The sequence below is a fragment of the Neophocaena asiaeorientalis genome, unplaced genomic scaffold (assembly GCF_003031525.2).
Source record: "Neophocaena asiaeorientalis asiaeorientalis breed wild unplaced genomic scaffold, Neophocaena_asiaeorientalis_V1.1 scaffold124, whole genome shotgun sequence".
NCBI lineage: Eukaryota > Metazoa > Chordata > Mammalia > Artiodactyla > Phocoenidae > Neophocaena > Neophocaena asiaeorientalis.
In genome coordinates, this window is record NW_020174135.1 from 6,465,472 (window position 1) to 6,537,560 (window position 72,089).

Genomic DNA, 72,089 nt, shown 5'->3' on the forward strand with positions numbered 1-72,089 from the left:
GCAATGGAGGTTGGCGATTGGACCAGACTGGCAACAGGGCAGCGCGCAAAGATCACTGGTACTTCGGCTAAAGATAGTTGCAAGAACCTCTCAAGGATTTTATGTAACAATTTTCGTAAAGACTCTGGTTGGGAGAGAACAAGCATAAATTTGAATATAACGAGTCTGCTTAGGAAGTCATTACATAAATTTGGAAATTTTCTGTTTTCCTCCTTAAACAAACTTCTAAAGAAGGAAAAGAATTCATATTCATGATAGAGGCTAAGCAGATGCACATGTTGGGAAAGGATGGAGCAGAAAGCTTCCCAGGCAACCTAGAGGACTGATCAAGGGCGATAATGGTTTTGAATATATGGGATTTGACACCATAAAAAAATTGACTATGCCATATTGCAAAACCCACAAATAAACATGAAGAATATTTTAAAAGTCAAACCACCTTAATACAAAAGTTGTGCTGATGGATAAAAATGCCATGATTCAGCTTTATAATTTCTTTTTGACGTAAGAATTTCAAGGGTTGTTGAAGTTACTTGTGGAAATACAAAGTCATGCTTTTTTAACCCGTCACAACCATGAAGCTCTATTCATTGTAATTATTTATAATTGCTGCCTTAGTTATTTTAAAGACTGGACTTTGCTAATTAGCTCTTTGTGAATGCTCTGATCCTGGGATTCTTACTTCCTCTTCATCCAGGCTTTGTTTGGTCTGGCTTTTATTTGTATTGACCTTTGACATCCCAATTTTCGGTTTGCTTTTACAATCCTAGCTAATTAGAGGATTTCAAATTCTTCTTGATAAAGAAGTTCTTGTACAGAGCATGTGATTAGACTATCTGATGACAAGCCGGGATTTTAGCACCCCACAGTTAAAAGATCACACCTCCAAGCCGCATTTTCCCACAGGATGCTTTGCGCTCCAGCAATTAACCTCCTGTTCAGGACATGGTCTGCTATTCATCTCCTAAAATTCCTTCTTGGGGATTATTTCAAAGTCTGCCCTTTTATTGCCTTTTATCAGATGCAGTGAACCCTGAGGTCAAAGTAAAAAGGCCTAGGGAAAAAGTCTCATCATCTTGTAGAAATGATCACAGTGCCATTTTTATTAGAAATGTATCATCCAAAGCTTGCAAATTGCCTTTTGCCCTACATAAAACTGCTACACTTACAATTGCTTGTAACATTACAGCTACTGATATTTCCTTGGTGAATTACAGACCCTGCTGCACCACCTATGCGTTTGGATGTGCACACACACGTGCTCACTTCCTATGGAGTCACAGAAATCGTTGGAATGACAATTAGTATCTGAGTAGGCAATGAGCTAGGACGGAAAGGATCTAGGAGCTCCTATTGCCACGAAATTGAATTTTCATTCCTCCTTCATTCTGTGTACGCTTAACAAGTGCCTACTCTGTGTTGGGTGCTGTAATTTATGCTCAAGACACAGATGTGCTAAAACCATGTCCCTGTCTCCCAGAAGTAGAGAGAATAAATAAGCCAACTTAAAAGTGTTAATACCACCAGATGTGGTCTTAAGTGACAGTACATAAATACTTAGTGGTTAACAGAGGAAACATCCACATCTGCTTGAGGACCTAGGGAGAAAACTTCAGGAAAGAGGACACATTCGCCCTGAGATTTGACAGAGAATTAGAAGCTCTGTGGAGAGACGGTGGGAGTGGAAGGTGTGTGTGGTGGGGCGGTAGTGGTAGAGAGAGGGGATTCTGAGTATGTGGAAACGCACAGAGCCCCGACAGAACATGTTGAAAACTCAGCTTAATCCCACACTGTCAGAGCAGGGAGAGACGACGATCTGGACAGCTAGGTAGTTAAACAAGTCAAAAATATACGGCTCCTCTTCTAAAGCAGTAACAAACCAGCAAAAGCCTTGGCACAGACGCCGACGCCAAAAAAAGACACTTCAAATTTTATCCAACAGACGATGAAGAGCCACAGGAAATGTGTGTGACTGGACGTGTGTTGGTATAAGATCACTTTGCTCGTAGTAGGAAGGCTATACCAGTAGGGTTGTGACCAGAGACAGGGAAGCCAGTAAGATGACCAGAAAGAGAGTCCAGAAAACAGGAGATGAGGACCTGAAATTGGACAATGGCAGTGGAAAAGTAGAGGTGGCAAAAAATACAAGGGAGACTCTAGAAGTACTTGTTGACTGATTAAGTGTACCTGGTTTAGTCCCCCCGGCCGACCCCGTTTCCTGACTTGGGAGAGCACACAAATGATGATGCAGAGGCTCAAAAGAATGCTCCATCAACCCATGGATCACGCAATGTGATGCAACACTCGAGAACGTTCCGTGACTCCTTGAAGCCCATTTCTAAACGGAGATAATACTGGCACCTGCCTCAAAGGGTTGCTATGAGAATTAATGAATTAAGATTCTCTAATTCAACTGTATGGACTCAGAGCAAGCACTAAGTATTAACTAGTATTTTATAGGTATCTTGAATTTATCATGACTTTGAGGCAATCAAGTTAAAAGGTCTATATTTGGATAAGTTATAGACTACAGAGAATTTTGATTTTCAGCATAAATGTAATAGATTAAGCTCACAGACAAATCTAGAAATTTCCAGAATGAAAACAGAACAGGTGAGTACACAGTTTTGAAGAATGTCGACATGTAGGGGGAGAACACACAAAATGAAGCCCACAAAAATAGCTGAGGGTACATGGGGGTCCAGGAACAGACTGAAAGCAGAAATCGTGCAACGTAAGATAGACTCAGGGGACTGGAGTTAAGGGCAGGTATCCAGGCTCTGAGAGGCTCCTGAGAAGAGCAGGATGCCAGTCAAACTTGTTTCAAAGGGCATATGGACATTCACGTATGCATTCCCATTATAATGCACATAATACTATAATTCACGTGTTTGTTTTTCAAGTCTGCCTTCCATTTTGAAAAAGTAATCTTCTGTATCAGTTATATATTGATCATAAGAAACTGTCCCCAAACTTAGTAACTGGCGGAAAAAAAGCATTTTATTTGCTTACAAATAACGTGCCACGTTTTAGGCTGGGCTCGGCTGAGCAGTTCTGCTGCTGGTCTCCCCTGAGACGGCTCTTTGCATTCATGCAAAGGGGTGCACGTGTGGTCAGAACACTGAAGATCTACCCCCTTGGCCAATGTCAAGCATACAACAGTACTGTTAACTACAGTCACCACGTGGTATAGATCTTCCGAACTTATTCATCTTGCATAACTGAATCTTTGTGCCTTGACCAATATCTCCCCATTTCCTCCACCCTCCAGCCCCTGGCAACCACCATCCTACTCTCTGCTTCTATGAATTTGACTATTTCAGGTTCCACATACAAGTGAGATCATACAGTATCTGTCACTCTGTGTTTGGCTTATTTCACTTAGGATAATGTCTTCCAGATTCATCCATGTGGGTTGCCAATGTCAGCACTGCCTTCTTTAAGGCTGAATAAAAGTCCACTGTGTCTACGCTTTGCTTGTCTAGCAGCTCCACTGGGGCTGTAATAACTAAGGTGGCTACATGTATGCTGCTGGCAGTAGAGGCTGGTAGTGGTCTTGGCCACGTGTAGCCAAAGGACAACTGTCACCTGAGAGAGACACACACACAACACGGAAACTCAAGACCTCAAGGCTCAGAACTCCCATATGATTTTCACTACCTTCTGTTGGTCAAAGCGAGTCATCACGCAGGCCCAAAATCAAGGGGTTGCAAAATAGACTCCACTTCCCTATGAGACAAGTTGCAAATAATTCTTGGCCATTTTCAACCTACCATGTCACCTCAGGGCAAGAGCCACAGGGTTTGGATTTTGTATTCCCAATTCCTGATACACTATTATTCTTAAAGCTATGCTGAATGGCAGCATGGTTCTTTGGGGGCATACTTCCTTTCCAAACATCGGAGGTTAAGAGTTTAAAAGAAAACACAAAACTTCTGCAATAAAACAGAATGAGATTTACAAAGATTGGTGTCAAAAAAATAAACCTATGTGAGGAATGAAGCCCTACCTCAAAACCGTGACTTTTCTTTTTAATTGTACCATCCCCCTGAGAGATTACTTTTCATGGCTGCCAACACCATGTACTCAAAATGACGACCCAGAAACCTTTCCTTGATATGCCCTATCTTAGATGAAACAAATCTGAAACATTACACGAGACTTAACTATGACAATAAAGGTCGAGGTAACATAAAACCAAACATGGCCAAAGGATTTAGACCCCATCCCATTTTCATCCTTCAATCATCCACCTTGACTCTGGCAGAGCCATCACTGCGTATCTCCATGGCTACCCTCCTCACTGTCTCAACTCAGGGAAGACTGCCTTGGAGATCAGCAGGAACTCCTTCTCCCATCTCCTTCAGAATCTTTTTTCCCTGCCTGAGGATCAAGGTCTTTTTCAGGTATTGACTCAAGGACTGTGATCAGGGAGACTCCACACCCTGCTTACAGGGATGTGACCTTAACCTATGGTCACTGCTAGAACCGTAACTGAAAAGAACTCATCACAGCATCCATAAACGACATAACATCAGGAGTACCCATTTTCGGTGAGGGTGCTTTATCACACAAACTTAAGAAATGTTAAAGGTAAAGAGTGATCCAACACTTTTTTTCATTCACGCAAATAATTTTCCTGATGTGTCAGAGCAAGAAAGGGTAAGAAAGGTAGAGAGAAATGTCCGACCTAATTTAAAATCTGTGACAACGTAACAGAGTCGTTCCCTATGTTAATACATTCCATGAAGCTACTTACTTCTTCACATCCGTGTAGTAAAATTTCTGAATGTTCTAACATCACTTAATTTTCCAATAACAATTTTCACTTTTTCATAGCACTAAGGTTTCTCCTAGATTCACTCAATCAATGTTAGGCAGGATTCAAAGCCTCAGACAAATGATCATTTAGTCTCAAAATATACCCAAGACCATTTAATTGTCAAAGAACAGTCTCAAAATATTCCCAAGACCATTTAATTGTCAAAACTACAGATGCTAAAGAAATCTGGCTATACCATACAGCAAATAAATCTGAAATATATTCCCACCATTTTCCCCCTTAGTTTTTCAGTACTAACCATTGTGTCACTTTTGCCTGGAGTTGTAAAACTTTTCATTGCATTCTCCAAACTAAAGATAACTTACATAATACAAAAGAAAATGGTGAATAGACGACATATAGCTGCATATAGGAAAAGAATCTCCTTTCATCTACCACAAGGCTACCTTGGAGCCAAGGTTACAAGAATGCAGGAGAACCAAGAATCTTCAAATAGAAGAACTTGAATTGAAAGGAATTCTATATTTCAAACACAAAATGTCCCAAGGGGGAAAAATAGACGTACGTTTGAATTTTTCTAAATGAGCAAATAACAAGAAAATGTCAGAAATATTACTTTCATACGAGGAACGAAAATAAATGAAAATTTTCAGAGGCAAAGCAACAAAGCCTACTTGTGGTAATCGTGGTACATAGCATTTGCATAGAGCATTACAAGTTGATTCTCTATTAAAAAAATAACTGAACCAATGTTTCGATGGGATTATCAACTTTTTCTGATTGAAGATGTGCCTCACTCAGTGTGAGAATTATTTAGCTTGAACTCAGTAATGTGGCTCATCATAGCCAACAGCAAACTCTTTCACATAGCAATACAATCGGGTGTTGTTAGATTCAATGTCCAGATAAAGATAGAGGTGACTGCCCGGAGGTCTCACGTTCACACTAGTATTCGGTACCATAAACCTTTGAGAGTTGCTACTGCACGGTGAATGGTTCTTACATAAATTGAATATAAAAGAGTAAGTCGTCCTTTTTTTCTAAATTGAATATCCCAACATACGTGTTGGTACACCAGCAGGAAAAGCTAATACCAGAAGCAACCCCAAACCCGTGATGCATAGATGCAGGTGCTTGAAACTTCAGAGAATGGGAGGATGACGTGATCATTTTGGTCCCCAAAGACCCATTGTTAGTGCATCTGTTCTTGCCAGCCTGATTCCAAGTGGGTGGGCTGAAGACACTCCCAGCATTAGTTATAAATAAACTCCGGACAAAAACAGTGAAACAGGACTGCTTCCTTCCCACATACTTGCTCCCTTTCCTGCCAATGCCTCTACACCCCCGCCCAAGTCTCTGACGCTCTAGGAAGGCATTCTGCTTTCAGGGCTGCACAAAGCGACACCAGACGCAAGCTGGATCTTCCCCCCCTCATCATAATCCAACTGCTTCATCATCTCACTCGTCATCCAATGTACCCTTCACCTCAGGACTCTACTAGTTAATCTAATTGATTTCAACAAAACATTCATGGTTTATTTGGGTTTAATTTGTTATCATTGCCAGTTACCATGTTAGCATTCAGTGAGGGACTTACTGGCTGGACCCAGTGAATGAACAGTGTGACAATTTCACAGGCTGCAGGATAACCAGAGGAAAAACAACTTGGGAAGCAGGGGGGACTCTGGTCTCCACTGAAGTCACAGTGAATTTGTGGCTGCCGGTCTGCATGGGTTTACAAAGAACCCAGAACTGGTATGTCTTGCTGTAAGAGCTACACCTATTGAGATGGAATCCTCCAGCTGACAGTACTGTATTGGTCAGCTCTGGTCTCCGATTTGAAATTCAGCAGAGAACAACACATAAGCCCATAGGGTTTTTTTAACCTCTTGATGGGAATTATTGAGTTGTAGACTTTTTTTTTTTATTACTGGGAAAAGGCCAGGTGAAAGTGACTGAAATGTAAATTATAAGTAAAAATGGTACTACAGAAAAGGGTTTATTTTAGATTTCGTAACAATCCAATGTGCAGTTATGAATTTTCAAGTGAAAGCAGAAGATCCCTATTACCTGCTGCTCCTGGAGGGTGGACCAAGCATAGATGATTGCTTTATTATCACCCTCCTGGGAATTCGCCAGGTGTTCCAGACAATGCAACACAAAAGCGCCCGTCTGGATTGCTGCCACGGACTTAATAGGAAACAGCAAGTGGATAGACTAACAAGAAATGACTTCAACATTTTGCAGGACAGTAAAGCTTTAGCTTTCCATTACTTGCTGGGGTTTTTTTAATTATTATTATTACCTTTGTAAGCCTATCGGGTATTTTAAAACTTTTTTTTTAAATATCCAAAACATAAAAAGTACTTTTCCCTGGTCTGATCATCTCACACGGATGAGATCTCTGTTAGGCATTTACATTTCTGCTACACTGAAATACATTCTCTATTAGAAGTCAGTGCACTTTTTCTGTAAAGGGCAGATAAGTGTTTTAGTTTTTCTGGGCGATATGGTCTTTGTCACAATTACTCAGCTCTGTCACGGCACTGTTAAAATGGCATAGAGGGCACATAAATGAATGAGGATGCATGTGTTGCAATAACATTTACAAAACAGGCAATGAGCTGGATTCGGCCCATAAGCAAGAAATCTAGCGACCACTCTTCTATATGATGTTTGTATTTTTTCCACTATCGCCCAATCGCTCTATACATAGGTGGTACTCTGTGTTTCCTGTAGACTGGATGACTAAATGGCTTAAAGCAAATTATTTAATGTTGATGATAAATGTAAAGACAGTTCTGCAAAGTCTCATTAGAAAAAAAAAAAAAAAGCTTCCTAACCACTTTGTCTCGTCTCATAAAGCTCATGTCAAAATGTGCTTCCCAAGATAATCCCTTAAAAATAACTTTGCATTTTTAGGAGGAACACAAAGAACAGTGCAAGCTTTCACTCAAGAACTACTTAAAATTTATACCACAAGATCCTTAGGAATTAAGGCCTTATTTAAGTCTTTTGCTGCGCTGTTTTTCACAGAATATTAAATGACAGCCGTACAAAAAAAGGATACTTCAAATATTGGGGGGAAATCATGGTTTTAAACATAATTAATTACAAATAATGAAACCTGGCTTAGCAATTAACGTAAAATCCTTTCAAATGAAATTATAATTTAGGGTCTTTTTTACCTGTAGACTAAAATTTTTTTGATTCACGTTAGATGACAATTTCACTTAATTACATGGCCAACGAACTACACTCGTAAAATTTATCCCATACCTACCATGTTATGACATTGCAATCCTAATGATAGAAAGACTATGTAAGTCTTTGGTACCCCACAGAATATATAAGACAGTTAAGAAAATAAGATGTTCTTGAGGTTCAAGGAAGACATGACACCTCATTAAACTGGTCGGATCAGGAAAAGATTCCCGGAGTCCCATCTTTTTTGTAAGGCGCATCGACCCATAACATCATAATCTGGACTTGAACGATTTTTCACATTTAATTTCTTGTTTCTACCATGTTTCATAAATGTCTTGTGCATTTATAACTAACTCCTCGTGTGGTTTCCAGTTAGGAATACCAGTCTTAAACTTGGCCATCCTGGCGACCTTTCAAAGCCTACTTCAGATACCTTAACATGAATTCTTATTAATTTTTACTTCTTCCATGCCTATCAAAATTTCTTTCTCTCTCACTCAGAGCTGTAAAGCACTTTTGATTCCTAAAAAAATACTTCCCACATGGTGAGGCTTTTCCTCGTATTGGTATATCAAGTCTGAAGGGTCTGAGATTGTACTTACTTATAAGCTAACAAGGTAACCTGCCACAGTTTCAGAGCTGGCAGAAGACACAAGATGCCTGTGTCAGAAACAACTTTACTATTCACAGCAATAGGAGTCAGAGTGATAATACTGCAAGCCCCAGTTTCCTCAGGCAAAGTCAAGAGGACCAGGTGATGCTTGCACACACAAGAGGCTCATCACAGGAAAGGAACCCTAAGTTCAGGGGCCTGAATCTTTTCTAATGGGTCATAAGCATGCCTGACCTTCGCCTCAAGGAAGGTATCATAATTGTACTAGACATGAAACACATCTTCCCTCTGCTCCAGGGCAGTCACTAGGCCTATCTTCCCCAAGGTCCCCTCCACAAATAGAGTTGAAATCACAGTCCAGAACAAAGCAGTCAGTGTTTCTACTCACAGACTCGCTACGATGTGAGAACCGTGGAGAATCTGGAGAATTGTCTCCCAATAAGTGACCTTCCCTCCTTTTCACTTCAGAGCAGTCTTATTTTGTGCTCCCCCTGAGAAAGATCCTGAGATGAGGATTCAAGCAGACACGGTTTGGAGACAGATGTCAGAAAACATCAGTAGGGGAGTGAGAGTGAGAAAAGGAATAAAAGGAAGCCAATGAAGGGCAAGTCATCACTCTGGGTACGGTTGCAGGTAACTAGAGGCTCATCCTTCTGGGAACTCAGGGAGACCATATAGAAGAAGTAAGAACTCTGAATTAGCCCCCTTAAGGAGAGGGTGCTGACGTATTTATACACCAACTGTCCTTGGTTACTGTTTGAGAATTGTTCCTGGGAGGTGACAATATATCTAGTGGCTCTGCCTACTGTTTTCAGAAACAGAGTAAGTTCAGGTACAAAAGAAGAAAGAAAAAGAAAATCCTCCAAAGAAAATAGGTGCATTGCATGTTAACACAAAAATGGTAAGGCCCGTAGGGATGTGGACAAGACATGGCCAGTAACTGTTACAAGGACAGAATTTTATTTTTTTCTTTAACAATTAGCAAAACTTAGTTTATTGTTGGCACTTAATCTTTTGTTATTGAATGGAAAAGAAAACTTGACATAGGTCTTGAAAAAAGAGTATCGATAGGCCTAAGTGGAGGAAAAAATACAGGTTTGATCTGTGAAAAAATTTACTTTAACAAGTAAATGTCTCATCTAATGTTGTACCAAATCAGACATAACTAAAATATTTAATTCTGCTAATTTATTTCTGGGCCATAGTAAAAAAAAAAATGGCTCTGTAACTCATGAGATCGTAAGTTAAATGCGATAAACTCTAGTGCAAACTGACTCTTCTTTCAAAATTTATTCATCTTCATTGTATAAGTGAAGACAAGAGCTCAATGAAGCATGTTTTAGATAAGACTTAATTCATTTCCAAACATCTAAATTCTGTCAATTAGACAGTTTGAAATAAAATTTTCTTAAAGAAACTCAACTTCTGAATACAATTATGTATTCTAAGTGAAAGAATTGTATTCTAAATGTGTGCTTGTATCATCTCACACCCGTCAGAAGGGCCATCATCAATGTATCTGCAAACAATAAATGCTGGAGAGGGTGTGGAGAGAAGGGAGCCCTCCTGCACTGTTGGTGGGAATGTAAATTGGTACAGCCACTATGGAGAACAGCATGGAGGTTCCTTTAAAAAAAACTAAAAATAGAGCTACCGTATGATCCAGCAATCCCACTCTTGGGCATGTATCTGGAGAAAACCACAGTTCGAAAAGCTACATGCACCCCAATGTTCACTGCAGTGCTGTTTACGATAGCCAAGACATGGAAGCAACCTAAATATCCATCGAGAGATGAATGGCTAAAGAAGATGTGGTACATATATATATATGATGGAATATTACACAGCCATTAAAAAGAATGGAATCATGCCATTTGCAGCAACATTCAGGACCTGGAGACTATACCATACTAAGTCAAGTCAGACAGAGAAAGACAAATATGGTATCTCTAATATGCAGAATCTAAACAAAATGGATACAAATGAACTTCGTTACAAAACAGAAGCAGACTCACAGACTTACAGAATGAATTTATAGTTACCAGAGGGGAAGGGTGGAGAGGAGGGAAAGATTGGGAGTTTGGGATTGACATGTACACACTGCTATATTTAAAATAAAATGCCTAAAAAAGTTTTTTAAAAAAGTTATTCTTACTACTCATCTTCAAAAGAAATAAATAAAAATAAATAAATGTGTGCCTTCGCATAGACTAGACTGAGGCTCCCAGGGAGATTGAAACTCTCTCTGTTCATGACGATACAAAACTAAGGATGCCCTTAGTCTTCCTGGCAGACAAGAGTCTGTTTCTGGGCAGGTTTTGTCAAATGCATGCAGAGCTTTACGTACTAAAGAGTTCCTTACAGTTTAGACACTGATCAACTGTTGGCTCCATAAGGGTTCCCTTTGATTTTTTCTTCGAGATGCTGCAGAAACTTTCTCGAATCCTGGCTGTTGCCAGTGAGTCTTTCTTCTGCCTGCCTTTGTCAAAAACAACAGTAAGATGAAACCTTCAGCTGGGGTGGCACATCTTCACCCAAATTCACTTCCTATTATTCACAAACTATTTCAACTTGCTTCTTGGCCAAGTAGCCTCACCCAAGACAACAGAAAAACTCTCTGAAGCAGTCCAGTTATGCTTAAATATCCCAGTATCTGATGGTTAGAAAGAATACCAGGGCCATCTGATGTTATTATCCCAAGCCTTTATCCTCTCTAGAGAGCGCCTGGCCTCAGCTTCTTCAGTTTCTGCTCTCCTGTCCCATAACGTAGTGATATGGGAGGTGATAAACCTTCTTATTGTGAGCCAAAGGGTATCTATCTTTCTTCAGCTTTTTCCATTAGCCAAGTTTAACCTCATGCAACAAAAAATAAATACCATTAAGAACCATTATATACTGGAAGACCAAGTCTTTCCTCTCTTCCCACGTTAGTTCCTTAAATCATGTGTCACATGGCATTTATCCTAAAGTTCCTCCAGACCCATCGCCAACCTTTTCAGACTCCGCTCAGCATTCTCTACTTTTTCAGTTATCTCTTAAAAATACTCAGTTTTTTTATTCTTATACGGTAAGACGATTTACCTCAAATATTTTTTAAGACACAAGAAATTCAACTTACATACTTTACACATATAATTACTAGTTACAAATTTAGATTTCATTAACAGGAAAAATCCGTGTCTAATTATTTTAACTATTTCAGACACCAGGGTTAAGGGCATGTTTATAGATATATCGACTAAACTTAAATAGTTATTGTTATTCCCCTTTGTACATAAACAATACAATTACCAATAAACGAAATCAGTATTTCTGCCCAGTATTAAGCACTAATGAGAGTGAATCTATTATCTCTATAAATGTTTTAACTTTAAAATTCATAATCAAACACCAAAACTAGTTTAAAGATGAAAGGGACACAAGAGAATAGGCTATAAAATTATCCTAAGTATTCATTTTCAGGGAAGGATAAACAGCAGCGTATGGTGAGAGGTATTTTTATGGGCTTCCTTCCATAGGTAAAAAAACAAAAACATTTAGAACTTCAGACCACAACACACTAGCTGTGGAGTCTAGTATCTTTAGCTGATGAACACCGAAGCAGACACCAAATTCTAAAATGCTTAATATATTCAAGGAATTATCCAAAAAAGGCAACATCTTCCTAAAAACTCACATAATCTCTACGCTTTTTTATACACAATGACTGCATCAATAAAAAAAAAATCTAAGTACTCGCCAGCAGAACATGACTGGACACGGTGTGCACCTTCTACGCCACCAGCTTAATAGGAAATGTCTCACCCTGCTTTCCAATTCCTTTAGATCCGAACCCGCAAACGGCGGAAGACCAACCTCAACCTTGCACACTAGGGATGGCAGAGCAAGGTGTGGCAACTCTGGGTCCTTGAATAACTTCAAGTGGCAGAAACACCTCCGCCTGCCGTCTCTTCAGGCCACCACTTCTAGACGGTTACCTTACTTAAGCCGTCAAGTATTTTTCTACGCTATAGCAGCCTATACTTGACCCTTCCTAATTGACCAAGTATCTGGAGCCCTGAACTTCCATCACTTCGTTTTCCTTTGGTGGGGGTTGTTCAGTTTGCTTTTTTATTAATGTCGTGGTAAGAGGTGGAGCTTTTAACATCCAATCTCATTGTCTTTGTTTCAACACATTTTCTAGGTTCTGCTGTCTCTGTATTCCTGGAAATGCAGAAATGCAAGAGCATTTTTAGAAGACCGACTCTTACTCTTTACGTTTCACAAAGGAACATACCACACCTGATGTATGTTCTTTGAGTATAAATTTATGGCACATTTTTCAAGGCATTCACTGTGAATTCAGCTACATTGCTATTTTGAACTGTTTTATGATGTCCATTTTTCTCAGGCTGACGTTTCAGTAGGTCCTAATACACACATTCACTGGGCAAGTCTAAACACTAAAGAAATACAGGGTTATCAATCAAGCAGCAAACAGTTACTGACTGAGAGCCTACTAGGGTTCTCTGCTGGGTGAGTGATGGAGAGGCAAAACATGGTCCCGATATAAAGGAGCCTGTGATCTTGTTGGGAAGACAGAATACACACAATGTGAACCAAATCACTAGCAAGCACATGATAAATGCCACTAAGTTCCAACGAAGGGTCGAAGGGGAATATTTTAAGGTAAAATTGATGCAAAAAACTTAAAGCTACCTAAATACGCTGTCAGCACTCTTGGCACATTTCAGCATTTTTCTTCACTCAGTTTGGGACAACTCAGCATTGCTACCAGACTTGTCTAAGGTCTTCTTTTTTTTTTTTTTTTTTTTTTTACTTGGGGCATAGTTGTTTTACAGTGTTGTGTTAGTTTCTACTGTACAGCGAAGTGGAGTTCCCTGGGCTATACAGCAGGTTCTCATTAGTTATCTATTTTATACATATTAGTATACATATGTCAATCCCAATCCCCAATCCATCCCACCCCCGCCTTGGTATCCACACGTTTGTTCTCTACATCTGTGTCTCTATTTCTGCCTTGCAAACCGGTTCATCTGTACCATTTTTCTAGATTCCACATGTATGTGCTAATATACGATACTTGTTTTTCTCTTTCTGACTTACTTCACTCTGTATGAGTCTCTAGGTCCATCCACGTCTCTACAAATGATCCAATTTCATTCCTTTTATGGCTATGTAATATTCCATTTGTATATATGTACCACATAAGGTCTTTTTTCATCCCAGGAATTACAAACACATCTTCCAGAATTAATTTCTCTATATGGGACTTGAGTTTGCCCATGAGAAGCATGTGTACGAGGTTTGGAAAGCATGGCTCTGGGGCCATTTTCTCTAGAGGGAGTTGCAGCCAGATGTGCAGACAGAAATGAGGCAGCCCAGTGGGCTCCTGGAGGGCTCTTGAGAATCACATGCCATCCTGTTGCAGACTGACACAGTTGGTGGTAGCTTCCCAGAGATGCTTCAGAAATGCCACCATTTCTCAGGAAGCACTTGAGAACCACCTGCTGGGGAGTTTCTGGCTGAGGTCTCTACAAGGACCTTCCTGAACTTCAACGTCATCTTCCCTGACCTTTACTCTTCCAGTTCTTGCTACCTTTGTGTAAGCCTCTATTCCTTCATGAAACCCTTTATCCTCGGAGTATATACGGTGGCTTGTATTTTCCTGTCTGAACCCTGACGGCCATAGGTGGGAATCCTTATAAAGTGAGAAGATGACAGGAGGGAGGTGCTTGTACTCCCAGACACTCTTTCTTCACCAAAACAAAACCAGACCAAACCATACACAGTGGAAAATGCATGGGGGCAGTGGCAACGATAAATTCTAAATCTGGTAACTCATTCACTTAAACTGAGTGAAATCGGAAAGTGGACCGAAAGTCAGACAGGAGGCTGGACATAAACCCTGGCTCAGCAGAGTCAAGAGGAAATGCCGAGAGGAAGGCAAACCAGGGTGGAGTTCACCTGGGATGGAGACACAAGACCTAGGAAGAAGAAAACAAGGCAGGAGGAGACAGGGAAGTCAGCACAGCTAAGGAAATCAGATGATTTTTCAGAAATCAGAGTGAAAATAATTTCAATTTCAAATACAAATGACATTGATAGGATTTGACAAATGTTCTATTTGAGGAATTGGAGTTTCTTTTCTCCACACTCCCCATCTCCACACTCATGGCTCCTACACAGCTCATGAATGCCATGGATGTCAATATAAGGCCCCTTCTTCCTTTCTTATATCTATATGTATTTTTTTAATAGCAAAACCTAAGTTGTACAGGCATCCACTTTAAGTATTGCAGTGAGCTGAACTTTAGAGAGCTTCAGGGAAGGTGAGAGTAGCCGACTATAGTCACAGCACCTGATGCAGGACAACAAAGCAGCTACAGCACGTCTGAACAGTCATGGCTCCCAGCCAAGTACCAGTCTGCTAAAATACCCACGGTGCATACATCTTCAGGAAACTTAAGATCTGTTTTTAATAGTATCAAAATTATTTTTAATTGAAAAGGCAACCTTTGGAACAGGAGAAGATTGTGTACATCACATATCTGATATGGAGTTAATATCCAGAATATGTAAGGAATTCCTACAGCTCAACAGAAAAATCAAACAATCTGTTTTTAAAATGGTCAAATGACCTAAATAGACATTTCTCCATAGATAACATACCAATAACCAACAAGGATATGAAAAGATGTTCAATGTTGATAGAGAAATTAAATGCAAATTAAAACCACAGTGAAATATCACCTCACACCCATTAAAATCGCTACAATCAAAAAAAAAAAGAAAAGAAAAAGAAAAACCCCAGAAAATAAATGATAGCAAGGATGTGAAGCAACTGGAAATTTTATGTACTGTTGATGGAATTATAAAATAGTGCAACCACCAGAGAAAAGAGTGTGGAGCTTCCTTAAAAATTTGTAAAGCTACCGTATGATCCGGTAATGCCACTTCTAGGTAATTTAAAAGAACTGAAAGCAGGGTCTCAAAGAAGTATTTGCACACCCATGTTCACAGCAGCACTATTCACAACAGGCAAGAGGTAGGATCAACTCAAATGTCCAAATGAATAAATAGACAAAGTGTGATATTATGCATATAACAGAAGAAAATTCAGCCTAAAACAAGAAAAAAAGGGGCTTCCCTGGTGGTGCAGTGGTTGAGAGTCCGCCTGACGATGCAGGGGACACAGATTCGTGCCCCGGTCCGGGAAGATCCCACATGCCGCGGAGCGGCTGGTCCCGTGAGCCATGGCCGCTGAGTCTGCGCGTCCGGAGCCTGTGCTCCGCAACGGGAGAGGCCAGGGGACCACAAAAAAAAAAAAAAAAAAAAGAAAGAAAGAAATCCAGTCAAATGCTACCAATTGGATGAACCTTGAGGACGTTATGCTATATGGAATAAGCCACTCACAAAAGGACAAATACTATATGATCCCATTTATGTGGTGTATCTAGAATAGTGAAATTTATAGAAACACAAACTAGAATAGTGGTTGCCAGGGACTGGGTGGGAGTGGAAAAGGTGAGTGGTTCTTTAACGGGTAAATAGTAAGTTTTTACAAAATGAAAACGTCCTGAAGATCTGTTTCACAATAATGTGAATATACGTAGCACTACTGAACTGTATAATGAAAAATGAGTAAGATGGTAAATTTTGTGCGTTTTTCACTAAAATTTTTTAAGTAGCTTAAAAATTAGCTTTAAAAACATTCCAAGAAATATTTTTCACAGAAAATGTGCATCGTTCCCACCAGAGTAGGAACATGTGTCTCTTCAGTTAGTCACATTTGCTGATGCCTTTTATTTCCCCGTGAAGGCTTCCTCACTGGAATGTATTTACTAAACACAAGAATTTCCAGGCACACATGTAGGGCACATAGTACTTCCACTGTGCCCCTCTGTTAGTAGTTTAGTACATTTGTGAAACTTCGGTTTCACAGAGTCTCTAACTAGCTTAAAACCCCATTTGTTTACCTTTTACATATCGCACCAAAACACCAGAGACCATTAGCTCAAATGCTTACCAAATTTGTTGAGATTCTAGATTATGCTTGGTGCTCAGTACATTATTACATTCAGGACCTCACAATCCACTAAGTGAACAGATAATTATAACACCATAAATGCAAAGCAAATGAACACATGCGAGGTGAGAAGTTCAAAGATAAAAGTACATAGGCAACATGAATAGGAGATGATTAATTGTCAGAGCACACAGTGAAAGCTTTGGAGAGGACTTAGTGAAAGCTGAGAGAATTTACCAAGCAGATGGGCAAGAGAGAAGAGAGAAAGGGATTCTAACAGAAAGAGCAGCATCAATAAATAAACGATAGGTATGGTGTTCAAGGAACTACAGGTCTTCCAGTATTTCTGGAACTTGCAGTGCAAGAGGTAGAAAGAATAAAAGATAAATTTACAGCAAAAGGCAGGAACCAGGTAACGGAGGGCCTTGCAACTCATACTAAGAAACTGGGACTCGCCATTTGCAGCAACATAGATGCTACTACCGATTATCATACTAGGTGAAGTAAGTCAGAAAGAGAAAGACAAATACCATGTGATATCACTTATATGCGGACTCTAAAATATGACACAAATGAACCTATCTGTGAAACAAAAACAGAATCAGGAACATAGAGACCAGACTGGTGGTTGCCAAGGGGGAGGGGGTTGGGGGAGGGATGCAGTGGGAGGTTGGGATTAGCAGATGAAAACTAGTATATATAGAATGTATAAACAGCAAGGTCCTACTGTATAGCCCAGGGAATTATATTCAATATCCTGTGATAACCCATAATGGAAAAGAATATAAAAAATAATGTATATATATATGTAACTGAGTCACTTTGCTATACAGCAGTAATTAATGCATTGTAATTCAACTACACTTCAATAAATAAATTTTAAAAAATATAATAAATGACATATCTTGAAAAAAGGAGAAATTTGGACTCGTTTTAAGGGAAATCCTTTGAGGGTTCAGTGGCATACAGAATATAAGATCAGATTTTTACTTTAGAAAAATCACACAAGCAATGCTGTCAATTATAGTTTTGGGACAGTAGGACTATGAAACACAAGGGCATCAATTAGAAAACTCTTGAAACATCTGGACTGATACTAAAACACCAATTTAAGGCAAATGGGCATGTAGCACAGGCAGGAAATTCTGAGAAATATTTACAAAGTTTGCAGACTGTGATGTGTAGTTCGGTATGCTGGATAAGGAGAAATCTAGGATGCATCACTGGTTCTCAACTTTTTAACCTTCTACACACAAGAGTAAGCTAAGAGAGAAGTAACTTTGGAGAATAAGGAAGAAGAAAAAATTGGGGGTTGAGGAATAATCAAATAATATACTGAGTTGGAGCATCCTGGATCTAGATTCTTGTGGGGCATGGAGACAAAGACCGGCACATAGCAGTTGAATATACAGCTCTAGACCTCAAGGGCGAGAAAGGGACTGCGGTAGAGGTTAAAGAGTCATCACCTAAGTCATAATAATGGATGACATTCATAGGGAATAGAGGTAGCACAAGATCAAGTACAGAGAAATATGCATCCCTGGATTTAAAATAATAATAATAAATGAGTCAAGGAAGAGAAGCCCCTGGCAAAACAGACTATAGTAATGTATGAATAACATAATGCAAAGTTCCCAATATTATAAAAATTTCTTAATAAATGAAAGTACAATTAATTTTGCAGCACTAATCTGAATCTCTTCTCATAATTTACCTCCTCACTCAGTATATGCATAGATATAGTAGAGATATAAAGTGCTACGTAACCTTGACACCATGGTATCTTCACATCATCATTTCACGTCACTCTGGTGATCTTCAGCATAATCCAACCTGACCCCCATGTATATATCTACTTCCATCTGAACAGAACTTTCTGAAACTTAGTTATCATCCACTCGTTCAACGCATTTTTTCCAGTCTTCCAATATCACCACAATTATGCTCTCTCCACAGTCCTCATCATCTATTGACTAGCTACCTTGAAAACTATTTAAAGCTGATGCATCCTTGGATGGCAGTGGTTTAAAACCATGTGTGTTGCATTTTTTTTTTACAGGAATTTTCCATCTCTTGACTGAAAGCAACGATTGATGTTGTATTGGAAATTACCAACATGCTACGTTAGCCTCCAAGTATGCTAACTGGCAAGCTATTCCACAAGTCACAAAACAGAAGGGCTCACCCATCACACTAAGATGCTTAAATCATACACAGTGAAAACAGGAGGAAAAGTATGGGCCAAGTTACCACACTCAGTAGAGAATGCAAGCCGGGTAGCAGAACCACACCACTGAACTCCTGGGTCATGTAATGTTCCTGCAGGCAAATGATCTGCTCTTTCTATCACATCTGCCTTCTCTGCTGATGATGTGGTTATGAAGACCAGAGTTGGGATTTGAGTAAGAGGGCTTATTAGCAGATGGAAAGTCCTGGAACCAACACACCCTTGCTCTTTTGGAAAGTATAGTGACCATTATGCCAGGTCACAGCTGTAGCTTGAAGAGGAGCTTTTGATAAGTTTCTTGTGCAGAAGACAGGTGGAGCCAGGAGAGAGTCTTAATGCTTCTCTTAATGCTTAGTGGGTGGTCAATTTAAGATTTCATGAAGGCTGAGGGCTTCGCATGCATCATGTACATCTGTTTATCTTGAATATTAGCTACCTCTGGGTCCTTCCACCTCCGGTCTGCATTCAGCATATAGATTTATTTTGTCCTATCTAACATGCCTTATACGTAATTAACTTCCTTATAAACAGAATTCATAATGAGTTAAGTTTTCATTTCACATACTACTTACATATTCAGTATATAGACCTGCCATAGCTTATGAGGTTCAACTATGTTTACAATTGATTCATCATCCATGTTTAACATAAATAATGAAGGTTTTGTTTTTTAGTAGTTTTCACACCACATATTTTCTCTTTCCTATAAATGCACGACTGTAGATTCTTAATTAAGGAAGCAAAAATACATTACAACTTAATACTGGCAAAATATTCAGGCATGTGACATGTCATGGGAACAGATTCATTTTAAAAAGGAAAACTTTAGATTTCCATGAAATCACATGTCATAGACAACCACTTACTGTAAATTTTTAATACCCCACATACTCTGATAGAGTGCCTCTCAAAGATATAGCTTGAATCCATGATGCTGAGAACCCCCAAGGTTGCTAGTCGTTTACTCAACGGTAACTTCTGAATAATACTGTCAGAGAGTTACTCCAAATTTCTGAAGAACATGAAGAATGAACAGAAATGGAGAATGATGTTTTTCTTTACTAAAATGATTTTTCAACTAACCTTTTCCATTGCTATGAGAATAAGTATCTTAACTCAGAAAAGTTGAAGTAATTAAGATGTTTCTAGAAGTTCTTATTCAAAATAATCACCCACTGCAGTTGTGTGTAAAAGTCTACTTTGTGCCGTTATTTTGCTTTGTGAATAACCATTATTTCTTTATAAGATAGAAACACATCCCTCGAAAGTCTTAAAATTCTAATAGTTTATTAATTTGTTTACTATAAGAGCCCCAAAGTGAAAGAGTCAAGTACTTTGAGTCAAAGGATGTCACTTCATTAGAGAAAGAAATGTAGTAAAGTATAAACAGTCCATGTGCTCACATTGATACCATTTACTGTAAAAGGTTTTGGCCTAATTAATAAAAATTTCAAGATAACAAATTTAAAAACAGTATCATAGCATATCCAAAATATATTTATCTAGTAGGATTAGCTAATAGTTATTTTTTACTATGACTTTGTTGATTCCAAATAAAGTAGGACTTTTCTGCCTGTGTTTTTCAACAACTATTTCATCAAATTGAAAATAAACTGAAGATCCTGCAGTTAAAACTACTAGAAGGAAGCATAGAAAAAAAAGCTTTTTGACACTGGTCTTGGCAATGACATTTTTGTTTTGGGATATGACACCAAAAGCACAGGCAACAAAAGCAAAAAATAGACAAGTGGGAATACATCAAACTAAAAAGTTTCTTCACAGCAAAGGAAACTATCAACAAAAAGGAATGGGAGAAAATATTTACAAACCATGTATGTGATGCAGAATTAATATCCAAGATATATAAGGCACTCATACAATACCAAAAATAACACAATTTTTAAAAATGGGTAAAGGACTTGAAAAGATATTTCTCAAAATACAAAATGATCAACAGGTATATGAAAAAACACTCAATATTATTAATCAGGGAAATGCAAATCAAAACCAAAATGACATATCCCCTCACACTTAAGATGGCTATTATCAAAGAGACCAAAGGTAGCAAGTATTAGAAAGGATGTGGAAAAAAGGGAGGACTTGTGCACTGTTGGTGGGAATGAAAATTGGTACAGCTACTACAGAAAGCATGGTGGAGGTTTCTCAAAAAATTAAAAATAGAATTACTTTATGATCCAACTTCCCATTTCTGGGTTTATATCCAAAGGGAATGCAATCAGTATTTCAAAGAGATTTGCACTCCCATGTTCACTGCAGTATCATTCACAATAGCCAAGATATGGAAGTGACTTAAGTTTCCATAAACAGATAAATGAGTAAAAAATATGTGGTGTACCTGAACACACACACACAGTGGAATATTGTTTAGTCATGAAAACGAAAGAAATCCTGATATTTGCAACAATGTACATAAGCTTAGAGGACATTACGCTCAATGAAATAAGCCAGAGACAGAAAGACAAATACTGCGTCATCTCACATGTGGCATTTACAATAGTCAAAGTCATCGAAGCAGAGTGGAATGGTGTTTTCCAGGCTGGGGGTTGAGCGCAGCCCTGTTGGTTAAACAGCAGAAAGTTTCAGTCATGCTCGATGGATACTGGACGTACAGCATTGTGCCTATAGTTAATACTTCACTGTATGCTTGAAATTTACAGAGGGCAGATCTGAAGTGTCCTCACCACAAAATAAAAAGAAAATGGTAACTGTGTAGTGATGGATATGTTAATCAGCTTGGCTGTGGTGATCGTTTCACTATGTATACATTTATCAAAACATCAAATTGTATACCTTACATATATACAATTTTTGTCAATTATAGCTGAATTAAGCTATTTTTTAGAAAAGAAAAATATATCTGAGATGCATGAAGTGGAAGAAGCAATTTCTGGCCAATATCTAAAATGTCATCCTTTTTCCATTAAAATAAAAAACCAAGTGTCCTATTGTATGTGTTTATCAATACCCATAGAACTGTACCTTAGAAAAAGCAAGATTTACTGTACAGAGACAAAAAAGTGAATTGAAAACATTATGTGACCTCCTAAAGGTAAATTCTACAAACTTAAAAAAATAATAATCTATCAAAGCTGTGTCAAATATGGTAATACAAAAAAAAAAAAAGAGCATTTGGTTTAAGTAATTTTGTCCCTGCCATAAATAAACATATTGATAATGGTTCGCTGGAGGGTCAGAGATGATTTACAGTATTAAGAAATCTGGAAGAGTGCTCAAGGAGAAAGCCCAGGGGCAGCCCAGTGAGGCCAATGAGGCATGACAACTGTAGATTGTGGACAGGTCATCATAAAATCAAAATGACAAGGGGAGACGAGCAATAAATGCAAACTGATAGTCATACTGCCCCAAAGCCGTGTGGACATCAAGTACTGATAGGGCAAAGGTGAAAGTTCACGGGTCATCCCCATCATTAACCTTACCGGTCAATCTTTAACCCCAGTCCCAAGAAAGTCTAGAAACCAAGATTTAGGCAGGAAAAGGAAAGTACAGTGAGCAATCCTCCCAAGGTCACATACAACATATCAGACGGCAGTAAAGCCATATAAACCCTTCTTCTACGACCTAGAATCAACTGTCAGTACTGTATACTCTTAATAAACACTGTCGGAGGTGGGTGTGTGGTGAGGTGAACTTCATCTTAAAGTCACCACGTTACCTAGAAAGTGTGAAACAAAGCATGAAAGTATAATACAGTTTTCCAGTTCACATTTCAAAATTTCTGTTTCAAAGTGGTAAGGTGTCATTTCATCCTATAACGTGAAAGTGTTGAAGACGGAAAAAATACCACACACACAGCTATTTAAAGAACTTATTAATATTGCATCTAGTGTTAGCAAAGAAGCAGGCCACGCACAGGTGAATGCAAAGATGAGTACAGCCCTCAGAGTTTCTTATAATCCCACAGATAAGTAGAAACATCCATGGGACATCCACAAGGACGTAAGAACACGCTGTCTGGATGTAGCTCTAACATCAGTGTTCTTGGCCTCCCATTTCCAAGACTGAGCATTGATGTCGTAGACATTTTCTAAGTGAAAGGCTCACCCCAAAAGTCAGGTCTGCCAAGAGTCCTAGGAGGTAAGTAAAGTAGTAGCTGAAAGTTGTGGACTCAGAATAAAGTTAATTTCAACTAAATGTTTGGTTATAGGGACTTATTCCACCAGGGATATGGGCAAAACAGCAGGCCAGATAGTGCATATCCAGGCACCTAAAGATTTCCTTAAGTTATGAATGTCTTGAAAATAATTTCTACCAAAAACCCTAAAAAACCACTTTCTGATATGCTAGAGACTCAACAGCAAATACTCTAAACCATGGACGTGGTAGGTGCTATTTTGATGGTGAGACAAAGGAACATCTGAACATAATCCTAAATTTGTTCTAAAGAAATACTGGGATGGCCAAAAAGTTCGCTCGCATTTTCCCATACCATCTTACGGAAAACCCAAACGAACTTTTTGGCCAATCCAATAGAAATCAGCGGGAGTAGAGTTAGAGAGGAATACCAGAAGTAATGAGGCGACTTCCTTACAACACAGTGCACTCTCCTATCATCTGAATCAGTTAAGAGCTAACGTGGAAATTGGAGGCTTTGTGGCCAGCGGGGAAACGTGGGAAAATGTCTTACTGATCCAACCAATGCATCTCAAGGTGACAGATGACACTGATGCATTGATACAGAGGGGAGGATATTGCGTTTCATTTTGGTTTGGTTTTTCTCCATATCTCCTACGATGAGACTGAAATGTAAAAGCTTGTTGGCAGTAGTAGTCATCAACTGTCCTTGGTTTTCTTTCAGAGTTGAGTAAAAAAAAAAAAAAAAGAAAGGTTTATGAATAGTAACATGTATACAACTAGTCTAACCACCACATACACAAAAGGTAAACTCTACATTGACATACAGCTGTCTAAGGCTTTAATTTCTTCAAGAACAAGGTTAAGAATACAGATGTTTACCACCAATTTAAATGGCTGGTAAGTGGGTAAATGGCTTCAGTTTCCTTAGGAAAAAATGAAGCAAGACATAGACTACGTACACAGTTACACAGTCTTGGAAGCCACTTCTAATTCATGCAAGAAGAAAATACCTCCTTTTCCACTATTTCACTTGAGAATTTGTTCTGAAGTAACGATGCAGTCATTAGACTTAACTCTTTCATGCTGCAGAATACCAAATCTTCCATCTACCAGCCATCAGGACTCATATCCTGTTTAATACAACTTGCATTATCCAGTCGCGAAAGTTCCTAGTCAAATGGTATCAAAACCTAACATAAGAAAATTTTCTAGAGTGAAAGTCTAGTAGCAACCACATGAGAACTGATTTCTGCCTACAACAAAGCAAAGCCAATACAACAGAGGAGATACTTGAATCCAACTAGCAGGGCAGAGAAACCTTCCAAAGTGATTTAGTGAGTCAGGATGAAAAGTTATATATCAAATGTTACTTTTTATCTAATTACATCTTTTACATAATTTGTTTTGCCATTTGGTGCAGAAAAATAATTTTACATACATTTGGAATTTTTTCTTCTACTATTTATTTTAAAAGAATTTTATTATTATATGCAAATAGATATTAAGCTCAAAGACTCCAGGGAAAAAAAATGGTCCTCTAACAACAGAAAAAAATCAGGGGTATGTTCCCACAGAATCTTTTAGCTCAGGAAAAAGGCAAATCAATATAAATCTGATATGCATACCTAGGGATATGGTACATAACCCATAATAAGTTTGATTTGGGAAAATACATAGATCATACCACATTCTGTCTTAAAATAACTAGCTTCTTGTGATGAAAATTTCTTCATATTCTTTGAACTACCAGGATGATTAACTCAGTCTTTGATGGGAAGACAGCTGTGTGAATCCATCACTGATTATCCCTGCTTTACCAGGGGTCATATTTAGACTATTAAGTACATCAGGGGTTCCTAACTGTGAGCTCAGGACATCATTGGAATTCATAGTTAGGATGGACCTTTGAAATCAGTCCTGGTTTTATCCCCTTATCTGGGAGAAGACTAAGAAAGAAATTGATTTTGCCTCTTTCCCAGGGAACTTGGCCCAGAAAGAAGCTCTGAGGAAACTAGAGGGCCCTAAAGCAGCCCTGTTTTCAAATTAAACATTGGGAAAGATAAAGTGGGGTGACAATATGGGGACAGATCAGGCGCTGCCCCAAGCAAGCACAGGGGACAGACATTCAGTTAACACTCCTCTCTGGGAAGCAGAAAGGCCCTAGATTATAACTGTTTCCCATGACACAACTATTTCACTTTAGGTGTCAAAATATTAGCGATAGTCATTGAATTATATTCGAAATTTACCATTTCTTAGCTTGACACTTGGAATCATTACTTGAATCCAGATTTTAGTCGCATGTCTTTCTTTGCATATTATTTAAAGTCAAAGCCTTCTATACGAACTCCATCCACAATGGAGGGGGCAAGATTTCATCAGTGAAATATGTGTAAGTTTTATTGAGGTTCTCCCAGGTGACGTGTTGGATAATATTAAGCGTAATGCTGAAGTTATTAGGTCTTAGCAAATAGCATAATTAACTATCTATGTTTAAATAGGAGACAAGTGAGAATTTATAAAGATAAAATATGCATTATGCAATTAAGGTATGTGACATTCTTCTCCGTAAACAAAAGCAAACAGCTTTTTTTCACAGTGCTAACGTCATTTTGAAGGTACCATGTTTCTCAAGGGCCATCAGTAAAGGCACTGCATCCATCTTTGTCAATTTCTTGGAGGAGTCATTAGCAAAATGTCACCTTCTGAGTTCCTCACACCTCGAGGACAGAAAGTTTTCACTTTAAAACAGCAACAGTAAAAGCAACACCTGATGATGCCATCATGCCTTAGAATTTTGCAACTAGAAACACTACACAGTTAGAAGAAAATCTCAAATGATAACAGGATCCTTGTAATTATCAATTATTATTATCACAAAGTTTACCTGTTTTCTTCCCCCACTTAAAACTATCTCCGAAATATTAAACCACAAGACATGTAACTTAGAGGAAAATTGTCATTAGAGTGAGATCGTGCCACATTACTTTTTAAACTTTCCCTACTGAGGAATCGTTTTGTCACTGACTAAAATCTGGAATCTGGGAAATGAAAAAAGACATTACAGTCATATCATTCCCCATAATTCTAAACAGCTGCAGCGTAAGGACCAGGAACGCGTATTTAACTACTTCGTCCGAAGCAACCTTAGAAAAGCCCAGATGTCTGGATTTTCAACCATGTTGGCGGCTGAATCACATTACCTGCCAGAGTGAATGTTAAAGAGACTATTACACGTAACAGATAGCAGAGCTGATGCCTGACATCACTTCCAAATACAGGATGCCAAGAGTATAACAATTATAGATAATACCCAAATTCAATTCTCACATTTCAAAAATCTGTACTTTCAAAATATTTAACCATGTTGCCAAATTCCAAATACTTGTTTTTAAGAAAAGTATAAAACATAGAAGAGCAAAACTGAATCTGCTCATATTCCTGATGAACATTTATTTATATTAAATGTTTTCCTAGTCCCTTGTAAACACCAAGTTATGATATAACGAATTAGGAGCCCTATCACCTGTCTATTGCTTGCATGTCTCTGAGAAATTCAGAACACATAGCAGAAACCACTTAGCCCAGTTAGCAAGGTCCAGCCATGAGTTCTTCAAGGGTGTCTTGAGTCCTACTAGGTGACAAGAACCTTGGACACAGATAATAGTCCTCAAGACTATTATAATCTCATTGGAGGAGACAGGCATGAAAACAAAGTGATAAATGCTATGATGGATGTAAGCCTGTACTTTCTAATTGTGTAATCTAGTCTCCCTTTGAATTCTATTTCTTTCCTATTTCTACTTTAACAAATCACTGCAAATTTAGCAGCCTAAAACAACATGAGTTCATTCTCTTAAAGTCTTGAGGTCATAAATCTGAAATCAGTTTCACCAGGTTAAAATCAAAGTGTCTTCTAAGCTGGTTCTTAACGGAGGCTCTCGGGAAAATCCTGCTTCCATGCCTTTCCCAGCTTCTAGAGGCTGCCTATTATATACCCTGTTGGCTCACGGCCGCTTCCTGCATACTGAAAGCCAGCTGAGTAATCATTTCCCTCCTCTCTGGGTTCTGCTTTCCTCCTTACATCTTCTGCATCTCATCCTCCCTCCCTCCTCTAAGGATCCTGTGATTATGTTGGTCTGATCCGATAACCCAAGATAATCTTCTCATCTCAACCTTAATCACCTTTGCAAAATCTCTTTTTCCATGTGAAGCAACACATTCATAGATTTCAAGGATTAGGACACAGACATCTTGGGGGGAGGAGTGCATTGTTCAGCCTACCACGTATACTATGGACAATTTCTAGCGTATCAAAATTCATGCAGTTTCAATAATCTTGGAATTTTACAAAGCCATATTTTTTATATGCCAGTCCTGTGCCTTTTATGTAACAGAATCAATTATGCTAGTTAGATATGGATGCAAAATTTCGGTAAAAACTTGATATATCTCAACACATATAACGGACTGTACAAATTGATAACAGCATAGCTGGGGCTTAAATGACCCATATTAGCTTCTTTTAATTATACCAATAAGTTAGCTGATTCTGTTTCTATATTCCTTCGGGCTTTGAAGAGCAATTGCAGATTATTTGATTTCCAATTGCAATTTTTTTAAAGTGTGTGTGCATAGATATATTTATATATCTTTTCCATGAAGAATATCTTTTGATGGAAGTATATGTAAGATTCAAAAATTACTGTACCGATGAGATTCAGGGTTATGAGTTTACAGTTTCTATAATTCCTTTATTATTAAGGGTGAGTAATGCAATTCTCTTGATAGTGTAAATTAATGAAATACTGTAGAGCTCTCATTGATGGCTTTCTCAAATTTCTTCATAAACCATTATTACTATCTGTCTGTGGAGGCCTGTAAACTTTGGGAGTTCCGTACCATCTTCACATCTTGAGACAGATGTTCTGAAATCATTTCCAATTACATGTCCAAATTTCTGAGTCTAAGGTTGACTGGAAAGAAAAAGGAAATCAAATTCCAACCTACTGTCTTACTTTTAGCAGATGTCTCAGTTTGGAAGAAGGATTCTTGAGGACTTTATCCATCCCCCTACCCCACTGGATGCCAGCTTGTATCACATGAGCATCTTCTTTTATCAGAAAGAGAAAAGAGTTAATATATGTGGTGCACCTCCTACCACAAGGCACTGAATTAGGCATTTTGCACATTCATTTAACAAACACTGTATTCATTTGTGAAAAACTGTGTGCAAGTTGCTATGGATACAGAGTGAAGTGAAATTCTCTACCTTTCCTTAGAAAGGTTAAGGTCCAGTGAGAACGGACAATTCACCTGTGGCTGCATTACAGTATGGTTCCTGGCTCACCAAAACTTAGTACCTAAATCCAACTTTAAGTACGCGAATTTTTTCTTGGGAACTGAATTTTGAACAAGGAGGAATTAGCTAAATGACACAACAGAGAAAAAGGCATTCTAGGAAGAGGATACAGCACAGATAAAGCAAGGCTGGTGGAAAAGCACGACAGGACATGGCAGCTGAAGGAGTCAAGGATCGTTCCACAGCTGGAGATAGGGAACTTTAGGGAGGCAAGAGTTGGGCAATAACTGATCTTGTTCTAAATTAAGAATTATGAGTTTTATCCTGTGAGCTAAAGATGTGTAGCACAGCGCTTGCATGATCCCATTTATACGTTACAAGGATACACGTGGAACCAGTGTGGGGGACACGTTATTTGATCATCAGCTCTGTTCCGACTTCTCCAGACTCCGAGCTGTTCCTGCAAGCCAAAGAGCTTTCTGGGATCCACTGTCAGTTGGGTTCCACCAGTGAGTGCTCCCCAAAAAGGAAGAGAGGAAGGAGATTAAGGTCAGTATCTTCATTCTTCTGACTTCTTGTCTGATTGTCTCAGATTAGATGCTTCTTTCATTCAAAGTCAGGGCTCCTACAGGAGGCTGTCCCCAGGTGGTACGGCCTGGCTGGTCTGGACTAGCGCCGGGATACAGCAGTATCTGTTGCTTTCCATACACTCTGCCTGCAGCTGTTTAAATGGTCCCCTAATTAAACTCGACTGCAATTCTCCAACATGAATGGACCACCTTTTATTCTACCCAAATCCTCACTGATACCATTTGTATCCTCATAACAGCGAGTCAAAATCATTTTCCAACTTTTCACAGGTGAAGAAACTTCAATTCTGAGAACCTAGGAATCAGTGTTCTTCTCTGCCTAGAAAACCGGCTTTTATCCACCCCCAACCCAGCCTGTGCACTGGCACAAGCTCCTTAGTGGCTAGGGGAAGGCTGGCAGGTCCTGAGGCTTGAATCTCAAAGACCCTGCCCCAGTAGCTTGTGCATTCTCACCCTTTGCCATGGTAGCATGGTGGATTTGAAGAAAATAGGATGCGATGTTCCATGCATTTTGTCTTACTTCAAAAGAACCATTGAAAAACCCAAAAACAACCATTGAATCAGCCATTACCTCCTTACCTCCAGAATGAATGCATCTTCACAGCTGTGCCCTTGCCAAAGCAAGACTGTCTGTGACAATCATTCCAATTTTCCAAGACCTATGTTTTATATACTATATTTTTATATTAAAACATACTACTATATTTTTGGTATATAATACATAAATTTCTTCTGTAACTATTATTCCTCCAAAGGAATGGTCAACTGCACTGAAGGAAAGAGAATATAACTTTCTCTCAGTTTTAATATATGAATTTCTACACAGTATCTAATGTGCACATCTTCTAATAGGAAGTATTTAACAAACGCTAAAAATATAAACAAGCCCAGTGACACTGTTTAACCAAAATTCATACGGTGAGGTTTTATTTTTTTAACCAAAAAGTTTAAGACAATTAGCATGTCTACATAATGATTTATTCTTATAATACCATCATATGGAATAGGGCATTGACATCTTACTAAAGGAACAGATGTAAAATGCCAAAACTCTTGTTTTACCATCTTCTGTATTAATATACTAATACTGCTGTCCTTATTTTTTTTTTTTTTCAGGGCCTAATATGCTCCCTCCTATCAGAGCTCCTTTCTGCCCTATATTTGTCTTCTAGTCTGAACTATCGATAAATCACTGATAACGTCTTCAAACACATAATGTGTCGAAGTCACTGTCATATACTAAAAACCGACACAATGACACCTAGTGGTAACATGAAAATGTATTTGCTTGAAACGAAGTAAATTCAACAAATGTGCATAGAAAACAGACTATCGAAGGATTTCCAGCTTGAACACTAAACCACATGCATTTGGTGTATGAGTATGTATGTCCTTCTCTTCTTTGACTTACAGTCCAGAAAGTACAAGTCGCATTAATTCCAAGGTGATCTGTCTTCTTACAAATCCTTTGTTTGCTGACTGAATACACTTGAAAGTTAAATATAAACAAGTAGACAAGGCATGCTACAAAAAGATTAATCTAATTTGAGTTAATGAAATATTTAATAGGTCATTCGGTGTTGATTTATAACTCCAGGAAAATTTCAGAGGTTCTACACTTTTTTTTTTTTTTAATTCACAGCTAACACAGAAATGAAGTGCTGCACAACATTTCCCTGTAATATTTACAAATAAACAAATTCCCATCTTTCCCCATTCCCCCGAGAATTTAAAATGAGAACAGGAGACTTCCCTGGTGGCACACTGGTTAAGAATCTGCCTGCCAACACAGAGGACACGGGTTCAAGCCCTGGTCCGGGAAGATCCCACATGCCACGGAGCAACTAAGCCTGTGTGCCACGACTACTGAGCCTGCGCTCTAGCGCCCGCGAACCGCAACTACTGAGCCCATGAGCCTAGAGCCCGTGCTCTGCAACAAGAGAAGTCACCGCAGTGAGAAGCCCACGCACTGCAATGACGAGCAGCCCCCGCTCGCCGCATCTAGAGAAAGCCCACATGGAGCAACGAAGACCCAAGGCAGCCAAAAATAAAAAAGTAAATAAATAAATTGAGAAAATGATAACAGATTTGAAATGCCAAAGTCTTCAGGATAATAATTTAGATGGTGTCTGTTATTTAAATTATCAGAGTGCCATCAAAAAAAGGACTTTATGTTTTAATTTCCTACCTGCCATATGAAAATGTAAAAGTATATTATAATAGCTGTTAAGGATGACCCTAAAATGTGATTCTGCCTCTGTCCCAGAAGGAGTTTGGTTCAAGGCACATGTAAAATCTACCTTACTGAACTCTAAAGAAAGAATACGAGTACAATGGCAACTCTCAATTTTATCACATAGTCGTCATACCAAATAGAGAAGACGTCCCTGCCTTTTGCTATAATATATTATTGAAATAGTAAAGCATGGATTTAACCTGAAAACTGCCTGACCGTCTGAGCTTCAGATTCCTCACCGGTAATACTAGAGTGTGTGCCTAGATGATGTTTAGAGTTTCTGTTACTACGATAACACACTGTTACGGCTGTCAAGCCCACAGCTAACAAGATGTACCTGATTTGCTCCACAATTATAAAGTTTCCAGATTTTCTTTTCACTTTGTAAGCCTACTGTGTCCATTAATCATATTTTCTCCTCCAGATATGTAAACTCACCAGAAATAAAAAAATCCTACTGACGATTCCAGAAAACACTAAAATAAATTCATTAAATTTAAATATGCAACCCTAAAGCAATGAAACTGATTTCTGTAAGACTCTCTATATAGAAAAAATTATTTCATTCACTTCTAAATTGTTTTTGTGAATGACATCACACTACAGTTAATTATGCCACAAAAGGCTTCACTGCCGACACTGATTTATTTAGGGGGAGGGAGAGAAAAACACAAGAAAACCTTCAGTGCATTTGATTTCTTGTAAGAGTGAGCTGTGAACCCCACTGCATAACAGAGTCTGATTAATAATATACCTCTATTACGTTTCTGGCTTCCCGTGGGAATTATAATATATATTAAACACGACCTAACTTCCTGTTTCTACATTATTATTAAGATCATCTTGGGGGCGGGGGGTAAGCTATTTCTGCATTCTAACACATGCGCCGTTGGAAGAAGGTATAAACACATTCTCTGGGAAGGGCAATCAATTCTCTAATTATCTAATAAAAGCAGGGGTTCCTCCTTGAGTTCGTATCATTCTCGCCCTCGATCAACAGCAATATCACAGAACCTGGACCAAAATATGTGCCAGTTTCATTTCGGAGGAGAAAGACCTAGGAAGCAATTATGAAAACCTCCACATACTGCCATAACACGGTACCCTTAGATCAAGAGTTTGCACTGTGTTTTTTATAAGCTCACATCTCAGTATAAACAATATGAGCAACCTTCCATATTTCATTATAATTCAAATATAAATATTTACAAGAATGAAATTTGATTATGTTCTCAAATTTATATTAAACCCCAAAGAATAAATCCAGACAGTCTACACATATTCAGGGGTTTCAAACAAGGTATCTGTTTCAATTTAATGAACATTAATATCTGCTTAAATGTATGAACATACAAATATGTATGAATTTCAAAGCATGATGTTAAAAGGCTGTATTTCATTGAGCTGTTAATGACAATGTAAATAAGATGAACAAGGCCAGAGTACATTACACGTGGACTAAAATGCCAAAATGTGAATATCTTTCTAGTAAGTTAAAATGGGAACTAGTTTATTACTTGTAATAACGTTGCTGACAAACCTATTTACCCTACAGTAATGTTAATGAATGATACTCGGGACTATATACTATTCAATCCATGACTTTTTCCTATATACTTTCAAAATTTTTCTTTGAAATATATACCACTATGTCCATTTTCCAGCTAGCTCAAGCAAGACTACAGTATATCAATCAGAAATCAGAGTCACATTTTCATTTTGTTTAACTGGAAGTACAGTAACATTTATTCAATATATTTGATCCATCTGTATTCCTCATGAACCTTTGTCTGAATCTACACAGATTTCTTATAAACTACTGCTAGGAATCTGAGTTTATTGAATAAGCTATACAAAGTGTGTGACCTTAGAACTATTGTAGGAAAAGGGTAGAAAAAATAAACTAAATTAAGAAGTGTAGAATGAATAAGTAATTACTGTATTATTCTACATTTGAACCCAAAACAATTTGAGAATGCTTAAGTTACATAAAGGAACTACTTATTTTACAAAAGCCTAATAAATTATTTGATGTTAACACAACTGTGACACAGTCACTGGCTTTGCTATCAAAACAGGAGATACAGATGCTCTAGCTTTAGTTTCTTGAAATGACTTAAAACCACTCAACTGTAAATTAATCCCAACCAGAGAGTATTATGATTACAAGTATCCTCCCATTCATTCCTGGTCTGAAAGTTTCTGTTCCATGTAACCACTCCAACCCTACTGTGCTTCTCCCACTGATGAGCTATTGGGCCAAGACAGCACTCTCTCTCCAGGACTAGGTATTATGTGTAGCGTGAGAATAATCTCACACAGAGTTATTTAGAAGAGTCACTGGCGATTAAGTCATGACTATAAAGCGATTTTCAGCTATTCTACATTCTTCCTAGGGAATGCAGCCAGAGGCAACGTTACCTTTTCAAATAGTCTTACATGAAGCCTGAAGGATTCTGAACATAGTATTTTTCTAACAGTTTTATTCCTTCCAAACATCTGTAACGACTGGTTGTTTTACATTTCTAAAATGCAAAATATCATGCCATCAAAACTTTCTCCTGGTTTCATAAGGGCAGAAGGTTTCCAGAAACTGAGGTTGTTAAAAATCATGTGAGATAATTTTTTAGTTAAATATTAAGAGCTAACTTTATTGAAACTAAAAGAACACTGCCCTGTGCGAGTTCGGCTTTTGCACTTTTTTTTGATGTCTGGCTCTCTGTTGATGCTTCCTTATTATAACTTATTCTCTGTTGAAAAAGCCTGAAGAGAAGAATGCTATAGCAAAAGCCAGGTTGAGCTGCATGGTCTATAACTTGTGGGACTGGGATATCAGACACCTTGAAGCTAGTAATTTTTAAGCAACGACCTCTGCGTATTTTTTTTCATTAGCCGTATGCCTCAAGGTTGCCTGCTTTAAAACTTCTTATACATCCACCTTAAGTAGAAATACACTAAAAAAGATAAATAACCTTGCATAGATCATTAAAGCTTTCTCCATTAAAAAAAAAAAAAAAAAAAAAAAAGGGCTTCCCAAAAACACTCATCACTTGACAATAATAGAGGTGAAATTGGGGCAAAAAATTTAAAAATAGCTGAATTTATCTGCAGGATATGTATCCTATGCAAATATTTGGCTTAATGATAAATTTATATTTATATGTGGATACGGGGATATCTGAGATGTTCAGAATTCAGAAAAGACATTAAGAATGTAAAGAGACTGAGAATTTACAGTCTAGTTTCTGCAGAGCAGAGATTCTGCATAACTTCTGTTTCTATTGAAGGTATTTCTATTAATAGTAGACTTGAAATGTACAGAGGTTTGAATAAGGACCGAGAAGCAAGTTTACAATTTGTAAAATTAAACATTTCTTAGATATTACTTTTGCATTAAAGGGATGATGGTATTGTCCACATGTCAAACTGGGAAAAGGGAGAGAAACGACACTAATACTCATTGAAGATCTATTCCACAGCAGACTGTTTCAGGTAGTTCAATACACATGATCACACATTGTTCTCGCTCATTTCTTTGCGCCCCCACCCCCCTCCCGGAGACAGAGGACTTTCTTTCTCAGGTGGATTCTCGGAACGCTTCTCAAAATTTGCCAGAATATTCTAGCCCTCTCCTAAGTATGGCCCTTTTTGCTTAAGCAAACCATCCCGTTTATTTCTAGGCTCTAACACTGCAGGCTACCTTGTAGGAAAAGGAGTAAGCAGAGGGGGAGATGATGCCAACAACAACAAAAATATTCTGTAACTTGAGTAAGCATCAATACCTTCGAATTGTGGAAATAGTTAAGGCACAGAAATGTATATATCTTCCCACCAACGCATCAGCAAGACTGATGGCTTTCACAGCCAACTTGTGGTAATACTGCCACGTGAACGAGATGTCGTGGGCATGGGTTGAGGGAGCCCTAGGCATGATCCCGGACTCACTTTTTCATAAACACACACTTCTCAATATACAGCTTGCTGCTGGTTGGTTTTGAGTGTGGAGATAGTTGTTTTCACAATTTTACCTCGTTTAACACACTTATTTGGGGGGGAGTGAAGACTCACTCACTTCTTCAAAGAATCATAAACAGACGTTCAACTTTTCTCTTTATCTTTGCTGTATACTTTTCCTTGCCATTAAATAATCAAAATCCATAAATAAAAGTTTTTTCCCCCAAAGTTCAGGTACTCAGTAAGTTAGCAAATAATGTTTATAATTTGTAAAGCATTTACCTTGTCAAAACAGTACTTTATAAACAGAATAAGCATAATAAACCAATGATTTAATGGCTGTGCAAAAAAGTAATCAGTGGCTTATTTACACAAGATTATTCATGCAGTTTATTTCTACTGAGTATTTATGCAATTTGATGAATATGAATCCGTAAGGCCAAAGCCAGAAATTGCCCTGAATTATCTGTATTGGTTGTCTACAAACTTCTTTGTTTACACGTTCCCAAAAAAATTCCATTATAATATTCTCCATTATACAATTTGGTTGTTTCTAAAAATCCTTCACTAAATTTAAATAGCTGAAATGAACAGAATTTCAATTTTATTTCAACTGTTAGATTTTTTAAATAAAAATTATAAATCCTTTCTATATGTATCCAATGGAGATTTAAATACTCACATATAAAAAATTTTATGGACAAAATCTTTAATCATCTGAAATTGTCTATCATTTCTTTTTCTCCTTGAACTCTTAATTCCCCACTACTTACTCCTGAGAATTTTATCCTGATATACATACGTATGTATCTCCTATGCTTATTTTTAGCAGATAATATCTCTAACAGAATTTTGGATTTAGCATCTCTTATTGCACTCTTTCCCTAACCACCTACAAATACAATGTCTTGAGTGAAAAAAATTGTAATTTTATGTAATTATTACAATATTATTACAGTAATTATACAATATTGTATATAATTACAATTTTATATAATTTATCAAAACTAAATATGAAAACTATTAAATAAATGTTAAAATCTTATTAAAATTGTATGTCTCAATAGATGGCTGAGGCTTTTTAAAATTTGTGATATGTTTTTGCAAAGCATTTAAGACTCCCTTAGTGAACACAATTTATAACTAAAGACAGGCACAGTTAAGCATCAATTCTACCAATTCCTATGTAAATAGATGTAAACATTAAGGTATCTTTTTTATAGAAATTAAGACAAAGGGCTTTATTATAAGAAAAATATACAATATTTTTAATCCCTGAGTTAAATGTCAAAAATTACATTACAAGTCATTATAATTTTTTTTCTATTTTGATCTTGTACTAGATACCTGTTAGGTGCTTGTAAAATTATTGAAAATAAAGAATTTCTTAAGCTTCACTCATAAAAGTACTTAGTGCCCAGTCATTAATCTCATTCTCAATATTGAGAACAGTGGTTTCCATTACAATTGCTTTGGCATTGTTAGAATAAGGCACCAGAGGGAGATTCAGGATATGCTAGAAGGATGGTTTTCTTTTGCAGGCTGGGCGGAAAGCAACGGCAAAATGAGAGGTGGAAAACTAAAACTAACGTGATGACTTGACTAAGGGACTCAGCTAAGAAATAATCAGTTTAGAGAATAAGTATGTATGAAGTTTTAGGCTCTTGAAATTAATTCTCCCAACCACTAATTCCCAGGTCACTGTGTCGTGTACACTCGGTGATAAGGGTAACTCAGTTTTAAGATCACTGATCTACACCAAGCTCTAATTGTAAATCAAATAAACATGCCTAACCTGAAGCTCCACGTGAAGGATGGATTAGCATATACCATCCAATATATGGTGGATCTAAAAATTGTAGGCTTAATTCTTTAGCATAAAGTAAACATGATTCTACGTCAGGTGACTTGCAAACTCCAATACCCAATTTCAGTGCATGTGAAATCACTGTGACTAAGAGGATCCACTGAGATGCTGTTAGACTCCTCTTCCTCTCAAATCCTGAAGAATGTATTTTACTATACAGCAGTTCTTCTTGAAAACTAAAATAAAATTTAGAGCAGGGATCCTTTCTTTACACATGTTAAACAATACAGGGCAAGCAGAAACATCTAGGTTATTTTGTTCCAGGACACACTTGCTCCCAGAAAAAATAATGTGAGCCAAGTAAAATGGCTAAACTTACTAAGATTAACAACTCGTTTACCAACACTTGCCTTCCAAAACTTCAGCTGAGTGAGACTAGTCAGACACAGAAAGGCAAACATTGCATGATCGCTTATTAGTGGAATCTAAGAAACCCAAACTCAGAAACAGTAAAAATTGTGGTTTCCAAGGGCCGGGGTGTGGGTACGGAGGGGGTAACAGGAGAGATGATGTTTAAAGGTACACAACTTTACAGCTAATAGGTGGAGATGATGTATAATATAGTGAATACAGACAAAAACGTACAATATTATAATCAAACCTGCTAAGAAACTAGATCTTAATTACCCCTACCACAAAAAAGAAATGGTAATGATGTGACATGATAGAGGTGGCACTATCACTACAATGGTAATAGTATTTCAATACATAAATGTATCAGATCAGCATGTTGTATACTTTAATTCATAAAATGTTACATGGCAAATATATTTCAACTGAAAAATAAAAATTAAAAACCTTACTTCACTCTGTATACCCATCAGGAGCCTTGATGAAAAGGACCAAATCAGAAGAAGCTGTTAATCCTAGTATAACATTAATCTCTCAGACCTTTAGATACACATCTTTCAATTAAAGCAATAGAAGCCATCCTTGAATTACTGAAAAAACGTCCAGATGAGGGGGGGGCCTGAATTCAGCTGAGAACTTTTAGAAATCCACCAGAAACAGAACATCTTGGAGGAGGAGATAGATTTCGAGCTAGACCTTAGGATCAGGACAAAGCGTGTATGAATTAAATACACACCTTCCATCTAAGACCCGAGAGTAAGATCCAGAAAACTGGACCCTCTGCCTGTCACATTTTAACCTCAAAGTTCTCATCTTTATCTACCCAGTTACGCTCACTCAACTTTGCTGGTCTAATACAGTAAGTCCCCTACATACAAACAAGCTCCATTCTGAGAGCGCATTCGTTAGTCCAATTTGTTTGTAAGTTAAACAAAGTTAGCCTAGGTACCCAACTAACACAATCGGCTGTATAGTACTGTACTGTAATAGGTTTGTAATACTTTTCACACAAATAATACATAAAACACACACACACACAAAATAAAACATTTTTCATCTTACAGTACAGTACCTTGAAAAGTACAGTAGTACCAGCTACATCACCGCTGCTTTTACACTTGCTTCTGGACGCCCTGGGCTTGAAATAAAGACACTCTACTACTGTACTCTATACAGTACTGGACAGTACAGTACACAAAAGCACAGCCACTTGTAGAGGACGCAGGCACGTAACAATGTATGCCAACGTGTGAACTAACTTACGTGACTGGACACGTGAACTCACGTTCGCATCTTTGAAAGTTCGCAACTTAAAGGTCTGTACGCAGAGGACTGACTTACGCTGCATTGTCTCAGGCACTTGGAACTATAAAATTTACTGACCTTTTGTATTGTACTATCTTCTTTTTTACTGGCTCTAGTTCTGAGAGCTCCTGATTCTGTTATGGGAGCTGTCCCCTCGGTTTAATTTGGGCAATTACAGCTACATCGCTACAGACTTAAAATAGTCATCAAGTCATTCCTTTAATATTCATGTAGCCGTGCTCAACTGTATGCTCTCTGGAGTCTTAAATGCTGCCCAGCAGCCACTGTACCGTCAAATGATCTGGCAAATAATGTTCCATTTATAGAAAAACAAAATCTGACCCTTGTAAAGACTGGAACAACTACAATCAAAAACTCTGCATGCAACCATGACACGGTAGACAGTGATGAATATCTGGATTGATCACGTTCCCTAACAATAATATTCTGTCCTCCAGCTGAGGCTGAAGAATGCAAAATTGGAGGGCTAAAAACAGAAACCAACAAATTTCCCTGCTCCTTTGTTAAATAATACTGGAATCATACGAGCTTTTCGTCTCTAAGTAAAACCGTATTGAGAATGAGTAGAAATAATTTAGCTATTTACTCCAAGAAATACTTGCTCCTGGAAAATAATACTATGAGTGAAACAAAATAGCTGACCAGTGGACATGAACTCTTTCCTCATCCACATTTGCGCCAAAAACCTTGCCTCCCTCTGCCCACTAATCTAAAGCTATTCCAAAATTCTCCCCAATCCAATCCTTCCCCCTGCCTTAAAATCACTCCATTCAGGTTCAAAAACTGTATTAATATCCTCCCTTGAATTCCTCCTATGGGACACGACTAAGATTCTGCTAACACCATATTCCCTCTACACTGAATTAAGTCTAACAAACTTACATTTGCTTAAGGGTTTTTCATTAAAAAAAAAACCTTATTTTTCAAATCAATGGTTGGCAACATGTACTGATACTAATGCTTTTTTATGTATAGAAGTGTAATTTACTTTGATATCATTATTCAACTATTCATATGATTTATTTTTATTTCCCGGATTTGAAATGTTATTAGCAGGGCTTACACCTCATTTGACTATTTATACTACACATAGCACTATATCTTAAGCATCTAATAGTCTGAGCAAATAATTATTCAATAAATAAATGCAGAGACAAATACGATTAAGGCTTTTTAATATATTATATAATTATTAAATTCCCACTGTGTAAATGTCCAAATTGTAAACACATGCAGAAATACATGTATGTGTATACAGTTAATACACATTAAGTATTAATTAGTAAATACAACGTAATACCTAATACTGAAATATATTTTTACATGTGTTTGTGAATACACCCACATGTAACTCTGAGACTACATGTACCTTATTTGTCAGACACCATATATTTTCCAATTTGTACTTTTGTTTTCTACCATTGTATCGATAGATATTACATACAAAAGAGTATTCATTCAAATAAGCATCTGAAAAAAATCTAGGCACCCGCAGTCTCACAAGACATCGTTTTAATACCAAACTTACATCAAAGTAAACTTATGTATAAAAATAAGACAGCAAAATCATAATTAGTGCTTTACTCCAAAGCCTGAGTAATGGGATATTAGCCACTGACGGTGAAAACGCTATTGGTAACTTGTCTGATCCCTCAAATAGTGTACATTCATAATTAGCTTTCAAATATAAGCGTGTTTCCTTTCCACTATTTATCCCCCACACTCAAAGCTATGAATCATCATTTCCTTTATAGCTTCTCGTGATGCTGTGCTATGAGACGGTATAACAAGCCACTGACTCACACTTACGTGCCCAGATTCACATCTGTCAGCTAACGGAAAACTAAAATGCTACAGCTGCCAGGGTAAATATTAATCACTCGAAAAAGGAAAATTATATAAATCTATTGTGCGTGATATGCTTATATGTGAGTGCTATTTATGTACCGCATGCTACACTTTTGCTAAAATAACCCTGCCCTTGATAAGCCATAGGGAAGTCTTGTGATTGGAAACAAATGAATTTAAGTGAGTTAAAGCATCAGCATACGTTAGAGCGAAGAAAAGCCAGGTTTAATGTTGAATGCAGAGAATCAAACATAATTGGACATCAAAACTGTGGCTGTCCTTAAACAGGATAATAGAAAGGAACAAATATAAAACCTAGTTTTCTCAAATAACTCATCTTTATTTTTCACCACAAACCATATGAAGTCCATTTTGGGATATTCCACTTTTGGATATTCCAATTTTGGATACTGGATACAAAATATCCAATTTTGGATATTTTGGGATATTCCAATTTCTTTTTTAAAAGGCATATAATTGGGGTACAGATTGCTTAATTTTAATTTCAGCTTGAAATCCTGAATTACAATCTGTTTAGACAATCTTTCCAAACAAAAGTAAACAAGATCTGGTATCTTATAAATAGCACAGGCACTGCTTCTTGCTGTGACATGACTGGCAGCTGTTCCTCTAAGCACAACACAGAGAGGAAGCTGGTCTATCAGCGCAGCCCTCTGTGAATCTTCTAAGTCAATGCTATCTAGGTCCCAGATCATCTTCTCCTGCCCCTGCAGACCTAAACACAACCAGCTGCCAAGGGCCCGTAAACTCTATGAGAGCAATGTTAGAAGTGCTTCTATTATGTGGGCTTCAGCATTCGGAACCAAAGTCTACTGTTTCTTCTGATGGATTCAAAGTACCAGAAGCTATTTTTTTTCCTTCTCAACACTGAAACACATGGGGAGGGGGCTGAGTCCTAATTAACAAAGAATGATCTCATGACTGTCAACTCATTTTCCTACAACCGAAGAAATAAATTGCGAAGAATAAAAGCAATGATAAGACACAGTGTAAAGGTCATAAATCAAGAAGAAATTTTAATGAACAGCTGATGCAGAGTGGTAAGGAAGGATTAAGATGGGTAAAAATACTTGCATAGTGGAAGCAAGTAGAGGCTGTACTGACGGAGCATTTGGCTTGAAAATGACAGAGAATGGGGGTGAAATCTGGGACTGAAAACATGATAGATTGAAAGTCCTATACGTGGCTTTTTAATAACTTCCAGTATCATACTTCCATCTCAACAAGAAGCAAGAGAACCCAGGTTTCTAAGTCCAAGTTAAAAAGTTCAGTGAAGGACTCTTCTTTGGAGAGTCTGAAAGCTATTCGAGAAAAGAAATGCTTTAGACATTTTGTTATCTTTCTGAGTGATGGTTGGTTTTTATCTGATTACCCTAAAATACAGGAGATGCATCAAGCCCTCCACGACCATATGTTCCTAATTCCCAATGAGCTCTTTTGCACCTCTCTCTCTTAAAACAAACAAGGACCATGGACCTCATTGGAAATGACAAATATAAACAAAAATGACCTCTGAAAAAGATATAAATTCTTAATTATGAAATATCCCCAATTAGATTTCTCAGAGGCACGTACCATTACATCACAGGCAGAAAACAAGATCAATGCTTTTAAAAAACAAGTAGAGGATAATACTGCTTAGAAATCAAAATAATATTAAAATTACAAAGTCAATGAAAGGTTCGGAAGATATTAAAAACACTTTTCAGAGTTGAACAAAGGTCAGAGATGGATATATGGAAAACAACATATATAAACAATCAAACTAGGAAGTTCAACATCTAATTAAAGAAGTTCCCAAGGGAAAAAAGAAAGGGAAGATAGAAGAGATAGGTATAAAAAAGTCATACAACAAAAATTTCCTGAGCTTAAGTACAGAAGTCTTCATATTAACAAGTGACATCAAGTGTACAAACTAATGAACAAAAGAAAGGCCAATAGAAATGTGTGACCAAGACGGTCTAATGTTCCCTTCAGCTTGACTAAACTCTGACAGGTTTCTTCCTGGCTATAGCTCCCTGACTTCGCTTTCTTTAGAGCACCTACTGTAGAAAACGTCTAATTGTAAATCCTTTCTTTGCTTCATTGACATAAAAATCTCCCAGCCTCTTGCCAATTTTACAACCCTGGAATGTCCTTCACTACTTCCTCACTAGCTTGCCCCAGCATTTAAAGATTCTCCCAATTCTTATTTCAGCAGAATTGAGTTCAATCTCTCAACTTGCTCTCAACTTAAGTTGTGTTTGCCTGTTTAACTCATCCGGTGCAATTTTTCTTTGGCAAGTTCATCATCAACAATTTTCAGAACATCAAGGATAAAGAGAGAATCTAAAATAACTCCAGAGAAAAACAAAAGATGATCAATATTCCAAATTTCTAAACAGCATTACTACCTACTACAAGAAAAAGGAGCAATTTTTTCAAGTTATCAGAGAAACTTTAACCTAGAACTCCATCTTTAGCCAAACCAAAAATCAAGAAAAAGAGTATGAATGGTTTTACAGACACAGAAAAAGGTTTCTCCTTTAAATGCTTAGTTTAGTCAATAGGATTAAAATAAAAGTGTTGGTGTTGAGGTTACTGGGCTGTGTCTTTTATCAAAGGGCTTTATAAAACCAGAAACTTGAAAACAGAAATAAATTCCTATGTTTTCAAGATAGCTATCTTATATACCAGGGCTGCTGTACCCGCAAAGACCCCGAACTCTTCGATCTCTGCTTCATCTTTTTTGCAGTGTGGTATTTTAACACAAGATAACTGCTGGAGCTCCAGTCATTCCATGCTTATTCCAGACAATTGGATGAAGATGGGGAAGAACAGCAAATCTTCTCTTTTTCAGAAGCTATTCCAAACAATTTACACAAGGCTTCTACTTATAACTCATTGGCTAACACTTAGTCACATGGCCAGCATGATACAACAGGGTCTAGAAATTTAGCATCATGCTAAATGGAGGGCACTGATATTAAAGAATAATGGTAGAAACATTTATATGGATAATGATGCAACTAGTATACATTACAAGATGGCACTCAAAAAAGTTTGAGAGGATTTAGAGACTGTGAAGACTATTAAGGTATGAAAAAGGAATAGAGTATAATAAAAAAGTGAGGACTTCCCCGGTGGCGCAGTGGTTAAGAACCTGCCTGCCAATGCAGGGGACACAGGTTCGAGCCCTGGTCTGGAAAGATCTCACATGCCGTGGAGCAACGAAGTCTGTGCACCACAACTACTGAGCCTGCGCTCTAGAGACCACGAGCCACAACTACTGAGCCCCCATGTCACAGCTACTGAAGCATGTGAGCATAGAGCCCGTGCTCTGCAATAAGAGAAGCCCCCGCAATGAGAAGCCCATGCACCACAGTGAAGAGCAGCCCTCGCTCGCCGCAACTAGAGAAAGCTCGCGCACAGCAACGAAGACCCAACGCAGCCAAAAATAAATTTTAAAAATAATAAAAAAATTAAAAAGTGAATTACTAATTTCAGAACATATTTTAGTAGCTCTTTCTTAAAACCAGACAGATAAAATGGACAACAAAATAGCAAATATTCTAGAGATGTAACGCAAATATAAAGCATATTTTAATTGACATATAAAGATATAGGATAAAGATAAAGGAATTCCTGCAACCAGAAACAGAAAAATATAGTTTCAAGCACATATGAAATATAAAAATTGATTGTATTTGACCACAAAGAAAGTTTCATGAAAGCCTCGAAGAGGTATATCATAACTATTAAATCAAAAAGGAACTCTATTTAAATTCCCCTCCCAAAATTTTTGACTCAGACCATTTTCTTCCATAATGAAAATAAATTAGAATTTATTGGTAAAAAGGCGTCCATGTCTAATATCTTTTCATGATGAAGAAAAAAATCTCAGTAAACCTCGGAATAAAGGGAAATTTCTTCAACTTGATAAAGAGTATCTACAAAAACCCTACAGCTAACATCATAATTGATAAGAAAGCCAAAGCTTTCTCACTAAGATCAGGTGCAAAAGCAAGGATATCCCCTCTCACCACTCCTTTTCAACACCGTACTGGAAATTCTAGCTAGTTCAGTAAGACCGGGAAAAAAAAAAAAGGTATATAGTTTGTGAAGAAAGACATAAAACTGACTCTGTTCACAGATAACATTATTGTCTATAAAGAAAATCCTTAACAACAACAACAAAACTCATGGAACTCTTAAGCTTTTAAAACAAGCTTGTAAGGTACAAGGTTATTATACAAAAGTCAGTTGCTTTCCTATATACCAGCAACGAACAAGTGGAATTTGAATTGAAAGCACAACACGTTTATATTAGCATCTCAAAAACAAAATACTTAGGTATAAATCTGACAAATATGTGAAAGATCTGTACGAGGAAAACTACAAAACTCTGATTAAGGAAATCAAAGAAGAACTAAATAAATGGAGAGAGATTCCATGTTCATGGTTAGGAAGACTCAAAATTGTCAGTGTGTCACTTTTTCCAAACTTGTTCAATAGATTCAATGTAATCCTGATCAAACTCCAGCAGAGTATTCTGTGGATACTGACAAACTGACTCTAACGTTTATGTGGAGGCGAAAGTCCCAGAATAGCCAACACAATATTTAAGGAGAACATAGACGAAGTACTGACACTACCAGACTTCAAGACTTACTCTAAGCTACAGTAATCAAGACAGTGTGATATTGGTGAAAGAACAAATAGATCAATGGAACGGAATACAGATCCCAGAAACAGACCCACATAAATACAGTCAATTGATCTTTGACAAAGGAGCAAAGGCAATATAATAGAGCAAAGATAATCCTGTCAACCAGTGGTACGGAACAACTGGACATCCACATGCAAAAAAAAAAAAATGAATCTAGACACAGAACTTACACATTTCACCAAGATAAACTCAGTATGAATCACAACCTAAACGTAAAACACAAAAACCATGAAGCTTCTAGAAGGTAACATAAGAAAAACTCTGTATGACCTTGGGTATTGCAATGACTTTTTAGATACAACACAAAAACCATGATCAATGAAGTAAATAATTGATAAGCTGGACATCATTAAAGTTAAAAATATCTGTCTGCAAAAGACAATGTCAAGAGAATGAGAAGACACACCACAGACTGAGAGAAAATATTTGCAAAAGATATATCTGATAAGGAATTATTACCCAAATTATACAAAGAACTCTAAAATTCAACAATAAGAAAACAACCAACCTTTTCAAAAAATGGGCCAACTACCTGAATAGACACTTCAGAGAAGATATACAGGTGAAAAATAATCATAAAAAGATGTGCTATATCTTATTTCCTCCGGGAATTGGAAATTAAAATGAGATAACACCACACACCTATTAGAATGGCCAAAATCTGGAACACTGACAAAACCAAATGCTGGTGAGGAGGTACAGCCACAAGTACTCTCATCATTACTGGTGCAAATTCAAATGGTACAGAGTTTGGAAAAACATGGAGGAAACTTAAATGCTTATCATTAGGTGAAAGAGGCCAATCTGAAAAGGCTACATACTGTCTGATTCCAACTATGTGACATTCTGGAAAAGGCAGTATTATGAAGATGGCAAAAAGACCAAGGGTCGCTGGGGTTGGGGAGGGTGGCAAGATGAATAGGCAGAGTCCAGAAGATGTGGGGAGTGTGAAAATACCCTGTATGATGCTGTCATACATTCGTCTATTCCCACAGAATGCACAACACGAAGCGTGAACCGCAACATAAACTCTGCACTCTGAGCGGTTATGACGTGCGAATTTCGGTTCATCAACTGTAACAAACTGACCACTCTGTGGGGATGTTCGTGAGAGGGCAGGCCGTGCTCGTGGGTTGCAGGGGAGGGGAGAGGTTAGTGTAGGGGGAATCTGTTCTCAATTCTTCTCGGAAGCTGCTCTAAAAAAATTAATTCTTAAGATTTTTTTAAAGAGCCAAAGCTGATGTTTTACAAATTAAAAATCATCACGTTGAGATTTAAACATTTCAGTAGATGCAGAAAAATCATTTGAGTGTCTCCAGGATTATGGCAGACTAGGTATTTTTTAAAATGTCTCTAGCCCTGGACCAAATATCAGAAAGTTGCAAAATTAAGTATTTAAACACACTGAGCTCAAAACATTGGGAATAACTCTAAAGAGGTAGGAAAATAAAATATAACTATATAAACTTGAAAGAAAACTGTTCATCCTTAATGGAAATGCCAGTGATGGAAACTTGAGAGACAGGGAGAGGAGAAGAGATCAGGTATTGTTACAGTAAAAGAGGGAAGCTGACACAAAACACCAGCCATAATGTTAAGAAATTCAAGAAAAATACTTAGTAAAAGGTGACTAGGGTGTAATTTGTCTCCATATAAGATGACCCACAACTGAATGCACTCCTGCCTGTGCTATCAAGAAATATTACTGGTGATGCTGATGATAACAGTAATACTCATGATGACGGAACACTAACAGCAACACTAACTGTAGGGTCCCTTCATAATGTGGAACCACAGGCCTGATAACCTTTGGGTCTGGGATTCAAATTTGAAGACCACCTTCCTGAAGGCAGAAAATCTCCAGGTGGAGAAATTAAACTGAATTGATTGCAGCTTGGTAACATCAGCTGATACATATTGAATAAAACGCCAGTCTTCTCTGGATATAATCATCCTCAATTAAGGTATTCCAGGATCCCACAGATGAAATTCATGTAAGTATGAATGTAAAGGAATTATCAAAGAACAGATGATTCAAAACATAAATAACAAGTATTGGCATAAGCATATCAAAAACAAGATCAGATTTAGACTGCTAAAAACTTCCGACTTTAGTATTACTAATTGGAGTAAAGCACTACAATGAATCATGTGTTGAAAAGCGTAAGTGGTAAAAGGACAAAATTAAGCAAGCAACAAAAAAGTATCAATATAAGGTCAGAGAGATTTGAGGAATAACCAAAAACGGATACAGAGTGTGAACGCGAAACCAAAAATGTAATTGACAGGATGAACACCAGTTAAAGACACAGTTGAAAAGACAATTACTGAATGTACCATAGAATTGTAAGGATTATCCAGTGTTCAGAGAAATGACGAGAAGAAAATATGATTGAGGTTAAGGGACTCAGGAGCAGAAAAAAGGTCTATAATGTATATAATTGGATTTCTAAACAAGAGAATGAAGGAAGAATTATAAGGAGAGACAATGGATGGAAATAACCCAGAATTAATGAAAGACATAAATCCAAAGATATAGAAAGTACAATGTATATTAAGTGAAATAAGAAATGCCCACTGATATATTATTGGAATTGTTAATACCAAGAAAAAGGAAGATTTTCAAAGAAATCAGAGAAAATGGAGAGCTCTCTAAGGAAGTTACTGTAACATTAAAAGCAGAATTCCCTCATCTCCTGCTACTCTGCCCTTGTTCCTTTGATCATTCCAGGCCAGCTGTTTCTGGAACATTCCAGACATTTTCTTATCTAGGGACCTTTGTTCCGGGTGGTCCTTCTTCCTGAAGCTTCTTCTACATGCTGTTTGTCCTACATTCCCCCGTCAATTCAAGCTTGCCCTAAAATACCTCCACCTCAAGGATCCTGACAACCCGACAATAGTTAATATTCGAAGCTTTCCACAACTTCCAACCCACCTTATGTGCTCTACCTTTTATTCCTATAGCATTCATTAATTCTAATGTATTCTGTTATTTACCAGTAGTGTATCACAGATTTATCAAATGATCATAAACAACTTGAAAACAACTAATGGGACTGTAAATAAATTATAGTTCCTCCATGCAATGGGAAATCGTATCTTCATTAGAAAGGATCAGCTAGCTCTAATTATAGTGTAGGGAACAGTGCCAAGATATACTGGCACCCAGAAATATATACATGAAGAAAGCAAAATGCAGAGCTATATGCATAGCCTGCTACAATTCTTCATGTGTATAAATCATATACATGATCTATATCTGGAAAGAAACGGGTACCTTATAACGCTGGCATCTTCAGGGTGAGCAGACTACCTGGCTGGGGGACAGGTAAGGAAAGGGGCCTTTTTCCCATGTCTTACTTCCAAAATTTTCTTCCATGAGAATGTAATAGCTATCAAACAAGTAGATGTAACTACTAAAACGTACAGGCACAGAAGTCTCTTGCTTTTACATTTATGTATGTGTTAGCTGGATAAACATGAAAGTTGAAAAAGAAAAATGACCTGATTATGTTCCTGAAAAAGTAGAACTTTCAATATTTGTAGGAAAAATTGCTACCGTCATTGTCTCCAGGGTACGCTTCATATTCCCCTTGACCATGACTGAAACATGTTTTCCCTTCTGAAGATAGACAAACGACTCTCTACTAACTCTTTACCTGCTTGAGAGAAAAGTGTGCGCACCCACAGACGACACACACACACACACACACACACACACACACACACACACAACCTGAGTCACGACTCTATCGTATTGCTCATTTTTCTCAATTGTGTGTTTCATGGAACATTTATGATCAAATAAGCCATTAGGATTTGGTATGTTCTTCTCTTCCTCAATCTGGCATTTAGCCATCATCATCCAAGACTACCTTGCAAAGCTACCATCCTCACGCAAAGTGAGTTTCCACAATCTTTGTGTTGAAGTGACAGGTGGAAAATGTATCACAAAAGTCATACAGCGTAGAACAGGCAGTGAGAGCAGATCGGCAATGAGACCGTGAGCCTGCATTCACGTCAAACAGGGTATTTGCTCTGAACCAATTAAGGCCAAGTTTACTGTGTCAATGTCAAACTCATGGTAAACAAAGTTTTTGCTTCTCTCTCATCATGAATAAATCACTTGTTCAACCCAACGACAGGCCTTATCAGGCAGTATTTAATTTCAGCACAGTTGTGCTGACAGGCCTAATCACAATTCTCCTTTTCTTAAATGCAGAGAAGACCCCCTGAGGATTCCCACTAGGGACGGACTCCCTGGAGCATTTCCCTAAATTTCAGAATGCCTGCCTTACAGGCGTGTTTTCCTTAAGGCTCTGTGCTTTGCTTTCCAAGAGGGCAGACAGATAATATAAGTATTCACTCCCCAGTGTGAATGCAAGATGCAGGAGCATCGGGCTAACCATCAGGAAACCGGAGTTCTGGTAAGAGGACCCTAATTCTAAATACCCATACATCCCGAAAGGGTCTTTAAGAACCCTGGGTCTCTTGATGTGAAAATAAGCTGGTCAACTTCTAAGACTCTTGAAGTTCTAAAAGCCCACGGATATCTACATGGACACTGGTATATGAAGATATTTAGTTGGTTCTTAAAGGAGTGTATTCATTTACTAGGCTGATATAACTAGTACCATGAACGACGTGGCTTTAAAACAACAGGAATTTACTGTTTTGGCAGCTAGAATTTCAAATTCAAGGTGTTGGTAGGGTAACACTCTCTGAAGACTCTAAGGGAGAACCTATTCCAGACCTACCTCCTGGCTTCAGGTGTTGCCAGCCATCCTTAGTGTTGCTTGGTTTGCACATGCTTCACTCCAACTCCTGGCCCCATCGTCACGTGGTGCTCTCCCTGTGCCTGTCTCTGTGTCTCTGCTATCTTACAGAAAGCGGTCCTAGTGGATTAAGGACCCATCCTACTCCAGGATGACCTAATGTTAACTTGCATCTGAATTACAGCAAAGGTCAGGTCACATTCACAAGTACTGGGGGTAAGGGCTTATACATATTTGGGGGGGGGGTACACAATTCAACCAGTCACAGGTGATGCTGTACACTTCTCTACATACACATTTTCAACCAGATGCTCAGATGATGCAATCAGTTTGCCAATCTAATATTCGGAGAAACTGAAACACAGACAATTAGAACTTAGAAACCTAAAACTCCCACAGTCACGGAGAGCATCTCCAAGGACATTATCTTTCACGCCTCTGCATTTTATAAGAAAACTGTGCCTCGCAGAAATATTGCTTCTTCAGGAAAATATATTGAAATGGAAACATAAAAGTAAAGAAGATCCCATATCAGATATTACTGCAGGAAATTCAAAATCTCCCTCCCACATAAATATCTGAAGAAACAACTGACTAACCAAATTACAGAGTCTGTAAAGTTCAGATGTTATTGTCAAGAAGGTTTTACAGCTCCTGATAAATAGACTGCTGCCAGGAAGGACACAGTAGTGAATTAGATTTACATAAACAATTTTTACTTTATTAAAAATGTTTATTACGTTACTATATGCAATGTAGCATTATAATAATCCTAGTTCTGATATGCATTAGAATCTAATCATCGCTAAGTTATTCATTCCCTTGTTTTCAACAGTGAAGGGAGTGGATAGAAAGTACGGCTGACGTGCATTCAGAAACGTCCTGGTTAAACCCAAAACAAAAAGTTGCAAATGGCTTGTGAATAGTTTTCATGCTTCTTCCACAGGCTGCTCTGAATACAAGAAGAACCATCCCTAGAGGAGTGGTTATGAAAACTGTACTTTGTTCTGTTAAGGTTCTACGCTCTGTTTTCCAAGGGGGCGGATAAACAATATACGTACTCATGCTTAAAATCAAGGCTGAATAGAACGGGCTACCTTGTCATCTGGTAAAATCGAGAAGGCTCACATGGTGTAACCACAAGCTCACCTTCCCATTCTGCTCCTGTAGAAGAAGTCCCCTAGCCAAACCACTCAACGTATCCAACGGACCCAGCACATGCCTGCTTCTCCCTGAGTAGTGAGTTTCGATTCCCTGCCAGCCCACAGAAACAAGAAACAGAATCATTCAAACAAGCCAATCACATGCTCCAGGGGGAACCTCACCCCCTTACTACTACAAGGACTGCTTCCTACAGCCGGATTATCCTTTTCACTCCCAAGTATAATCCCGGTACATCCTGCGTGGCATGCAGGATCCTCCTCTCCCAGGCTGTGAATATAGGGGACTCCTGAAATTGCTGTCGATTTCATCTGTCCAAAGTCGGGGGTCATGTGTTCCACCATCCACATAACCCCAGGGCAGGAACACCTTCCTCACCAATGGCGTCAAGAGGAGGCAGTCAAAACATACCTTTAGTTAAATAACTACCTAAGCAAGAAACCTCTAGAATCTTACAGCATTTCCGTAAGTATTTTGCACTTGACTGGACAGCGTTGCTAGGTCTCATGGGGCAGGAAGGAGCAGCAGTTACCTGTGCAGGACCATCTTCTCACAAGCCACGTATTAAACCAGGATACAAACAATATTGTACCACCTGGTGGACAAAAAGGAGGCTAACTGGGCTACCTGATTACAATCGTGTGAAAATAAAGAGTATTCTGGCTAAAGAGACTGAGTTGATTAGAGTTTGGATTAAAACTTAGAAGCTTTGAAAGAGATGTTTGTCATATTTACTTGTTCATAAGCCAGTATTTTGAGGAAAACCTCGTAACGTTTAACAGCATCTAGTCTTTTTGTTTGTTTTCATTTTTGGTTGTGTTGGGTCTTCATTGCTGCACACGGGCTTTCTCTAGTTGTGGCGAGCGGGGGCTACTCTTCATTGTGGTGTCCGGGCTTCTCATTGCGGTGACTTCTCTTGTCGCAGAGCATGGGCTCTAGGCACGCAGACTTCAGTAGTTGTGGCACGTGGGCTTAGTAGTTGTGGTACACAGGCTTAGCTGCTCTGCAGCATGTGGGATCTTCCCAGACCAGGGCTCGAACCCGTGTCCCCTGCACTGGCAGGCAGACTCTCAACCACTGCGCCACCAGGGAAGTCCAGCATTCTAGTCTTTTGCAGAACACATTTTAGGAACACTATTTACACTCTTGGATCCTATGTACACCTTGACCACCCATCTCCACGTAGCAAACAGAGCCATCTATCTCAAATCCCAGTAGGACCATGTCCTGCCCCTGCTTGAATTCCTTCGGTCTCTCTCCATCCCCTGAAAAAGCACAAGCTACTAAGTATCGCATACAAGGCGTTGAATGACCTGACTCCCAGTCCCCTTCTTCAGTCTTGTCTCTCATGGCTGACAGTGGCTTTTCTTTTTAGGCAAAGAAAGAATGAGTTTGTGTACAGCCCGAGGAGAAGTACTGAGTGGAGAGGAAGAAGTTAAATATAGATGAGGGAGGGGATGAACAACAGAATGCTATATATACGAGAGAGGGGGTGAATAACAGAATGATATTCTGGACAAGGTTGGAGCTGGGCTCGAAGACTTAAATAGAGACATGGCTCCCACTTCAATCTTGACATAGCGGAGGTAAGATACAGGCTGCAAGAAATGAATGCTGGGGTGGAAAAGAAGCAAGATTGTTACTGAAAGCCCCTATGTTCTCACTCAAGTAGAAGAAAGATCATCTGCTGAGGCTGAAGGGAACAGGGATTGAGCTAGTGTTTTGAAGAGCAAGGTGAAATTTGGGATTTTATCCATGCAAACAGGAGGTGGATGTTACTAAGAGCCCGCTGAGGGCCAGTCTGAGGAAAGGCTCTAATGTGTAAGGGTATGTGCTTTAGCCAAACGTAATGCAGTTCCACCCAGGGACGGAACTATCTAAATAGGGAATGAATTATTTCATTTCTCCAAAGTTATTGTTTAACCAGACTACTCAGTGAGAAGTGGTTTCCAAGATAACTGATAAAAAATATAGTTCCTATCACTGAAGAAATAGGCTCATTGGATGTGATGGGTGAACCAAAGAAAAGAGAAGGACACGACTTGGAGATAATGAAAGCTCCTAAAGAGCAGAGATCTGAGATCAAATACAATATGGACACCAAGGGGGAAAGCGGGGTGGGTGGGAGGAACTGGGAGACTGGGATTGGCATATATACACTATTGATACTACGTATAAAATAGATAACTAATGAGAACCTACTGTGTAGCACAGGGAGGTCTATTCAATGCTCTGTGGTGACCTAAATGAGAAGGCAATCCAAAAAAGAGGGGATATATGTGTACAAATAGCTGATTCACTTTGCTGTACTGTATAAACTAGCGTGCTACCGTAAAGCAACTACACCCCAATAAAATTAATAAAATACCATATGGAGACCTGAATCGGTGGTAAGATTGCGCTCTTATAATGGACTCTTAATATTTGCCATATCCGAGATTAGAATACTTCTAAAGGATAAGACGGTCTAGCCAATCTCTCAAAATCCCCCATAATTATGCTAATGGTTGGAGTAGAGAGAGAGATTATTAAATCGTTCCCAAATCTTTAGTGAATGCGGAGAGTGTATCTTTTATGATATTTTGATCTTAAGTGGCAGAAAAATCTAAGGAACCTAGAGAATTTATTGGCTTCCGTATCTGAAAAAATTATAAGGCTGGTTTCATGGATTTAAGGGTTTAAATGATATTATAAAGAGTATATCTATCACTGAGTTCAGCTTTCCTATTCTTTGCATGTTGACTTTACATCAGTTTCCACATGGCAGCCAAAAGTCTGTAGCATCTCCAACTACGTATCACATTATATGCAAAGGTGGCAGGAAAACACCTCAAATCAAAGCACTAACTTTAGCTCTGATTGTAACCCAACCTTCAAACAAACACCATCTAGAGGTTTGGGGGCACTAACTGACCAGAGCTAAAGCATACTTTCTACTCCTAGAAAAGAATGCGACCTCACGCAAACCTGAAGAACTGAGACTGAGGGAGGCACAGATCTCAAATGGAAGTCATGGTCTGTTCAAAGAATTAAGATGAACGAATGGGGAAAAACCTCCTCAAGCCACCATTCCTCTAGAGCCTCTCAACCTCAAAAACCATATGATTCGAGCCCCAAGATACTGTACAGAACAATTTAACCAGCTATGTTGCTCCTATATAATAAGAATTTCCAACTTCCTAACCCTCCACATAACCTCAACTCAGCCTAATTCATGTTTTACAGTCTGTCACTTTCAAAATCCCACCATGGTACCAATTTCCATTTCAGTTAAGGTTAGTTGCAAGAGAAACCAAAAGTACATATTTCAAACAAAAAGCAGCAAAGAAATTGAAAGGAAATATGGGAAATCAACCCATTTTTTTCAAAGCCTGAAAAATCAGTCTCAAAGCCCACAGACAAAGGCAATTCTGAATGTTGGTTATCAAGAACTCAACTTCACTTTCATCATGGAAATACAGGATTGAATAAGCTCCCATCTTTTTCAACGTTTTATGTAACTGTGTCCAAGACTCCATTTCCAGGGAAAAAGCAGTTGACTGGCCTAGCTCAGGTGATGTAGATCATGACTAGAGGAGAGGTGGGCACATTAAAAATCATGTTAGAATGATCCAAAGACTAAGAAGATGTTATATTATCAGGATACCAAAAACAAAAACCTGGCCACTACAGGTAGTAATGCAAAAGTCTGTTCTGCTGGTGAGAACAGCAGGAAAGCACAGAGTACAGTGGTAATGTACCCAAGCAGCATGCTGTACACCTTCAACTTACAACGTTATGGGGCTCAATGATAGCTCAGTAAAAAATTAAATAAAAACTCAGTATGAAAAGTAAATTCAATTCACAGGGGAGGCAAGAGGGGAGAATTAGCATAGAAAGTGGTAAAGCCCGAGAGTATAAGCTTCAAAGGAGAATGACTACAACCATAAAAGAGTAAGGAAACATCAATAATCATCCATTATTCTTGACAGTATTAATGAAGACTGGAAAGAGAAGCCAGGGGAGGGGGTGTTTTACAGGGCAGTGGTGTCTACGTGGGAGATCAAGGGTTTATCTAGGAAAAGGGCACGGCGAGAATTCTTTGGAAGAATGATTGCTCAGGACTGGGTAGACACCAGGGAGAAAGAGGAAAATTGCAAGACATCATTCAACCAACAAATAGCTTAACATGTATCATAATTGCTCTCGCGGTAGGACATGGGCACATTTAAAAGATGTATAAGATACAGTCCCTGACTTCAGGTCTATAGGCTCTAGCGATTCATCACTGATTAATAGAACTTTCTGCTATGATGGAAATGTTCTATAACCTGTGCTGTCCAAGATGGTAGCCATTAGTCACATGTGGTGACTGAGCACGTGAAATGTGGTTACTATGAAAAGAATTGGCTTTTGAATTGTATTTCATAATGAATTAAGTTTAAATATACATAGCCACATGTGACTAGAGGCTACGGTATGAGACAGCACAGTTCTAGATTACAGCGTCATACAAAATAAAAGGTGACCCTTACAAGATAAAATAGCATTAAGTTATAGTCTAAAATCCTCCAAGTTTTGTAAACATGAATTTACAAGAGGCTTTAGATTATACTTGCATGAATAAGAATTGAAAAATGATTGTTAAATTCGTCAAAATTCCTATAGGTAGCTTGATAAAAAGGTGGACATAAGTCATCTTTTAGGAGGCTAGTGCATCTTAGAATGTAACTAGCTACAAGTGGTATGACGGCATTCACAGGAGAGAAGGCAAGGTCCAGAAAATCACCCGAACTAGGAACATTCACGGCTCTGAAGCTGACAGCAGGGGCACACACCCAAACCTGAGGCTATTCCAGAGGTAACCATAGACGTTCCTCTGGAACTAGTTATCCTGATTTTGTCCTCCAAGTTTCTTGTGAAAACTGCTTCTCTAATAACTGAGGATTTCTAGTACATACTCTTTTTATTCCCTCTACCTATCAGGTACTATTCCTACTGATGTAGTTAATAAGTGGTGCGATCCGATCAATTTGCATTTGTACGCCTACTGACTTCGGTCATTTGGAGAAAATTGCTTCAGAGGTGACTGCCTTTTCTTTTCTGAAAACAGTCCTACAGAGGTCACCAGGTGAACTGAACAAAAATACCTAAGTTGTCAAGGAGTTTCTTCTTCATATTTCATTTCCCCTTTTAACCAGTTTGAAGACAGACATAGTCAATTTTTTTTTTCCATTGAGACATTTTCCCAGGTAGCAGACCATTTGCTAAACAATAAGTATTTGTAATCATCAGTGCAATGAGGGAAGCTCCAGTATTATGCTCACTGTAGACAAGAGATAACTAGTGCCCTGAGTGGTTAAGTAACCTGTTCAAGGTCAAGAACTTGATGTGGTGGAACCAGGACTCAGACAAGGAAGACTGGTTCCAGAGTCTAGGCTTTGAAACTTCTCACCATCCTGCTTCTCTCAGCTCATACCTACCCATGCACGCTCACACATTCACAACCCACACCTGGCCTTGAAGACATGAACGTCCTCAACAGAAGGTCTGCCGTGAATAGAAGAGTAGGGATGTGGAACAGCATTGAATGTTTCTGTAAAGATATAGTCCAGAATTACTGCAGTGTGGATTACAAAGAAAATGGCAGAAGGTTAAAGATACAGACAATGGTGAAATCCTAAACAGCTTATAAACTAGGCTTGAAAGTTTAATCTGTGTACAATGGACTGATATTTTCTAAAATGTGTATTGAAACACAGTCCCAGTACAAGCTTAAAGATTTAATAATCAAATAAATTATGGAAGTGCTGCATACTATGTCTGTCTGGTACATACAGTGCATGTGGTCTCATTAAACACACTGAGAAGGCCTGCAATTAAGAAGCTGAGCGTTGTGTAACTCTACATTTTACACACTATTTGTGAAATATGCCTCCGTGCATATGCTTATCTGTAGAATCTATTCGCAGGTCCACATGATATACTTTGAATCCCTTCAGTGAGCACAGGAGGATTTTAAACCAGGGACCATTTCATATTACAGATACATCACTAACCAGAAGGGGAAAGATGAAGTTAAAGAAAGTGGGGTTTTGGGGGAGGGGAAAACAGTTAAAATATGAATGTAGGAATGAGGCAGTAGACATAGAAACATGAAAATGAGCAAATTTGTGACATACTTAAGGAAAAAGGACTTAGTGACTAATTTGATATGGGGAGTTAAGAGGTATGGATGAGAACGTTTTCTAGATTTCATGGGTGTATAATGGTAGCACTAACAGGAAGAGAAATAGGCTTCGTTGAAATAAAACAAATAGATATTCATGCACATTAAATTAAAGGTTACTATGGGGCATTTAACTGGAACTATGCAATAGGCTGCTCACATGTTTGCTGCATTCACACCACCTCTCAAACGTCTCATTTTATTTGTATTTACATAATCCTTTGTTTACTGATTATTTCCCTACTAAATGTAAAGTCCTTGAGGCAAACCTGTAATGGATGCTTAATAAATAACTTTTTGTGGAATACATAATTCATGTTGCAGAGAAATTAGTTTTATTGAGGATTTGCTATAGGTTGAATATTTGTTTCCCCACGAAATTCATCAGCTGAAATGGAATCCCCAGTATGACGGTATTTGGGGGAGGGGGTTGGGAAGGCAATTAGGTTATGAGAGGGGAGCCCTGATGGGTCCCCTGGTGGGTCATGAGGGGTTAGTGCCTTTAGAAGAGACCCTAGAGAGCTCCTTTGTCCTTTTGGCCACGTGAGGTTAGAGCGACAAGACAGCCATCTCTGAACCAGGACGAGGGCCCTCACCAGACGCCAAATCTACCAGTACCTCGTTCTAAGACTTCCAGCCTCCACAATTCTGAGAAATTGATTATGCTGCTTACAAATGACCCAGGCTATTGCGTTTTTATTGTAGCAGCCCAAGCTAAGACAGTGGGACAATTTTTTTTTTTTTAGTAACAGATGAGACCTTCCCTCTCCTATACAGAGAGCCCAGAGGACCAAACACCTTAGTCCTGTCACAGAATAGGGTGGGCTGAGATCGGTGCACAGGTTAACAGTCCGTGTACCTTTGCCTCAACCCGTTTTAGGAAAAGGATTCTTCAGAATTCCCAATAGACAAGTTTGCCTCTCCACCCCTGGGGGCTGCAGGAAACCTGCTCTGACTTGCAGATCTCTTCAGCCTCCCACTCTGAGCTTCTTTAACATCTGACAAAGGCCCAAGGTAGACACAGGCTGAGTGTGCGATGTGCTCCAGCCTCTGGTTTATCAGACACCCCGTGCGTGGTGTTCTGTTACAGCAGCCTGAAAGGACTGTGACAGGGTATAAATGGTACGGTGAAATCCAGTAGCTTGGCTGCAGGGTTTAGTCCCGGGGGCAAGGGGCAATGCTGTGGCCACATCTCCTTTGTCCCAAAGTCCACGGAGAGGACTAGCCTCTCCATTCTGGACCTAAGAGGGTTCCTCCTTCTATGAGGTCCTACCAGGATGCTCGAGAAACTGGGCACATTAGGGTCCAAAAGAAGGGAGAAACATCATTTATATCATGGCTGGCTCTTGGTCTGAGCCTTCGGCTTTCTGCATTTCCCAAGGGAAGCTCACCCAGCTATCATGGGACAAGGATTTGGGACAGGAGACAGTAATAAAGTACACCTGGCAGGGAGACATTCTGCCTTTCTTTCCAGAAACTACGTGCGATAGTGGGTGATCTGCAGAGTGCAGATGTGGCAAATGCCAATCATTCTACAAATGTGACAGATTAATAGATATTGTATCTACCTATAACAATCATATATAGGCAAATTGCTTGATGCTTTTGAGTTCCTGGGATGACTTCACACACTGAACTCTTTCAAAAGCAAAAAATGATGACAACATCTAGGTTTCTATATTGTCAGTTCCATGCCTGCATAAATAAGACAAGGTCTAAAATATTAGCCAATCATCTTTTGAAGTCAAAATGAGTATCAAATAGGTCTGGCATCTAGTTAACACGAGTCACATACTTAGTGTACCTTAAGAAACCCTTCTCACATCATTTAGTAAGGAACTACTTTAAAGTCCACTAGAAAACATGCAGTATTCTCAAATACCCATCGACTACTTTTATTTTTCCAGTACTTAGAAGGACACCAGTCATAATGGATTAAAGACCCCAAATGAGGTCCAGAATGACCTCATTTCAACTCAACTGTAATTGCAATCACCCTATCTCCAGATAAGGTCACATTCGTAGGTACTGGAAGTTAGGATTTCAATGTATCTTCTGTGAGGACACAATTCAACACACAACATGCACCTTGCCAGGATAGTATTTGATCCACATAACAAAATTTTACATCTGATGAGGAGAAACCTGACTTGAGTTACCATAGCAGATAATCCCAGCCTGTTAACCTCTAAGGTCGTAGATCCAAGCTGTTTAAGGACATGTACCATCACTTTGGCTAAGATACTAACAACATGGACACAGATGTAGCCTTAATCTTCCTCCAACCTTCCCTCAAAGAGATTTGCCACCACATCCTAGGGTAACTGATGCACCAGGGAAGAAAACCTTCTCACTTTTGGAGGGGCTTGCAAGAAATTGGTTCTGAGTTGAGGTTAATCTAGAGAGACCCCAAATATCACTGTGGTGTGATCAGAAGGGAAGTTTGTGAATACCAGATAATAAGTGGAGTTTTGACCCATTAGGGCTGAAGACTATTTTTGTGGTTACTTCCTGAGTTCCTCAATTTACAAAGAAAAAGAACATATTCAGCAATTAGCAGAATCCCCATCTTGATTCCCTGGTTCATGGAGTGAAGGGTATGGAAAGAAGAACCCGATGAAAGCCCACTGAGATTCCTCTCTTTACCAAGATAGTAAACCAAGGGCAACACAGTGTCTCTGGAGGAACCTGGAAGATTGTTCCACCACCAAAGACTTCAAAGATGGTGGTGATTCCCATCACATCCCAATTTAACTCACTTGTAGAATTTATGAAACTTATTTACATCATTTTCTCCCTTCTCTTCTTGTAATACTCTGCCTTCCACCAACCTGGTGACTTCAGAAGCTGCTTTATGATCTCTTCCTATCTCTGAAGTCATTCTCCATGTTTACCTCTAACAATCTCTTTTCACAATGCCTTTTACCTTCTCAAAATCCATTAGTTCTACTTCCACTCATCCCAGTTACAATCTGAACTTTATCATCACTCAAAATTAAGTCATGTCGCTATCTGTAACTCTGATAATTCCCCTTTTGATCATAGTCTCATTTCTATTTCTCTGCTTTCAAATTTTTTAATTAGAGTCTTCCATTATCATCACTCTATTATCCAATGCTAAGTAACCCCTAGTAAAATTTTACTTTATTTCCAAGAAGTAGTAATAAATTGATGTTTGGGACCACTGTAAATTTATGCAATCATACTTTAGGTGAACTCTCACTGATAAACTGGAAATTCACTAATCCAGGCTTTACTGGTATCTTAATGCATTTCCATAGTACCTGACCCAAACTTTCGATTTTTTTACCCTGTAAATCTCCATTTTGTTTTAGAGAAAACTTTCCCCTTTTTTACGTAAAAATATTTATATTTTCATCCTTCTCTCCTATCATTTGACTCTGAGAAAATATGGCAAAATACTTGAAAGAGTGAGCAGCAGCTGGTCCATTTAGTTTTTCCAAATGTAAATAATAACCAGACATGTAAATTCACCACCATTTATTCACTCCTAATCTCTTTTGAGCAATGGCAGTGCTTCATTTTTGCCTAAATCATTTTTCGTATTATATTCTTCTTGCTTTCAAGTATACAGATCCAACCAGGAAAACGCAACCTCACTAGGTATTTCAAATAGAGGAGATCTATTGCAGGAGATCTGTAGATGCTTAGATTCTGTAAAAGCCCACATAGCTGGTATCCATGCTTCTGCTACAGGACACTATATGGCCGGTGTTCAGAATGCCAGAAGCTGGAGATAGACTAACTGTTGCTGCTAGAATAACACTGACAGCAACTGGAAAACCAGGAAATCCCTCTTCTCTTTCTCCTCCTTTGTACAATCTTCTCTAGTACTTTCTATTAGCAGAACCTAAGAGCATGCTGTTTTTCAAGCGAATCTGGGAAATACCATTTGCGGATTCGCAGCCTCATCGTTACGAAGTTGAGCACAAAAGCATGGGCTTGAAGCAAAGAGACTACAGGGAATTACTAGCACACCATGGCAAGAAAGTGTCTTTTTTCGAGGCTGAGACACACCACCGTTCAATAGTGAAAGTTCACTTAATAGTGTCAGTTCAGCTTGGAATTAAAATCCAGCTTCACATTTTCTAGCTAAACACCAAACATCTCCTTCTCAGTTCCTTCCTCTGTACAATGAGAATTAAAATGCATTACTTAGAAGGATTCTGAATGGTTAAATTGAGTAAGGAATTATATACAAAAGAATACCCAACAAAAGGATCATACCCCCATGATCAAGTGGGGTCTATATCTGGAATGCGAGGATTCTTCAATATACGCAAATCAATCAATGTGATAAACCACATTAATAGAAGAAAAACCATATGGTCATCTCAATAGATGCAGAGAAAGCTTTCGACAAAATTCAACAGACATTTATAAAAACCTTCTAGAAAGTAGGCATAGAGGGAACTTTCCTCAACATAATAAAGGCCATATATGGCAAACCCACAGCCAACATCATCCTCAATGGTGACAGATGCTTCATTTGCAAATATTTTCTCCCAAAGGATTAATCTCCAAAATTTACAAGCAGCTCATGCAGCTCAATATCAAAAAAACAAACAACCCAATCCAAAAATGGGCAGAAGAACTAAATAGACATTTCTCCAAAGAAGATATATGGATTGCCAACAAACACATGAAAGAATGGTCAACATCATTAATTATTAGAGAAATGCAAATCAAAACAAATAAAGACACAGACCTACTAGAGAATGGACTTGAGGATACAGGGAGGGGGACGGGTAAGCTGTGACAGAGAGTGGCATGGACATATATACACAACCAAAACTAAAATAGATAGCTAGTGGGAAGCAGCCGCATAGCACAGGGAGATCAGCTCGGTGGTTTGTGACCATCTAGAGGGGTGGGATAGGGAGGGTGGGAGGGAGGGAGACGCAAAAGCGAAGAGATATGGGAACATATGTATAACTGATTCACTTTGTTATAATAGCAGAAACTAACACACCATTGTAAAGCAATTATACTCCAATAAAGATGTTAAAAAAGAAAAAAGAGTACCCAACAACTAGTAGGCACTCAAGTGTCTACGACTTTCCTCCCTGTTGTACTCCCATGCACCTTATGGCTCTTCCTGTTTCTCCCTATTCCAATTGATATTTCTATTTCTTCTCCATTGAATCATCTTTGTACTGTTTGTTTGAATCCCCAATGCCCTAAACCTGGACCTATTCTTCACTCCTTTTATATCCCTTACCCTGCAATTCATTTAATTACAATTTAAATCTCACTTCTACGTGAATGACTCCCAGTTCTGAATATTCAATTCAGACTCTCTGGAGTTCCAGACACACATATCCAGTTAGTCACTGAAGAGCACCATCTGATCATCTGAAGATACCTTAAACCCAGTATTTCAAGGTGGAACCCATACTTCCTCCACCCAAACCAACACACACACACACACACACACACACCACTACTCTAGCTCTATTTTCTTTGGGAGCTAATGCTAGTCCTAAATACTCAAGACAAAAGACCCGATAGAAATCTTTCAAATACTCTTCCTTCACTCCATTTAGCCAACTTTGTCCCATCAACATTGGCTGTGTCTCAACGTATTTATCAAACTCGACCACTGCAGTAGTACCTAACATATTACAAACATGTCTTTTACTGCTTCTATGCATCTCACACACTATCGTAAGGTTACTCTTCCCAAAGTGTAGTTTTAATAGCATTGTCCGTCTTTAATGTTAGTAGCATTAATATTTTTATTTCTGCCTAGTGAATTAAAACTAAACATCCACCCTGGCATTCAGGGCTATTTCTAGTATATATCTAATCTAATGTTTTATCATTCCGTTTCTCTATACTTAAGAGTCCACTCAAAAACAAAAACAAGAAAACTCTACTCATTCTATGGATGCTGTTCCTTCTTCTTTTGGTCTACACAATACTATTCACACTTCTTTTAGGACACTTCTTCTAGTTTACTTTCATATGCAGTAACTGGAGAACAAAAGTGGGGAATACCTTTACTGACAACACAAAAAAAGAAATAGACATATATATCTTTGAACCATATTGTTTATTTTTAGGAACGGGAGATTTGATCATGCTAAAAGATTGTGATGCCCAGATTTACAAAGGCACAAAAAAAGAGTATACTCATGAGAGTAAAGCCTAATATAAGGACATTTCCAGAAATACCCTGAAATTTCTACTTTCTTGGATTAAATAATAATAGGGCCAAGGACTGGGTCTAAATTTACATAATCTAAAATCTGAGAGAAGAGTGTGATTGTCAATCTGTGTATATTCAGAGACTCCCCTTGGGAGCAAATGCTATTCAACCTAGGAAACACACTGCCTGATACTTCCACCTGGAGTGACGTCCTGCTGGCTCTGGATCAGAGACATAGCTACTGGATCAAGGAGGAAGGATAGTGACAAAACTGTTCTTTATGCTGCTTTGTCCTTGTCTTATCCCATCTATTAAGCAGTAAAATGTTGGAGAAATGAGATTCATGAGTATATTTCCACAACTTACAGCGAAGAGTCTTACCCAAAGTAGGTTACTGGTAAGTTTGTTGAAAACGATCGTTGAATTTTCTCATTTCGAAAAACAGAAATTTGTCTAATTGTTTAGACAAGCTCTCATCAACACATCCCAAATATCATCTTTCTGGCAGAATTCTTCCTCATCCATCTTTCATCAGAAAGTAGTTACTGAGAAGGTCTCTGCTGTTTGCAACTGTGATGCCTGAGCAGGAGCCCAGGACTGCTGCCAAGTTTGTTTGAAAAAAATAGTTGCTAAACCTACACAGCCTCACGTGGCCAAAACATTCTCTATTTGCCAGTATAGTTACAGCATAATTTCTGATTGTCTAAAGGAATGATGATATGAGTACACCAAGAACAGGGTGTTTGGTATGGGTACCAAGGGGGGAAGGGGGAGGTGGGATGAATTGGGAGATTGGGATTGACACGTATACACTGTTGATACTATGCAGAAAACAGATAACTAACGAGAACCTACTGTATCGCACAGGGAACTTTTGGAATAAAGTGACCTACTGAAATCTCAATGTATTTTGTATGATTAGCAAAAGATGCTTTTGGTTTTCCCCCTGTTCGTGTTTCTCTGTGGTGGCTATGCCTGATTAGGAGAGGCCCTGGTGAGATACGTTCAGAATTTCACAATACGTCATCTCCCAAGAAGGGTCTAAAAGTGACGTAACTGAATAAATGGAGTTTGAAGCGAGCTACTTGCAGAGTAATAACAGAAATTTTGAACATAAAGTTGCATGGTTGCCCGGTCCCCTGTGGGATATTGTGGCTAAGAAAATTCTATTATCCAGATCATATTAATATCGGGATAAGAAAAGGATGTATCAGGAACTTATTAAAACGAGTGCCACTGTATTACTCTGGGTAAAAAAGATGATCCGGAAATTACTATTGGGTGCCTCTCCTCCTCCTCATCAAGCATCAGTCGCATTTTAATTGTAGGATTTGTGTTTCACTTCCTGGTTTTGCCTTTACTTTTTCCTTGTCTGTTTTATGGTGATAAAGTTTGCTGCTCTTAGGGCCTTACTGCCAGCTTCACGTCCTCCAGCAGTGCGTACGGTGGCCACCAGGGAAATTACCTGATGGGATAGCCAAGATCACGTTCAGGACTGAGGGAGTAACTTGAAAACTTCTGATGTCTTCTTCAAATCTTATCATTTAAAAATGTCCACTTTTAATATAGTTTCCACTATTACTTTATTAATATAGAATAGTTGTATAATGTGTAAAAACCTGTATACAAAATAAATGATATGTATATGCAACAAAAAACTTATGTAAATACTTGTAACTTTTACTAATGAAGTGTGTGATCAAAAACATTTGGACCCTACTGTTCTCATGAGCCAGTTAGTCACAATCCTTGATGTAGAGGAAAAGGGAAAACCAAGAGTAATCATCCATGCCGTCAGGAGGATTCTCTGAAAACAGTTCAGCAGTATGTGTTATCTGAAAAGTTTGGAGGTCATAAGCCATCAGTAACATAATTAGAAACCTTACCAACTCTGGGTGACTGATAACTAGTTTCTGAGCCACGCAGTTACCCTGACAAGGTGGTGTCGTGCTGCCTTTCACCAATGACAGCTCTGCCAGGACGAGAGAAGCATCTCAAACCATTCCCTTAGTGTCTCCTCTTTTCCTAGTACCACCAAGTTAACTAACAGTCTCCAATTCAGGCTCAGTTTCTGCCAATTTCCAATTAATTCTTGAGCAGGAAAGATGGGGCTACATACTAGCTGGGCAATACAGATAAGCTGTCCAGCTCCGAGAACAAGGTGCGGCAGCCCCAGGACCATTCCTGGGCACCACAGTCTGTCCCCACCTCCAGTTCATCTGCCTGTTCCTTTGCACTGGACCTCACTTCCCATTCTCTCACCAGCTCTCACCTGCCTACAGGTGCTGGAGCCTGTGCTGCACTAAGGACCCCTCCAGCCTTTGCCAGCATCCTCTTGGTTGGATAAAGTATATCTCCTCAAACACATTATTGGCTCCAACTGTATTCTCAATGAGCCATGCCTCTACCCAGACTATGTATAGACTGACTGCCTAGAACTGTCAGCCACCATTCCCTACCTACACAGCCCTGTGCATCTAAGCATGTTCTAGACACTCAACTAGGCACTGATAGTACAGCACTGAAGAAGCCAAATCTGTTCCACAGAACTTATAAGAGGAACTCTCGTGAAGGCTGATTCTCACTCCCCCATAGTTGCCCTAACTCACTTGACCTTAGGTGTTCTCTTGTTTATGAAAGTAAGCACATGTGGTAAACATTATAATGGACTATTAAACTAGTCACCAACCATACTTCCCCCCCACCAAATATTTTTAAGCTCACAGAACTTTCCAATATATTTGTATATATACAAGTACATATATAATTACAGTATATTAAATGTATTAGCCTTAAAAAGCAGAAACAAGTATATTCTATATGCATTGTTCTGTAATCTGTGTCTATTTCAACATCACATGAAAATCTCATATCAGCATATACCAGTTTTATTTTTTCTTAGGGTAAGCTGTGACAAAGTGAGAGAGTGGCATGGACATATATACACTACCAAACGTAAAAACATAATACTCCATATAGAAAGAACACCAGCTGTTTCCCTTAGGGATTTATTACAGAGCTGAATTAATTCTTCTTGTTCTAAGTTCTTCCTCCATTTTCCCACCAGTTCACCCAAAGTCTGAGTAAGCTTCAAAATCACGGCCACAGAAATGGCTAAGCACGTATACACAAACGCACATATACAAAAATAAGTACTTTTGAAATACGGAGGCAAGATAAGATAGGATATTGAAAGCTACGGAAAAAAACACTTCCAAAAATCAAGTATCTCTTATTAATTCAGGAATTCTGTTTATAATTTTAATAGTGTGATTTTGTGAGAGTAAATGATTTAAATACCACTGTCATTAATTTTAAAGCACTTTGTTTTTAAAAGGGTTAAATAGAAGATAGATTTCAAGGTTAGGCTGTGTTTGGCCGATAAACTTCCACGTCAGAATAGCATCGTTCACTCTAACATTAGGATTTGCTGCAGGCGTTCTTGTATCTAAATGGAGCATTCCGCAATGCAACTTGGGGTACAACCATTAGTTATACTATGAGAAAACTGATTTCTGTGGGTAACAGAGTAACACATGATGCAGTTCAGCATCCATGAATTTAGAGAATATAACCTGGTAATATACTGAATGCTTATTGAGCAAAACAGAAAATTCTCATCTTGGTAAGCCACTGGATCTATGGCCTTCTTTGCCCAAGAAGCACTCCCTTGAAAAAGCTCACATGAGAAAATCACTTTCAAGATAACATTCTTCACATTTACGAGGTGGTATTTCTCCTACACTATAAAATATATTTTAATTATGATATTAGGTCATCATTTTATACTAGAAAGGGACCTGGATTTGGACTCAGACAGTACCCCTTGATTTTTGGCTAGGGCCCTGAACATGTTCTATTTTTTTATCTCTCAAATGGGAATAGAAAACTTGGTACACTCTTAAACTGGTGCATAATAGACATAGAAGCACTCTGCATTATGTAAAGCACAGAAATAAACTAAAGTGTCAAAAAAAATGAGGACATTAGGGCAGAAACAAGGCTGAATACTGTGCCCGGAACATGAATGCGTATTCTTTATTTCTGCAACAAAAGCTGAAATGAAACTGGTGGCAATGTCCACCATGGACAGGAAATTGGCCTCGATTCCCACTGTGCTTCTGATTGGCTGGGCATATGGAGTACTTGAGACATGACAGAAGACCTAACAGTTGAAATATGCCAGGAAGTCTCTCTTAGCTTTATTCCAAAGCTGATGAATCGGTTTGCAGGGCAGAAACTGAGACACAGATGTAGGGAACAAACGTATGGACACCAAGGGGGAAAGCGGCAGAGGGTGGGGTGGGGTGTGGTGTGATGAATTGGGAGATTGGGATTGACATATATACACTAATATTATAAAATGGATAACTAATAAGAACCTGCTGTATAAAAAATAAATATTAAAAAATTAAATGAAATATTGGTAATATTCTAGGCAATTTCCTTAAAATCTCACATGATTATATTATGTATGAATAATAAGCACTATTGTAAAGGATATTTTCCTTCACAGTCAACAACTGTTGGATAAGATCTGAGTCATAGATTTTACAGAAATGGAGAGTTGGAAGATGTGAGGAATCATGGGAAATTTGTAATAAACTAAGCTTTTATCAAAATGCTGTGTCCAATAAGCAAATTGATTGTTACCAAAAGATCTTCAAATCCTTATCAGGATTTTGCATAAATTTTTTTTCTGTATCCAATTACACATCTATTCATACTTGGGTCTGTGACCACATTCTTAGCAACCAAAATTATATAGGGTGTGTAGGACGCTCAGCCTGGAATGGAAGGAATGATAGGATTCTTTGACTGAGAAAGGGATTGCAACCCACTTACTTTCTAGATTGAAATATACTATGAAATTTGAGGAATATTATAAGCTTCATGACATTATCACGAGTCTGTTGAGATGCTTCCTGATTTTATAAGAAATGTCCATGTAAGCTATTGGCTAGGCTGAATTTCCGTTGGGAGGCTCTGGAAGGGAAAATCTGTTGCAATTTTTTTTTTTTTTTTTTAACATGCAGAGCTCAATTCCTTGCAGTTATAGGATTTAGGTTCCTGTTTCCTTGCTAGCTGTCAGTAGAGGCTGATTTTAGCTCCCGGAGGTGCCCCCATTCTCCACCCTTAGCCCCCTCCATCTACAAGCCCACAACAGAGAGTCAGACCCTTCTTGTTCTTGGAACTTTTGACTTCCATTCTGTGCCCAGCCAGAGAAAGCTCTCTGCTTTTTAAGGGCTCATGAGCTTAGGTCAACACATCTGTGTCATCTTCCTATCTTTAGGTCAACTGATACAGTACTTTAATTACAAGTGCAACATTTCTTCACAACAATACCTAGGTTAGTATTTGATTGAATAACTGGGCAAAGATGTGTGTACAACAATGGCCAAGAATTTCAGGGTCACCTTAGAACTCAGCCTACCACACATCCCCAAACTCTACATAAAGTTATGTTCTATGTACACAAGTTTGCATTCCAAGAAATTCCCCTTTTCCCCTATGATCCTATGAACAAAGGAGCTCTCTGAGTTATCGCAGGACCTAAATACATCCTAATGGAAAGAGCCCAATTCTGTATCTGAGCCTCCCTGGTCTCGGGTCTGAAGGCCAGGACCAAAGTCCAATGTCCTTAAGTTCTCAGTAAACATGGCTCCCCAAATGCCTTTGGTGACATCTGACTCTAGGGTAGAAATACTCTGGTATAGAATATGGAGAGCCCCAAATTGCTGGCTTTCTACATGCTTATGTGTTGTCCACTGCCCATTTTTAAAACATCTGTTCTTAGAATCAGTGAATAATATTTTATAATATAAATACAGTACTTAAAACTAAACAACTAACACTCCTCAACTCCTGACCCTATATAGTTTAGGCCAAAAGTATTTGTAATATTTTTTAAAAATCACAGGAAAATTCAAGGGCCTGATGTTTGATATTTACAATATTAACGTTTAGTAATTTCCTACTGCTTTGTAATTAGAGTCGACTCCTAAGGGGTAGAACATAATTGCTCATTTTGTAGACATGGTACTTCTGGATCAAGTGATTAAAATATTTATACTACACAGCTTGTTCATTTCACTTATAGTAGCAGATTTACTTTGATTCTCTGTGTATCAGTGTTTTTGCTTTTCTTCTCTAAAATGGCACTTCAAAGAAAATAACATCATAGTCTTAACACCTAGTTGTACATTTGAAATAAAATGGTAATAAATTAATATAGAGCCTGGTCTGTGTTTACTGTAAATATATTTCCTATGTACAAGATGTAAAATACAAACAGACTTAATAGTTAAAATCATTGAGTAAAACTTCCCCAAATTTTATAATTTGCTAGTGATGTATGGTTTAAAACTTTTCATCTATGTTAGAAATATTTTTAAGTATGGAAAATTTTCCTAATTGTGATGAAAAAATTTAATAATATAAATAACTTATTGTCTTACCTTCTAGCATGGTATATACTGTTCTTTTTTCTTTCACATATATCTATGTATATTTACCTTGGAGAATTTAAATATTCAAAATGGAATCTGTGCAAATACTTTTCTAGGTTTTATAAGTTCCTTCCTGTATTTTAGCTTGCAGTTTTAAGTGTCAGATGCTGTGTTTGGGGGAATACTTTAATTATTAGATCTCTGAACAGTTTAATGAAAGTAGTCCCCAAAATCACACTCAGGGAAAGATCTATATTCGGAAATTGGTTTTCAAAGGGCTGCATTTCAAATTACCTGAGTTACAAGGTCAATAGCTAGTAAGGGAAGTAATTATTCAGGATTGAGAATGCACAGCCATGGTCTCATCCACGACTAAGTAAATTAGCTTTGGGCACTCCTGACTTAAGCTAAAATAAAGAAGTGAGTATGAGAGGTTTAATTAAGTGACCAAAACACAAGCTCCCAAGTCCCCTTTTAGTCATCTGTACAAAACTATATTACTGAAAATCAAATCTATCCACAATCAATTTTAATGTCATTTCTGAAATACATTGAGGAAACAGAGTTCAGCCTGGGGGCCGTTGAGTTTGTATCTGGAGCCTTGCTGCCCTAAGGAGAGGTTCAAAGATGGAAGGACTGTCAGAACGCGGCACCCCGTTACCACTCAACATCCACTGCCTGTAGTGCCTGACAACATGAAAGAAAAGAAAAGAGAAGCTTGTCTAGTTAGACCCTAATATCTCCTAGATGACATTGTTGTAAATCCCTTAAGCAAAATAGAAAACAAGAATTAAGTTAGGAAGAGAGACATGACCAAATATGAATGCACAAAATCTCTGGCCAAAGATCTCTGTGGTCAACATTACTGATTTCACCTGGAGGCAAAATGTTCCTTGTAACAAACTAACCAAAAGAATCATTTCCAGAGGATGGGGGGAGGGGGAGGGGAGAGTAAAAGAGAGGGAAGGGAACACCTGCAAAGCATCAGGTAAATGGGGAAAGAATCCAGTAGAAAACCAACAATAAACACTGGAGCCAAGATGTGAAGCTCAATTTGTTCTCATTTTTAAGATGTCATCTCATTAAAAAAACACGTTAATAAGTTTAAATTAAACATCACTACATATTTTGGGAGAAAGCTGAGTCCAACATGGAGGCAACTCTAGGGCACGTTTTAGAGTTTCTCTGAATTCCTAAAGCTTGCCTTCAAGCTGAGTAAGGAGAAGGCCAGAGAACGCGTCCAAACTCGTAAAGACATCCAGGTAACAACAGGGCCTTCAGGGATAATCGGTGTGTTGAACGGGTTTCTCTCCACACTCAGGTGTCTGCGCACACTCCCAAGAGCACCAGTTTCCAAAGAGGCTGGTCGTGAGACGAAGGTGACCTTGCCCCCCGACCAGGGCATGGACAACTGCTCTTGTCCTTTTCTGGTTCCATGTTCCCACACTCAGAAGGTCTGCTACGTGTCAGCCACTTAGACACCATAGCCAACATGACCACCAACCAGCCCCAATCCATTATCCCTCCATCTCTCTACCACTTGGTCCTTACTTCACCTTCAGTCCAGTCACTTCTTCCTTCCTGTTGTCACAAGTTTGTGGAAACTGACAAATGTATGACAAGATGCTGGTAAACACACTCTCACACAAACAAACCAACCCTAGTCCCTCATCAATGAGGTCTGCTGATTTCCAAGGTCAAACACTCCCATCAGGGCTGATCGCAGGCTGCCCACCTGACCTCAGGAACAGGAAGTTGGGAGGAGATGTGCACAGCTGTCTTTCAGGGCCCAGAGCTACCCACCACAGCTCACCTCTGAAGGTAAGCTGAGGAGCCCAATGAAAAGAGCTTTGTCAGTTAACAGCCAAGAGGCGAGTCCTTGAAAGCCACAGAAACCACCATCCAGCCTCTGTCTTCTTCACACCCTGAGGTGCTGGATTTCAACTTAATAGATTATTTGATAAATATACCTCCCTCGGACTCTGTCCTTGCTGTCCCTGGAAGTGTATGGTTTTTATTGGGGGATACATGGACCTCAAGGAGTTCCCTTCTCAACCCTCAACAAGCATCTCTACAGAACCCTTTCCTTTACTGGAAAGACAGATTGCGAGATGTAGGGCTAATTATTTTATCCCATTCATTTATT